This window comes from Dipodomys merriami, unplaced genomic scaffold (genome assembly GCF_024711535.1).
Source record: "Dipodomys merriami isolate MVZ:Mamm:240054 unplaced genomic scaffold, mDipMer1.0.p SCAF_9, whole genome shotgun sequence".
In the NCBI taxonomy this organism is placed as follows: domain Eukaryota; kingdom Metazoa; phylum Chordata; class Mammalia; order Rodentia; family Heteromyidae; genus Dipodomys; species Dipodomys merriami.
This window is the reverse complement of record NW_027206512.1, coordinates 25108008-25180096: the sequence shown is the minus strand read 5'-3', so window position 1 is coordinate 25180096 and position 72089 is coordinate 25108008. Positions and strand designations below refer to the sequence as shown.

General features: G+C 36.3%; 1 protein-coding gene and 1 pseudogene across 4 annotated transcripts; one reads left to right on the top strand and one right to left on the bottom strand.

Moving 5' to 3' along the window:
• LOC138820636 (UDP-glucuronosyltransferase 2B15-like) overlaps positions 1-670 on the top strand; it is a 28400-nt pseudogene extending 27730 nt beyond the window's left edge.
• A 24783-nt stretch (positions 671-25453) lies between these two features.
• LOC138820967 (UDP-glucuronosyltransferase 2A1) lies at positions 25454-53460 on the bottom strand. 4 transcript variants are annotated; one of them, XM_070012971.1, is made up of 7 exons: positions 52748-53460; positions 44225-44856; positions 31638-31786; positions 29256-29387; positions 28398-28485; positions 27769-27988; positions 25454-25733 (listed from the first exon to the last, which is right to left on the bottom strand). In XM_070012971.1, exons 1-7 carry the CDS (start codon positions 53458-53460, stop codon positions 25454-25456), a joined length of 2214 nt encoding a protein of 737 aa, XP_069869072.1. The 4 variants fall into 4 exon arrangements, with proteins under 4 accessions (XP_069869072.1, XP_069869074.1, XP_069869073.1 ...); XM_070012973.1 differs by lacking the exon at positions 44225-44856 and having other exon boundaries at positions 52746-53460; XM_070012972.1 differs by lacking the exon at positions 29256-29387.
• Between the last annotated feature and the right edge of the window lie 18629 nt (positions 53461-72089).

Sequence of the window (72089 nt, the reverse complement as noted above, 5' to 3'; positions counted from 1 at the left end):
TAAACTTCTGCTAACACAAAGCTAACCAAGAGTTTCTAAACATAAAGAGTGAGTGAGAGGAAGTGAAGCAGGGAGAATTAAAGGGAACTACAATCTATGTGAAGATAGCCAACTACAAAGGAAGTGAAAATTTACTTAAAAGGCCTGGTGTTGGTAGAAAAGTTAGGTGTGCATTATACATTGTCAGTGAGACATGATTATTGCTTTTGACATATGGGTACATTTTATGAATGTAATGACTATAAGAAAATTAAATATCATTGAGACCCTGGTCTCAATGTCATGGTCTCATACCTGTAATCCCCGCAGCCCAAGAGACTGAGATCCGAGGATCACAGTTCAAAGCCAGCCTAGGAAGGAAAGTCTAGGAGAGTATTAACTCTATTAACCACCAAAAACCAAATATCGAACTCTGTTTAATATGAGTACTAAACTTGAGCAAAACAAATCCAAACCATGAGTCTCTGAGTTCAAGGCCCATTATTGACTTAAATAAATAAATAAATAAATAAATAAATAAATAAATAAATAAAATAAGGGATCTGATGGGCATTGTGTTGAACATGTGTAATCTCTGTTTTTTGGGAAATGGAGACAGTATGGTAATGGCTTGATTTGAGTAAAGGAAAAACTGTATATGCTCAATGTTCCTGCACTGACGTAGCAAACATGAGACTGTCATTTTTATTCCTACTGCTCTGCAATAGGAGAAGTTATCAATAAAACTAATTATGAAACTAGGTAATGACAGCTACCATTTATTAACACTTAAATGTATAATCAGTCTATATTTTAAACATAGGATACAAACACATGTATAAAATACAAAAATAATACATCTGTGTTCCATATTATATTAAGTTTTTAACAGAAGAAAACTTTGCAGGTACTTTTTTCTGCACTAATAATGAAGCTCTATATACACTATTCAAAGCAAGTTCTAGTCTACTTTTAATTTCTTCCTCAAATTATTATATATAATAAGATTGCCTATTAATATTAGATATACAAAGGAATATTACTCTACCATGAGGAAAAATTAAACTATATCATTTTCAGGAAAATAAATAAAACTGGAGGGTCTGGGAAGCTGGCTCAGTGGTAGAATGCTTACCTTGCATGCATGAACACCACATAAACAGAAAAAAAAAGCCGGAAGTGGCATGTGGCTCAAGTGGTAGAGCACTAAGCTTGAGCTGAAGAGCTGAGAGACAGCACCCAGACCTAGAGTTCAGGCCCCAAGACTGACAAAATAAATGAATGAATGAATGAATAAATAAATAAATAAATAAATAAATAAAACTGGAAATCATCAGGTTGACTGCTGTGAATCAAAATCAAAATGCTAAATACAATATGGTCTTACTCATGTGTGGAGTGGACACATAAATGAGGATGATAATGATAGTATTTAGCAGACAAGATGAAGGTGAATACAGGACCTTTTAAGAGTGGATCAGCAAAAGAAAGGAGAGAAAGGACAGGCTACTGTGGAGCACAGAGGATAAAAGAACATTGAACACACACATCGATGACAGTGTCATGATTAAATGAACAAAATGCTACTTGAGAAAGGAGAGACAGTGGAGGGGAGTGAGAATAGAGTGGAAAAGGAAAATATGTTCCAAGTGCACAATGTGTAGATGGAAATATCACAATCAAAGCCCTCATATAACAAAGAATTGGTAACTCAAAAATAAAATTCTACAAAAGAGCACAACAGATGCTAACCAGGTTATAGGGGAAAAGAAAACATGATGTGGGAGCAATTCAAACCAGTGCAGCTCCTATGGAAAGCAACATGGAAGATTCTCAAAAACTAGATATGGAGCTAGTGAAGAACTTAATATCACTGTTGGTCACATCTCTGAAATAATGCAATTGCACACTCAGATGTTTAATGCAGCATTATTTATTAAAAGCCAAGTTATGAAGTCAGTTTAGATGACCTTTGACTTTTCAATGAGTGAGAAAAATAGAGAGATGTATCCATATATAAATATATATACATATATACCTATAAAAGAAAGTGAATAGAGATCAATACATGTATATATTAGAATATTTTACAGAAATAAGAATGTCATATCATTTGCCAAAAAAACTGGGAAGAAATTGGAGATTAGTGCGTTAAACACAGTCAATCGGGTCCTGAAGGACAAAGGTCACAAGTTTCCTCTCACATGCAGAGCACACAGAGAGTATATCTATATCTATATCTATATCTATCTATCCAGTGTTATTATATATATAGTATTATATCTGTATACATAATACCATATATATTGTGAATATATCTATAACTACATATGCTACTCTCTGCCTTTGCATATATATATCACTGTTTTATCACTATATATATGTGTAGGTTTATATAATCAATATGCATAAGTATATATATATGTATATATATATAAAATGATGTAATTGTTGGACTGTCTCAGGGAAAGGAGATTAAAGTGACAGAATGATTTAGTATAAACAATACCAAAATACATTTCCGATGTTTGAAGATGGAACATTGAGCCTACTGAAAGCTTTCCACATGCAGGTGTAAGGAGCGAATAGAATAAAAGAAAAATGTAATTAGTAGAAATTAATACAGGTTAATTTAATGAAAGTGCAGTACAGTACATGTGGATATGAAATTACATAGTAAAATAGTTTATATGCACTAATGGAAATTCTTGAAATTATAGGTGCTTTCCCTCACTATACGAGGTGAAAGGGAGAGAATGGATGAATGAAAAAGTAAAAGAAAATCATGACCAGCTGTGGAGAGATTTAGTGAATTTTCTGGATTTCTGAGTAAACCTGAATAGAAGAGCACACAATGAAAATCTGCTAAGGGCTCCAGAATAGCAGGTAACAGGCTAGAAGCCAAATTTTCTTAATGTCTCATATTAGTTGTACCTTTTCTTAAAACATTCATTTAGTCACCAGCAATTACTTAGCTTTTGCCTTATGGACAGATACAGATTACTTGCTTTAATTTTGCATTGATTTTTCTTAACACTCGTGAATTGCCTCTAACAATTCTGATTGACAGATGTTTCCCATTCTAACCTTATTTGACCTAGAATTACTAGTTAATTATTGCTTTTTATAACCTTAATCCCATTTAGGCCAGGAACTCTGAGCCATTGGCATTATGACTAAGAAATCTAACCCTTTTCACAAAAAACAATTTTTTTAATTGTCTGTAAGAAAATAGAGAAAGTAGAGATTTTGCAAAAGTGATATTTAGAGCACATGCCTTGATCCTAGCTACTCAGAAGACAGATCTAAGGATCATGGTTCAAAGCCAAGCCAGGGAGGAAAATCACTGAAATTCTAATCTCCAATTAAACACTCAAAAGCTGGAGGTGGAGCTTTGGCTTGAGTGGTAGAGTGCTAACCATGAGCAAACAAAGAAGACAGAAAAGATTAGGGACAAATATTCAGGCCCAAGTTCAAGCCCTTGATTGAAAGGTGGATTCTAAACTTCAAAAGATAGTCAATGAGTATAATGTGCTTTTCCACATCAATTAATGATATATTTTCTGGTTCTGTGAAGCAGGTAAAACAAATATCCACCAAAAATGGGGCCCAAACAAAGTCACCACTGCAGTGCAGGTTTGATGGAATAAACACTGAATAGAGCAGGATCTTTTCCATTGGAAGTGAAAAGTAAGCAAATCAAAGGAACGGGTTTCCATTTCCCTTGCTCCTAGGGTCCATTCACAAAATCACTCTTTAGTAAAGTTAGTTTAAAAACCATTTCCACATCACACTGGCCCCAAGTGTGGAACCTGGCTGCCTTCCCACCTCCTCACTGTAGCATCTCTTCCTAAATGGAGAACTGACACTTTGAGAAAAGCCATGGCATTGACAGACTTATCACATGAACCCTGTGTGTTTGGATACTGGAGTCAACACTGAAAGGTCTCTGAATTGATAATCTATGAATTTATGCATAAAGTACTGCACACAACAAAATGGACAATATTTGCCAGATTAAACACCACTAAAGTAACCAAAGTCATATTAAATGCCATAGATACCTCAACTGATACTTCAGAAATGCAGCTAGAGAGATTATCAGAAACAACTTCTCAGCAATCAACAGGAAAATGTAAAACAACTAGATCTATTTCTGGACAGATAATCTACTAAATTGGTTTGTACGTATGTGGGAAACATGGACAGATCAATAACATATGGTAGAGATTCCAAGCAAAGAGAAGACTAGGACCAGCTAACTCCACTGCTGAATTGTGCCAAAGTTCCAAAGAATTAACCCTGTGTCTTCTCAAGCCATGACCATGCAGCATGTGTTGGAATATTTCCCCTTTCATCTTGATTTCTTCATTTGGGTCTCCCCTCTTGTTTCCTCATCAGTCCAGATAATGGTTTCTGAAGAATATTTTTTTAAATCAGCTAACTTCTTTATAAACCCTTTCTCTTTCAGTCTGTAACTTATTTTGTTTCTGGTCATTGTTCTTTCTTGCTTCTATTCATTTGGGTTTGCTTGGTGCATTCTTTTCTAGTTTCCTGATTGGTGTTTGTAGTGTATTTTTTAAACTCCCTCTTCTTGTTCCTCCTTCAAGATAAGTTCCCTCTTCTGTCTCTGTTTGCTCCATTCCACTTCATCTGAATCAAGAAAATGTTAATTTCACTTTGGGTTCCTTAATTGTGAAATCCTTTGCTCAAGAAATTTTCTTTCATTTCTCTGTTATGGGTACTTTAAAATTTTTCTGTTTTTAAATTTCTAATTTTATTCTGTGTGGTTAAGGAAATATATCTTATTGATGAATTTTTCATATTTGTTTTGTACCTGCCAGTTAGCTTATCATAGAGAATTTTCCTTATGCTAATGAAAGAAATCTTCATGCTGGCACCCTTAAATGAATGTTATCTTTTGCTAGTTCAGCTTCCTCTACTGTATAATTTAATTCTCATGTTTCTTTGTTATTTCTTGGCTGCATTATCTGTCCTTTAGTAAATTTGGATGTTTAGTCTCCTAAGCTTTATTTACTATCAGTATAGTAGCATTAGGTTAATAATGTTTTATTCATAGGGTGGTTGGTTGGGGCTATATATTGAGAACTATTATTTCTTTTTTCGTTTGTACTGATCCATTTATCATTATGGAATGACCTTCTTTGTAGTGTTTCATGGGTTTTTACCTACTGTCCGTTTTGTCTTCATTAGTGTAAATACTCTTATTTTCTTCTGTTATGCATTTATGTGTACAACTTTCATTATTTCTTCACTTACAGGGTTCTTACAGCTGACATTGTGAATTGTATTACATTTGTTTTTAATCTAAGCAGTCTGTATGTTTTTCAGTAAGGAGGTTTACCTATTCCATTCAAGGTGTTTCTGCTTCTTTTACTTTTCTTTCTTGGGATTGCATAGTTTTTGTAATGATCATGTTATGATTCTCCTTTTTTTCGTTTGTATATTTACTTTATTCTTCTCTGTCTATGTCAATATGATGGCAGCTATCATACTTTTCTTTCAAGATAAGACTCTTTAAGCATTATTTTCAGGATTTGTCTATTAGTAGTTAGTTCATATCATTTTTGCTAGTTTGAACAATACTTAATTCTCCTTAATGTATAAGGGAATATATATATATATATATATATACATCATGTATATATATATATATATCTATATATACGCATATATAGATATATATATATAGACAGAGACAGAGTTCTCAGGTTTAATGAGTTTTTCAGGAATTTGAATATATCAACCCCTGTCTTCTCTGATGTAAAGTTACTGCTGAGTATCATATGCAAAAGCATGTCCTTAGTATATTGAAATGTTATGTTGTTATAATACAGCTTGTTTTGTTTTTATACTCATTTGGTGATCTTTTATATGACTATATTCTCATGTGCCTTGGTTAGCATAAATTTTGTTCAAACCTATTGAAGTTCCATTAAGCCTTCTAAATATCTGAGTTTCTTTTTTTTTTTTTTTTTAAATTGTATTTTATTTTATTTGAGAACATACTGTACAAAGGGGCTACAATTACATGGGCAGGATAATGCATACATTTCTTACCAAGCATTGCAGCCTCCTCCGTTGTTTACCCTTCACTTCCCTTCCCCGCCTCCCCCCTCCCCCCACCCAATTTTACCCCCCTCCCCCCACCCAATTATACCCCCCTCCCCCCCACACCGGCATTGTAAAGCTGGTTTTGACATGACATTTTGTACTTCTCATTGTTGCAACAGGTCCACTTGAATCCTTAAACGACTTGTTTGTCCCCATCTACTCCACATGTTATACTGACATCAAATATAGTGAAAACGGGGGTTACACTGTGGGGGAGGGACATACAAAGCAACAAAGAAATAATCTTATAAATGCATTAGAAATACATGCATGAAAGAAACGAAAACATTAAAATACATATTTAAGGGTTCATTTTCCTAACATCACATTATCTGACCTTTTCCGCTTGACTCATACCTATACTAGATATTGCAAATAAGGGAAACCATGGGACCTATGCTTCTTTGGGCCTGGCTTACTTCACTTAATATAATTTTTTCCAAACCTTTCCATTTCCTAACAAATGGGGAAATGTCATTCTTTCTGATGGAGGCATAGAATTCCATTGTGTATATATACCACATTTTCTTGATCCATTCATCTACTGAGGGGCATCTGGGTTGGTTCCATATCTTAGCTATGGTAAATAATGCTGCAATAAACATAGTTGTGCTGGTAGCTTTAGTGTGGTCTTGTTTGTAAACATTTGGGTAAATGCCCAAAAGTGGGATTGCTGGATCATAGGGGAGATCTATGTGAAGTCTTTTGAGGAACCTCCATACTGCTTTCCAAAGTGGTTGAACAAGTTTACATTCCCACCAACAATGAAGTAGGGTTCCTTTCTGTCCACATCCCCTCCAGCATCTGTTGTTATTAGAGTTCTTGATTTTTGCTGTTCTAACTGGAGTGAGGTGATATCTCAATGTTGTTTTGATTTGCATTTCTTTTATGGCTAGGGATGTTGAACATTTCTTCATGTGTCTATTGGCCATCCTTCTTTCTTCTTCAGAGAAGCTTCTCTTTAAGTCTTTCGCCCACTTATTTATTGGGCAGTTGTTTCTTTGAGGATTTGTTGTTGGGTGGTTTAATTTTTTGAGTTCCAAGTATATTTTAGATATGAGACCCTTGTCCGTTGTATGGCTAGTAAAGATCTTCTCCCAATCGGTGGGTTTTCTATTGATCTTGCCAGCTATGTCATTTGCCCTGCAGAAGCTCTGCAATCTTATGCAATCCCATTTGTCCAACCTTTCTTTGATTTGTTGTGCTTCTGGGTCTCTATTCAGAAAATTTCGACCTGAGCCAAGGAGACCTAGGGTTTCTCCTATTCCATCCTGTAATGTTTTCAGAGTGTCTGCTTTGAGTTCAAGGTCTTTGATCCATTTGGAGTTGATTCTGGTGCAGGGTGATATATAAGGATCTAGCTTTAGTTTTCTACATGTAGTTAACCAATTTTGCCAGCACCATTTACTGAAGAGGCTGTCTTTCTTCCATTCTATTGTTTTAGCTTCCTTATCGAAGATTAGGTGGCTATAGGTCTGTAGGTTCATTTCTGGGTTTTCAATTCTATTCCATTGGTCCTGAGGTCTGTTCTTATGCCAATACCAAGCTGTTTTGATTACTATGGCTTTATAGTAGAGTTTGAAATTTGGTATTGATATTCCTCCAGCAGTGTTCTTTCCGTTGAGGAGCGTTTTTGCTATTCGGGGTCTTTTATTGTTCCATATGAATTTTTGGATTGCCTCCTCTATTTCCTTGAAGAATGAGGGTGGAATTTTGATAGGTATCGCGTTGAATTTGTAGATAGCCTTGGGAAGTATTGCCATTTTCACGATGTTAATCTTGCCAATCCAGGAGCATGGGAGGTTTTGCCATTTTTTAAGTTCTGTGTTGATTTCCTTTTTCAAGATTTTAAAGTTTTCATCATAGAGGTCCTTCACTTCTTTGGTTAAGTTAATTCCTAGGTATTTTATTTTTTGTGGGGCTATTACAAATGGAGTTGCTTTCCTAATTTCAGCCACACTTTTCTCATTGTTGGCATGTAGAAAAGCCATTGATTTTTGGGGGTTAATTTTATAACCTGCTACTTTGCCAAAGTTTTGAATCAGCTTGAGTAATTTGGGAGTGGAGTCTATGGGATTCTTTAAATACAAGATCATGTCATCTGCAAAGAGGGAGAGTTTTATTTCTTCTTTCCCTATTTGGATCCCCTTTATGTCTGCATCTTGTCTTATTGCTGTAGCTAGGCATTCTAATACTAGATTGAAGAGAAATGGAGAGAGTGGGCATCCTTGTCTTGTTCCTGAGTTAAGAGGAAATGGCTTTAGTTTTTCACCATTGAGTATAATGCTGGCTGTAGGTTTGTCATATACAGCCTTTATTATATTGAGGAATGTTCCATGGATTCCTAATTTTTCCAGAACCTTCATCATAAAGGGGTGTTGGATCTTGTCAAATGCTTTTTCTGCATCTATTGAGATAACCATGTGGTTCTTATTCTTGCTCCTGTTGATGTGATGAATAATATTAATTGATTTGCGTATATTGAACCAGCTTTGCATCCCTGAAATGAATCCTGTTTGATCATGGTGTATGATTTTTTGGATGAATTGTTGAAGTCGATTGGCCAAAATTTTGTTGAGAAGTTTTGCATCAATGTTCATCAAAGAAATGGGTCTATAGTTCTCTTTCTTTGATGAGTCCCTGCCTGGTTTTGGGATGAGGGTTATGATGGCTTCATAGAATGTGTTCGGTAGTGAGCTTTCTCTTTCAATTTCATTGAAGAGTTGGAGGAGTATTGGTGTGAGCTCTGCTTTGAAGGCTTTGTAAAATTCCGCTGTAAAACCATCTGGTCCTGGACTTTTCTTAGCTGGGAGGCCTCTTATTGCTGTTTCTATTTCGATGCTTGATATGGGCCTGTTAAGCTGGTTTAACTCATCTTGGTTTAGTTTTGGCATGTCAATATTTGCTAGGAAAAGGTCCATTTCTGTCAAGTTCTCAAACTTATTAGCATAAAGTTTTGAGAAGTATTCCCTTATAATGTTCTGAATCTTGGTTGTTTCCGTGGTGATGTTTCCATTCTCATCTCTGAGTTTATTAATTTGGGTGTGTTCTCTCCTTTTTCTGATAAGGTTTGCTAAGGGTCTGTCAATTTTGTTAAGTTTTTCGAAGAACCAACTCTTTGTTTTGTTGATTCTTTCTATAGTTTTTTTGGATTCTAATTCATTTAATTCTGATTTAATTTTGATTATTTCTTTCCGTCTACTGGATTGGGGTTTATCTTGCTGCTCTTTTTCAAGGAGGTTTAGATGTGTCATTAAATTATTAGTTTCCGATCTCTCCAATTTGTTGATGTAGGAGCTCAGAGCTATAAACTTGCCTCTGAGTACTGCCTTTGCTGTGTCCCAGAGGAGCTGGTAATTTGTGTGTTCATTTTTGTTGAATAGCATGAACATTTGAATTTCCTTTCTAATCTCTTCCATGACCCACTCATGATTCAGCAGTGTGTTGTTCAGCCTCCATGTGATACCGGACTTTCTTTGGTGGCTTTTGGTGTTGAGTTCTAATTTTATTCCCTTGTGGTCAGAGAGAATGCAAGGTATAACTTCAATGTTTCTGAATTTAGACAAGTTTGCTTTGTGGCCTAAAATGTGGTCTATTTTAGAAAACGTTCCATGTGCTGCTGAGAAGAACGTGTATTCTGATGCTGCTGGGTGAAATGTTCGGTAAATGTCTGTTAAGTCTAGTTGATCTATGCAGCTGTTTAGATCTGCGGTTTCTCTGTTGAGTTTTTGCCAAGTTGATCTATCTAGTGGGGAGAGTGGTGTGTTAAAATCCCCAACGATTAATGTCTTTGGATCTATATGGGATTTGAGGGAAAGTAGTGTTTCTTTGATAAATTTGGGTGCTCCATTGTTTGGCGAATAGATATTTAGAATTGTAATATCCTCCTGAAGGAGAGATCCTTTAATTAGTATGTAGCGACCTTCTTTATCTCTTCTCACGAATTTTAATTTGAAGTCTATTTTATCTGATATTAGGATTGCAACTCCTGCCTGTTTATGAGGGCCGTTTGCTTGGTAGATTTTGTTCCAGCCTTTAACCTTGAAAATATGTTTGTTTTTACGGGCAAGATGTGACTCCTGCAGGCAGCAGATAGAAGGGTCTTGTTTTTTAATCCAACTAGACAGTCTATGTCGCTTAATTGGAGAGTTCAGTCCGTTAACATTAAGAGATAGGACTGAGAGGTATTTGGGAGTTCCTACCATGTTATCCACCTTCTTGGGGGCTGTGAAAACTGGGTTCTTCCTAAGGTTCTTGGATTCTCAGTTTGGGTGCAGTTTCTTGGCCTTTGTTGCGTTCTTGTTGGTTTTCTATGTGTAGGACATCTTTAAGAATCTTTTGCAGGGCTGGTTTGGTGGAGATGTATTGTTTCAATTTTTCTTTGCTATGGAAGGTTTTTATTTGGCCTTCAGTTATGAAGGAGAGTTTAGCTGGGTACAGTATTCTTGGTTGATAGTTGTTTGTTTTTAGGGCATGGCATACATCATTCCAGGCTCTTCTTGCTTTGATTGTCTCTGGTGAGAAATCTGAGGTAATTCTAATTGGTTTCCCTTTATAGGTGATTAACCTTTTCTCCTTGACAGCTTTAAGGATCTTTTCCTTGGTCTGGGTTGATCCTGTGTGGATTATAATGTGACGGTGGGATGTCCTATTCTGGTCTGATCTATTTGGGGTTCTAAAAGCTTCTTGTATCTGAATAGGCCTATCTTTTTGTATGTTTGGGAAGTTCTCTGCTAGGATCCTGTTAAACAAATTTCCTAGACCATTAACTTCTGTTTCTAGGTGCTCCTCTACACCCATTATCCTTAGATTGGGCCTTCTGATGGTGTCTTCCAGGTGTTGGATAGACCTATCATATTTCTTGGACTTGTCTTGGATGGTTGTATGTTCTTTCTCCATAATATCTAGGCTGTCTTCAATCCCTGATATTCGATCTTCTGCATGGTCTAACCTGCTGTCAAGACTCTCTACTTTGTTTTTTATCTCTTTTCCTTCTAATTGGTCAGCTTTGATGGCTTCAAGTTCTTTGTTGAAGCTCTGTTTTAGGTCTTGTATGAATTTCTTCACTTCCTTAATTTGGTGTTCAGTGTTTGTTCTCAAATCACTTAGTTGATTGGTTATGGTTTCTTTGGACTCCCATTCCTTCTGTTGGGTTCCATTCAGCCTTCCCTTTGTGGTCTCCCTGACTTCCTTCAGCTCTTTGTTAATGGATTCCATGAATGTCTTTAGTGATCTTTGTGTATTCTCTACCTGGTCTCTTAATTCGTGAATTACTCTTTGATTAGTTTCCTCCCTTCTGTGGGATTCCTGCAGTTCTCTTTGAGTGTTCTCTGCCTGCTCACGCCATTCCTCCCTTTCTCTTTGAGTATTCTCAAGTTGTTCACGCAAATCCTGTATCAGTTTTTGAGAAGCTTCCTCACGCTTATGATGTTCCTGTATAAACTTCTGGGATGCCTCCTCTCTCTCCCTATCACGCTCATACAGAGTCCTTTGTACATTGTCAAACTTCTCATTTATCATGTTTGCTATTAGTGTTTGTAGAGCTATTTGGGAACTCTCCTCTGGATTATTCTTTATCTGTTCTAATCCCTGATTATCAAGGTTGGGAATTGAGATACCCGAATTTGCCATTTTTCTTGTGTTTTTCCGGCTTACTCGGCCCATTTGAGATACAGATTGTACCAGTTTTGTGCTAGAACACTATCTTAAGGCAACCATCAACCAAAGTTTGCATTTGTACAGTCAATAGTCTACAGATACAATCTAGTTCAACAGATACATCTATTCAACATCAAATGACTATATGTTAAAGGACTTCGAACCGCAGAAAAGAATTTGGAAAACCAGAAATTATTAGGATTAGGGAGAGATGTGGGTAAAAAATAGGAATAGATTGGTGTGGGGAGGCACAGGGAGAGTTAACTATGTCCTAATCACAGTGCAGGAAATGGGTTGGGTAGGATGCAAGTAGAGAGAGAGAGAAAAAGAAGAGACGGAAAGGGGAATAAAGAGAGACCAGAAAAAGAATAGAAACGTAAAAATTAATGTTATTATAGAGGTTAAAAGACAGTCTATTTAGAGAGGAATGTGAATATGTTCAGAGAAGGGGAGGGACATAGAGGAGATGTGGAAAGCTTTAAGGATGGGAAAGGGAGAAGAAAAGATCAGAAGTTCAGTAGAGCTAGATAAAAAACAAAAAGATAATTAAGAATGAAAGAAAAAGAGAAAGAAGACAAGAAAAGAAAGGAAAACTCTCATTCACGTATTCCTAAAATAAAAATTATAAGATGAGAAAAAAAATTACTGGAAAACAATTATTTTTTCAGAAGAGGCAAAAATTAAAGATTAATAAAAGTTTTAGAAGGGAAAAAATTTATATATATATATATATATATATATATATAAGGTAACAAAAAACAAAAAACAAGCAAAAAAAAGAAAAGAAGAAGAAGAAAAAAAAAAGAAAGAAAGAAAAAAAAAGTCTTTTGATTTTTTTTTTGGGGGGGGGAGGAGTGGGAAGAATCCTGTATCTCCCTTTTGTCTGCAACCAGTCTCTTGTTGTAGTCTCTGGACAGCTTGAGGTCCTGTGGCTTGATTGGTTTCTTAAGTCGGTTGGTTGGAAGAGGCAGAAAAATGCTCTGCTTTACCCAAGATTTTGAGATCCCCCTCCCAGGTTAGTTTTCTGGGAGGGTGGTCTGCTTTGAGAGTCACAAAAGAGGGGGATGTGGTTATGAGGCTAGGTTCTGGGTAGGGTTGAGGCCTTTCAACAAACAGTAGCTTTTCCCTGGGGCTATTTTGTGATAGAGCTCATAGCGCCCAGCCTGGAGCCATTCTCAGGGTTTCTGTTTTTCAATTGATTGTGGTGGCTGCTAGAGGGAGGGGCAGCCTCTGGCTCTGGTTACCCAGTGACGCTAGGCACTCCGATGGCTGGCGCCTGAGCTGGGTGACTTTTCCCTGGATGGAGCTGAGTCTGGCAGGTCACTTCGCCGTTAAGTTCTTGTGACCTGCTAAATGACTCGTTTTATTCCAAGGCCTGAGCTGGAGCTAGCAGCAACTCCGAGCTTTGTCGGTATCCAAGATGGAGATCACCGGTGCTGGGGGGGGAGGGGTGGCCTTCCCTCCTCTGCTCCCTGAGGAGTGAGGATGTCGGGCTTGTACTCACGCCGAGTCTTGGATCCTGGGTCGTCTCTGGTCTGCAAACAGCAGGATGAAGATGTCCGCTCCTTGTCGGTTCTTGTTGGTGTTGAGTAGAATCCTCTCGTCCGCTGCGTCTGGCTCCTTCTTCCCCGACTCTCTGTGTCTCAGGTATGACTCCCGCGGCGGTGGTCGCCGCCGCGACCCCGCCGCCGGAGCGGCAGCTGGTGCGTTTCCTTGGCTTCCCCTCTCTTGTCTAACTCTCTGTCCTGTGATGGCACACTTGGTGTGGTTCTCTGGCTTAGGACTGTTCACTGGAACTCTAAACCTACTTTCTATGCGAGAGCTTGTTCAGATTCCAGCTTCTCCTCCGCCATCTTCCCGGAACCTCCAATATCTGAGTTTCTTTACATTTATTATTCTGAGTAGTTTTTAGCCAGTCATTCATTTCATTAAGATTTCTTTAAATTTTGTTCCAAGAACATAATGTGTTCCCTTTGAATGATCATAGAATCTTCTCTTTTTTTACATGTGTCTTGTGTCCCTACATTGGCATTTCTGCATGTGGAAGATCAGTTGTGCAGCCATTTTATAGGATCGTTTCTACAGTAAAATACTTCATTGTTATATCTTAGGGAACTGGCCACATCAGATGTATCAGCTTTGATGACAGTGTTGGTGTTGGTATTGGGTTTTGGATGTTGGTGTAGTGTCAACACATATCATCAGCTGTAGGCAATGACCGTGAGCTTTGGGTGTCTCAGTGGCTTCTTCTGTAGGTATAGGACATAACATTGCAGCTGAGATATATTTCTCTTAGGCAGAGCTAATCAGCAGCTGTAGGCTGTAAAGTCCACTGAGGCTGTTGAGCACTTGTCTGTTTATGGGAGTGCCCTGGGAGTGGTAGCTCCTAAAAACCCAGAAGACCACCTATCTGTGCCCAAGATATAAAATAGCTGCTTCAAGCATCTAAACTGCACTTATAGAGCTACCCAGCTCCTTCATGGGACTGAAAATGAGTGAGAAGAGCCAATATTTGCTTCCTAGGCCTTATCAAGTAAGCTGGACATTGTGAGAATGTCTCTTTTTGGGTCACATCAGGATATGCGAAGCCACTTGGCTGCTTCATGAGAACTTCAACAGGATCCCTCACTCACGCTCAGAGGTTTGCTGTTGTGGGTACCCTGAATAGAGGGGCAGAGTCACCTGCCTGCTTCAAAGAGCCAGTATTTGATAACCAGTTCAGCATTAGCTTCTTGGCAAGTTTCCAGTGGCAAGTGGAAGTTGTCTGGGCTTTGAAGTCTGCTTGCCTGGCTGTGGGTAAAGTGGGCAGAGAAGCTGAGCAGATATCTGGTTAGCAGTATTAGGGTTAGCAGGATTTCTGTTGTTTTCTAGAGGCCTCTGCAGTTGGCTACCCAGGAAATGTGCAGGACCACTTGAGCTCCTGGGGCAGCTGTCTAGCAGCTTCGCTGGTTCCTTCAGGGGATTCTAAACGTGGCACTCTGCAACAAGAGCTTTGGGAGGTGCTGAGGGGCAAGGGCACAAGGAGGGATGGACTTTTTCTCCATGGCAATGCATTTGTCTGCTAACTTAGTGTCCCAAATTAGGCTCATGGCTTATGAGGACAACAGGCTTCCTCAGCAGCAAATAGCAGAAGCAGGGTTCTGAGTGGCAATTGTTGGGGAGTCTTATTTACCCTCCTCCACTAGAGGAAGGGTCTTTTGGCTCATGTTCAATGTTGCAAGATGGGAAAGTGAAGAGTCTGTGTTCTTACTCCCTTAATTTATAAAGTCATAGTTCAATCCTGAGTTCTCCGTTGTAGTGGCCTCTTCATGTCCTCCCTGTACACTGTCACTGTGCTTCAATCTCCAAGAAAATCACTGTGGTTTGTCTGGGCTTTATTCCTTTGCTGTGGAGTAAAGCACCTTTATTCCGCCATCTTGTTTTTGTCTTGATGATAGGGAATTTCTTACCAGGAAGCTATCTCCCTTGGGAGGCTGAAATCTGGTAGGGGGGAGGGTAGCCGAGGGGGAGGGGTGGGAGAAGAGAAGGGATGGGAAGGGGAAACAAAGGAGGAGGCAACAATGCTTGATAAGAAATGTATTCATTCATTATCGTGCCCATGTAATTGTATCCCCTCTGTACAGTGTTTTCAAAATAAAAAAAGAATTTTTACATCGTCCTTTGTTTTTTCCCTACCATCCCTTCCCTCCCACCTCCACAACTACACTTCCCCAACCCCCATCACCCACGGCCCGGCCTAAATTGTAAAGTTCGTTTTTCAACATAATGTCTTGTACATCTCGTTGTTACAATGGGACATGACCATTTTCTTGCTTCAGAATTTGTTCTCTATTAGCCATTATGTGTATCCTATCTGTTCAACAGGAAATGGTATATTGATTTTCATATCTCAAATCACACAAAACTTAAGGAACCTATCATAAGATTTTTTCACTTACCTCTCAAGTGGATTAGGTGATCCTTATGGATGAGACATAAAGGCAATGTAAATGTAATTTCATTGGTTCAATAATTGTTATTTGGGAAACACTGTACTATGTGCTCACATTAGACATTTCTCATTTTATGTCTAAGACTTTTAATGAACAATTGTATTGAAATGCCCCTAATCCTAGGCCATCCTAAAACTAAAGCTTTCATCACTCATGGGATTCCCATGGTGGGCATTCCTTTGTTTGGGGAACAACGTGACAACATTGCTCACATGGTGGCCAAAGGAGCAGCTGTTCAACTGGATATAAAAGCAATATCAAGCAAAGACTTGCTCAGAGCACTGGAAGCAGTCATTAACAATCCTTTGTGAGTATGATCCTCTGTGTGTGTGTGTGTGTGTGTGTGTGTGTGTGTGTGTGTGTTTCTAGATATTAAACCTAGGGAATTGTTCCTCATTGGTAACTATCCTACACTTTTGTTACTATGCTTATGTTTTATTAGTCTTTAAGGGTAATTTCTTATCAGAGTCCAAACATTTAAATTATCATCAGTTTAGAGTTGGTTAATACTGGAAGAATTCATCAATAACCTAGCATGTGTGTCATAAGTCACAATAGTTTGTGTGTGTGTGTGTGTTACAACATTGTCATGCTGTACAGCTTGAACTCACAGCCATCATCTTTCAGCACTTGGAATGCTGAGATTTCAGGGATTCAGTTTCATTTCCAGCCATAATAAGTAGCTATTTTCACCAGCAATTTCAATGGAAAATGATTATCAGACCCAAGAGCATTCTTAAACAGGGCAAATGACTGAAAGGGCTGAAAGGAGTCACTAATGATGACAACAGTTGATTTCAAGGAAGATGAGGACAGCAATGAATTAGGGACATATGAATGCTCCCTCCATAAATGACTCTAACTTATCCTGTACAGTTAGAACTTTCTTTCAGCCTAAGCTCTCACTAGCTACTGTTTATAAAATAAATGTTTATGAAGTAAATATTTGGCAAATACTATATGAAGTAAAGATAGTTGAAATCTTGATATGGTGTAAAGGATGAATACAGCCATCATTTAATTGTCCGGGTTTTTTTTGGGGGGGGGGTAGAGTGGTGTGGTTTCTTTAAAAGAAAAAAAAACACTTCTACAATTGTTTATATTGTTCTTAAACAGTAAGACATAATCTAAGCTCTAATTTATATTCTATTTAGTGCTTCCTAAACTATCTATATTAATGCTTTAATTCTATCACTAGGACTTTTAAAATTACCTGATTAATCCTGTTAGAAAAATACGTGAATATTCTTAGATCCTTAGTACTATGGGTTTTTTATTCAGAACAGCTATAATTTTAAAAAATAACTTGTAAAGTGCAAGTTAAGTATGGCTGTTTAATAGTCAGAATATCTGAAGCAAGAAATATTTGTGATTCAGAGTATCAGTACACGTAATTATATTGTCAATTCTAGTATCAATTATTATCAGCCATATTCCATATGTATTTCTCCCTTTCACCATAACTGCAAAACAAAGCATTGTATTTTGACAAATACTGGCAACACTAGTATAGCAGACACATTTTATTTTTTTATTTTATTGTAAAGATACTATACAGAGGGGTTACCGTTAGATGAGTCAGGCAATGATTACATGACTTGTTGATCATTGTTACTCCTTCCCTTCCTTGTTGTCTCACTATCCCTTATCCTCCCTCCTCCCACACTCCTTCCCACCCAACCCCATCCCCACAACACCCACCCGACCCGAAGTTGTAAAGTTCGTTTCCAATATACTATTCTATGGGTATCCATGGTGCAATAGGTCATCTTTTTGTGTGTGTGAACATACGGTACAGAGGGGTTACAATTACATGGGCAAGGTAATGAGTACATTTCTTATCAAGCATTGTTGCCTCCGCCTTTGTCTACCCTTCCTATCCCTTCCATTCCCCCCTACACCCTTCTCCCCCTCCCGCCAAAGTTATAAAGTTCATTTTTCTACATAAGGTCTTCTACATCACATTGTTTCAATGGGTCCACCTGTATCCTTCCCTTACCCTCCACAAATTATACCAACATCAAACACAGTGAAAACAGGGGTTATACCATGGGGGAGGGGCATACAAAGCAAGAAAGAAATATCATATAAATATGTTAGAAACAATAGCAAGAAAGAAAAACCATTTGAGTCCTTATCTTGGGGTTCATTTCACCTAACATCAACTTATCTGACCTTTTCTGCTTGTCTCAGACATATACTAGTTATTGTAAGCAAGGGAAACCATGGGACCTATGTTTCTTTGCACCTGGCTTACTTCACTTAATATAATTTTTTTTCCATTTCCTAACAAATGGAGCAATATCATTCTTTCTGATGGAGGCATAGAATTCCATTGTGTATATATACCACATTTTCTTCATCCATTCATCTACTGAGGGGCATCTACTCTCCTTGGCACAGGCCGAAATTTTCTTAATAAAGACCCAGATGGGGCTGGGAAGGTGGCTCAGTGGTAGAGCGCTTGCCTTGCATGCTCGAGGCCCTGGATTCGATTCCTCAGCACCACATAAGCAAAAAGAAAAAAGCCGGAAGTGGTGCTGTGGCTCAAGTGGTAGAGCGCTAGCCTTGAGTTGAACAGCTGAGGGACAGCGCCCAGGCCCAGAGTTCAGGCCCCACAACCGGACCCCCCCCCCAAAAAAAAGACCCAGAAACACAACAAATCAAAGAAAGGTTGGACAAATGGGATTGCATGAAATTGCAGAGCTTCTGCATAGCAAAGGACATAGCTAGCAAGATCAATAGAAAGCACACGGATTGGGAGAAGATCTTCACTAGCTTACAACTGGACAAGGATCTCATATCCAAAATATAACTGGAACTAAAAAATTAAATCTCCCAACAACAAATCCTCAAAGAAACAACTGCCCAATAAATAAGTGGGCTAAAGACTTAAAGGGAAACTTCTCTGAAGAGGACAGAAGAATGGCCAATAGACACATGAAGAAATGCTCAACCTCCCTAGCCATAAAAGAAATGCAAATCAAAACAACATTGAGAAACCGCATCACCCCAGTTAGAATAGCTATAATCAAGAACTCTAATAACAACAGATGCTGGAGGGGATGTGGACAGAAGGGAACCCTATTGCATTGCTGATGGGAGTGTAAACTTGTTCAACCACATTGGAAAGTAGTATGGAGGTTCCTCAAAAGACTCCACATAGAGCTCCCCTATGACCCAGCAATCCCACTTTTGGGCATTTACCCGAATGATACAAACAAGACCATACTAAAGCTACCAGCACAACTATGTTTATTGCAGCATTATTTACCATAGCTAAGATACAGAACCAACCCAGATGCAATGGGTCATCTTGTGTCCCTGTGTCAGAATTTTGTTATTCCCCTTCCCCTCCCCAGATTAGACATATGTATATACAAGATGCAATGTACCAATATCAAGTACAGTAACAACAGGGGATATGCAATAGGGAAAAGAATATACAAAGGAAACAACAAAAAGAAAAATCATATGGCACATTGAAAACAATAATGATAATAAAGACAGACATCTTATGTCCATATCTTGGGGTTTATTTCACTTAGCATCATCTTATATGGTCATTGTATATGGCTTTTGAGCTTTTCAGCTCATCTGACAAGATTATCCTATATGTATACTAATTATTGCAAATAAGGGTAACCATGGGACCTAAATTTCTTTGGGACTGGGTTACTTCACTCAATATTTTTTCCAATTCTTTCCATTTCTTAACAAATGGGGCAGTGTTGTTCTTTCTGATCGATGCATAGAATTCCTCTATCTATCTATCTATCTATCTATCTATCTATCTATCTATCTATCTATCTACCACATTTTTTTGATCCACTCATCTACTGAAGGGCATCTGGGTTGGTTCCATATCTTAGCTATAGTGAATAATGTTGTGATACACATAGTTGTGCTGGTGATTTTAGTAAGGCTTTGTTTGTGATCATTTGGGTAAATGCTCAGAAGTGGGATTGCTGGGTTATAGGGGGAGCTCTATATGTAGTTCTTTGTAGAACCTCCACACTGCTTTCCAAAGTGGTTGAACAAGTTCATACTCCCATCAACAATGCCGTAGGGTTCACTTTTGGACACATCCTCTCCATCTTGTTCTTAGAGTTCTTGATTGATTATAGACATTCTAATTGGGGTGAGGTGGAATCTCAATATTACTTGATTTGCATTTCTTTTATGGCCAGAGAATTTGAGAATTTCTTCATGGGTCTATTGGCCATTCTTATTTCCTCTTCAGACAAGTCTCTCTTTACGCCTTTAGCTCACTTGTTGATGGGGTGGTTGCTTCTTTGAGGATTTGTTTTTTGAGGTTTTAATTTTTTTGAGTTCTTAGTATATTTTATATATCAGACACTTGTCTGTTGTATAGCTAGTGAAGATCTTCTCCCAGTCTGTGGTCTTTCTTCTATTGATCTTACTAGCTATGTCCTTTGCCATGCAGAAGCTCTGCACTTTCATGCAATCCCATTTGTCCAACCATTCTTTGATTTGTTGTGTTTCTGGGTCTTTATTAAGGAAATTTTGGCCTGGCCAAAGAGCCCTAGAGTTTCTCCTATTCCTTCCTGTAATGTTTTCTGGGTGTCTGCTTTTACTTCAAAGTCTTTGATCCATTTGGAGTTGATTCTGGTGCAGGGTGATATAGATGGGTCTAATTTTAGTTTTCTACAGGTGTTTAACCAATTTTTCCAGCACTATTTATTGAAGAGACTGTCTCTCTTCCATTCTATTCTTTTGCTCCCTTATCAAAGTTTGGTGGCTATAGGTCTGTGGGTTTATTTCTGGGCCTTCAGTTCTATTCCATTGGTATTCAGATCTCTTCTTGTGCCAGTACCAAGCTGTTTTGATTACTATAGCTTTGTAGTAGAGTTTGAAGTCTGGTATTGTTATTCCTCTAGCACCATTCTTTCTGCTAAGGATTATTTTTGCTCTTCGGGGTCTCTTATTGTTCCATATGAATTTTTAGATTACTTCTTTTATTTCTTTGAAGAGTGAGGTTGGGATATTTATGAGTATTGCATCAAGTTTGTAGATAGCCTTTGGCAGTATTGCCATTTTCATGATGTTAATCTTCCCACACCAGGAGCATGGGAGGTCTTTACACTTCCTTTGTTCTGTTTTAATTTCCTTTTCAGGTCTTTAAAGTTTTCATCATAGAGGTCCTTCACCTCTTTAGTTAACTCCTGGGTATTTTAATTTTTGTGGTGCTATTACAAAAGTGGCTGCTTTCCTGATTTCAGCTGTGCTCTTCTCGTTGTTGGCATACAGAAAAGCCATTGGTTTCTGAGGGTTAATTTTATACCCTGCTACTTTGCCAAAGTTTTGAATCAGCTCAAGTAACTTCAAAGTGGATTTCATGGGTGCTTTAATTACAAGATCATGTAATCTAGCAGACACATTTTAAAAGTAATGTTTATTGGATTTTTTTGAGGTACTAGGGTTTGAATTCAGAACTTGATGTTTAGCTCATTTACTTCCTCAGCTGGCATTCTACCACTGGACCTATGACTCCCATCCTGCTTTTTGCTGGTTTTTTTGAAGACAAAACCTAAGGACTTTTCTGTAACAAATACAGAGAATGAAAGCCAAGCATGACAGGCATGGTGACACACATCTAAAATACCAGCAGTAAGGAGGACAAAGCAGAAATGTGTAATTCATAGCCCCATATATACTTTATTCTTCAATAAATGCCTCTTCCTTTACTATGTTCCTCTCTAGTCCTGGGTTTTCTTGCCACCAGTACCATGTTTTAATCTTAACTCTATATCCAAGAACCAAGGGCACTCCAAGCAAACCATCATTCCCAAGTCTGCTGCTCACTGATAACATATTGGGTGCCATGTCTCAGATCACTAAAACAGTTGTCAGCCTAAATCTCATGTGTCAAAAGTGGTATGCCACTCATCTTTCCTCACTTTCTGCCTTGCCTCAACCAAAATGTTGGCTGGAGATATTTCTCCTACATCTTCAACCACGAGTGAAAGAGGGAAGCTACCTCCCAATATTTACTTTTTCTGTTGGCTGTTTAGCCTATTGCACATATGTGGAAATGAATCTCTCTTCTATTCAAATTTTTCCAGGCCACTTCTCTCCTTATGCAAGCCTCTCTCCTTCCTTTTGTTGCTTACCTTCTGTGAGGAGGAAGCCATCTTGATGTACAGAGAAAGAACACAGTGTGATTGGACTCTGAGATAGAGTAAGTTGAGTTTCCTTGGGGATTCCTTCCTCAGTGGGAAGGACCTTTCCTTCTTACGGTGAGCCCCATATAGGCAAAGGTTTTTAGGAGCTGTAATTACAGTGATACTAAGTAGTCATGGGAATTATTATGGAGCATGGATTTTGTCCCTTGAAGGCCATGATTAAAAGCCAAGACATATAAAAGAATAAAAGGTGATTTCTTCCATGCATAAGTAAACAGCAGATCACAGAGGGGAACTCCTCAGTCTCCTCCACTTGTGAAAATTTTTCCTCTGCTAAAAATTTTAATTCCATTCTGAGGAAAAAATGGTTCACTTTTTGGTGTAGCACTAACTGACTTCAATTCTCTCCAATGGATAAGGTAGCTTTGAGGCTAATGTGGTCTAAAGACAAGATTATCTTATAGCTTGACATATTTTGACAAAAATTAGAGAAATGACCTAAAGTATTGCATGTCCAGACTTGCATGATGCTATGCATAATACTAAGTTTATCAATGATAGATAGAAGAGCTACACTGTGGGCCTTCACTCCCATCTCCACCCATCATCTTCTTGGTTCTTCAGAACCAACACAAAAGATACCTACAGCTTGGGAAAGAGGAGTCCCAAACCCAACTTCCTACTCCAGAAGTCCCTCTGAAGCTTACCCATGCTACATATCACCTCCAGGCTTCATGTACTAGGCTTAAAATTGTAGGTGCCTTAATGGAACCAATACAAATTTAAACCCTCTTTTTCTATCAAATAATTAGAACTTATTTCTAATAACTTGGACAAACACATAGAGATTCTGATAAGTATATTTCAGGGTTTTAAATCCTCTCGGTAACATATACCTTCACTTGAAGGTATCTCTATGTACTATTCAACCAGACCCTGACCAGTCAGGTTATGATAAGGTTACATTGGCGGCTACTAAAGTCAGAGACAAATTTGGACATGGGTAAAAAGTCTGTGTCCACCAGCAAGCCACCACTGTGGATATAATATCTCACATGAAATATCAAATATATAATAGAAAATATCATGTGACATATCTAATAGAGGGCATATAAAGGATCCAAAAACAATTTGTAAAGTTTAACAAATTAACTCTAATGAACCATCTCCAAAAACAAAGACAAAAACATGAAATCACAACATTTCTAGAGAAGATGAAGCAAGGCCTACTCACACTGATCTTGATAGTAGCTTGAGAGGCCACCTTCTTCTTTCCTGAGTATATGATTAACATAATATCCCTAGACATAGAAAGAAATCTTACAAAATCCAAGGGTCCTAAAACCCCCCATAAATGGCATTCTTAAGATTGTACCTTTAATTTTTTATATAACTAACAACAACAAAAACAAAGTTAAAAGACAGACAAAGATCCTGGTAACCATACATGGGTCACCCTTCCCAAGTCAACCTAAGAACAAACACAGACCACTGAATTAGATTAAAAAACAAGACATAAACATTTGTAGACTACAAGAAACGTATATCATTGGAAAAGATAAGCCAAGATAAAACTGTAGAAATAATTTTGAAGCAAGTAGATACTGAACGCAGGAAAGATCAGCTACATCCATGGGTTAAGAAAGCAAACTTCAAACCAGAATTAATCAGCAGAGATAAAGAAGTTCACTTCATATTGATAAAGGCAAAGATCCAACAAGAGATCAAATGTCAGTGTTCATAATTTCATCAAGGAAATGCCACTAGACAAAACAGAGAAACCCAAAGCAATAATAGTGGATAATGTTAAAATTCCATTTTTACTTAGAAACAAGTCATTCAGATTAAACATTAACAAATATACTTCAGAATTAATGACACATAGATCAAATGGGTTTAACTGACATTAACAGATTTCATCCACTAGAATTCACACTCAGTAGCTCTTGGAACTTTCCTCAACTGAATCACATATTAAGAATTAAAGTAACTTCACATACAAGAAAATTGAAATAATTTTCTGTCATTAGACCATTAGAGAATAAAACTAGCTATCAATGAGAAACTTTGAAACTATGACCTTTGTTAGGTGTATCTAATTGATCAGTTCTACTGTATTTATTGTTGGAAATTTAATTCTTTATTGGAAACATCATCTTTGTAGATGTCTAAAATTATGCATAACATGGTAAAAGTGAAGGCTTATACTAATGCTCAATATGAACTACAACATACAGCAAGAATGCAAATAAGACAAAGTCTGTATAATGAAACTACAGTTATTGACACAATCTGACAAGTTGATAACCAGGAAAAAATTACTATAATGAAAATCTAGTGTACAATTTGGGTTAAATATTATTGGTTTAAGGATTTTGTTTAAGTAATGAGAACGTTCAAATTTATTGGGAATTCTCACTAAGGGCATGCATTCTACAGAAATATTTCAAATATGAAGCAGAATGAGATGAGCTTACTATCCTTTATCTATCAATCTTGTTCTTCTGACTCTCTATAATTTGTTATGAAGCTACACACTATAGCCTTTGCCATATTCTTTGTTGAAATGGTAGGCTAATTTATTATAAGCATAAAAATTAACTGATATATTTAAGTTTATAGAATAGAGACAGAAAAACAACACAAAGGACTCAAATTTTAAGTAACTTTTTCTTTATTTTGACATACAAGTATACTTTTTATTAGAATTATAGATTTTCAATATTATTCATTTTCAATATTAAATATGTAATTTAAATATATTAAGTATAATGAATCAAACAAAAGTTCTGTAAATTAAACTTTTCATAAAATTACTAATTTATTTTTCTACATATTTGATGGTTATTCTTTCTAAAAATAATCTGTGCTTCTTAACATACTGTTTCTCTGGAATTATGATTGATTTCTCTCTTGGAGTTAGTGCCTCAATATTCCATGAGAGGGCACTCAAGTTCTGTTGCAGACAGGATACAAATTAGGTCATGATTCAATGTGCACAATGAAACAATGTCTACTGTAACAAAAATCACTGACACTTTCATCTTCTAATACTTGTAACATCGCAGAAATGTTTATTTTTATTAACAAAGGAAATCATTAATCTTCTCAAAACTCTTTGGTCTCCTATAGTATTTCTTGATTTGTATGATCTATTCGAGCTTGTAAATTCCCTACATCCATCAAGTTCTGTTTATACTTTGTGTACTCCTAGGAATCAGCATAGCATTAGTCAAAATGTAATCTAGGTTAATTTAAAAAATGTTTTTTAACAGACTTATTTAGAATTAATAGTGTACCTGTAGTGTATAATAAGGGAAATTGGTTAGGCCCCTTAAAAATGGCAAAAGAAGAAATGGGACACGCTGACTAGTTAATGGTCACATTAAAGTTTAGAGTTTATATCTCAGCTAAGAGAAAGTAATGCAATAGTTAGAAACAAGATAAAAACTGCATATTGGTAAGTTCCTTGTGGTTGCAATGAGTAAGATTTCCCTACTCAGAACTTCCCAAACCTCAGATCTTCTCTTTCATTTTCTTGTTCTATTCTCTTTTTTTCTTCTTGCCTGTCTTACAAAATTTTCGAAAAGAGAAGAAGCAACATTTTACAACCAACAATATAGCAGCTGAGGCACAGGCCAGCAGAAACCCAATCACATCCAGGGAGTGGTACTGGAACCAGGTGAGATCGTGGGCTGCAACCCGAAGGTGTTTGGCTCCTTTGTGGCGCATGACAAACTCGATCCAGAAGACAGCTCGATCCAGAGGCTTCACTGGCTGATCATGGTGAATTCTTGATAACCTCATTGCATTCTCTTTATAACTAGAAGGCAAGTGGTCCTAAGTTAATTTTTATTTTTATTGGAGGTAAATACATGAGAGATTGTATGTATGACACAAGCCAATGGCTATGGATATGTTCAGAAAAGAGTTTTAATGTCTTCATAAACTTTGCCATTGATTTTAAGTGGTAAAGAGGGAAGAGGTGTGGTTCAAAAAACAGAATGTTCAAGTGTGAATGTTAGACCAGTTTCCTATGAAGGAATTAGAATATTTGATAAACTATGTTACCCAAGAATGCTCCAAAACACAAAGCGTGAATAACTCAGTACTATGGGATAATGTCATATGAAACACCAATATTCACAGTTACAAATATATGACTAGCTCATATGACAGATATAGTGATCTGTTTTTCACCATCAGTAAGGCATTGAACAGTTCTCAGAACTTTGCATAGGGATACTCATTTGAACACAGTGATACATCTGCCACTGTAGGCAATTTCAGAATTGAATGGAAAGACTAGAATGATTTAAGATTTAGCATATCGAACTATTTATATGGCTTTGGTTTGTTAAGATAAATACAAAATATTGACCTAGAATTAGATCCTTGTAACCAAGTTGGCACCAAAATAGAATGTGGAGTTAAGTTCAGTTTTAATAATTTTCTATGCCACAGTGTATAGATTTCTTATGTTAGTTTATATTACTAAATCTGTGTGTGTTTTGTATCCCGAGTAAAGGCTCTAGGACATGAGTGAATGTAAATGGTTTGTGACAACATGTCTTGGTACAAACAGGATCTCCATGCACATGAGGATTGGGAAAAGGGAATGAGGTCAACATTGCCTTTGGATCATTTGGTTCAGCTGCAAGGAATGATTTCCATCTATTCTTTGAGCATAGTGAAATGAAGCCATTCTATTTTTCACTTGTATTGAGCTATAGGGAAGGTCAGTACAGGGATTTCACACAAACTCTATTAGGCAAATCTATTAATCCTAAATGCCTTTTGTTGCTAATCAATTTTTTTCTTAAAGATTTCCTACAGCTATAGAGACTTTAAATTTGAAATCTAGATATAACTGATAAATCTGCTAATTTAAGTAAAACTAAAAATAGAGTATGTGTGTTTTTCATGAAGTATGATAAATAAGAGCCATATTTATATATGTATTATTTCATGTTGGTGTACTACTTGTTTGTAAATGTGCTAAAATACTGACTAATTATAATTACTATGATTTACATATTAAAATTAACATTTTTGTGTTTCTTAGATTTTTTAGTAAATAACAGTGGAACACAACTATATCTATATCTATATTTATATCTATCTATGTACATATATATGTATTTAAAAACACACAGGTAGTCAAATAATCTGAGTTAGTATTTAGGGTTAGAATTAATGTGAAGTTACAGTAAATTAAATAATTTTACATAAAGATTTTAAATAGATTTTATGTTTCTGTCTTGTGTCAAATGTGTTTGCAATCAGTAATAAAATTCATGAAATTCACCCATAAAATAATACAAGCCAATATAACATTTAATAAGCATACTGTGTTAAGTATATATTTTATACTGTATGTATTATATATTATCTAAGCCAATAAAAATAGAAGAAAAAATTCAAAAGAATTATTGAAGCTCCAAAACCTTCTACCCAGATATACAAATGTGATTTCTATAATATTTTGAAATTATTATCTAGTAAATTCACCAATAACTGTTACATAAAAGCATTTACAAGCCTCAGCATTAATATTTCTCTTCTAATGGTTAATATTGGGTATGGTATCACTTCCATTTTGTATTTGCTCAATGTATGATAACATTTAAGAATGTATTACATATGAAATAGGAATTTATCCAGGAAAACTATAAACAATTTTATATTATTTTTGATTTCAAGGAATCAGTTGAGAAGTTGGAAAATGAAATCGTTTATATATATTTTTTTAATTGTAGATAAACCAGTTACACAAGTATTGAAACATTGGGAATTTTCTAGTATGATGGACAAGTTAGGGAGTGACAGGTGAGCCCTGGAAAAGCAGCAGGACTTACGAAGGATCATTGATGACTGTCCTCAGGGCCCTGAGCAAGTCTGCACTGGTCATGGTGTTCATGTTCACCTCCACAGCTGCTCCTTTGGCCTTCATGTGAGCGATGTTGTCAGGTTGGTCAGCAAACATGGGGACTCCTACCATTGGGATCCCGTGATAAATGGCTTCATAGATCCCATTAGTTCCACCATGAGTGATGAAGGCTTTGGTCTTGGGGTGCCCTGGTTTGAGGAGATAGAGTGAGAAATGAGAAGTGGGTTCAGATTTCAAGTTCAGAGTTTCAAAGACAGATGGAATGAAAGCTACAATGTCAGTCATTGCACAACACTGTTTTCTTCAACAGTTGAATACCTGAGACATTGCTAAACCAGAAAAATGAAATCCAAGAAATAGTAGGGATCCATATCTTTCATTTTCTGAGAAGGTAACATGTATGATGAGACTCTTAACAGAAGATGCTCTTTTGTGACTCAGGGGAACCATAAAACTAATGGCCTAATATATGATTGTGCTTACTTTAAAACTGGAATTCAAATGTGAACTACTTAAATATTTTTCAATTTGTTTTGAAATGGTCACTTAACATGTCTTCTGACCAACTGGAAAACTATTCTTTTCCCCCAGTCTTACCCAAAAGATCATTCTGGGGTATCCAATCAAAGAGCCGAGTATTGGATCCTAAAGATGTTGGTATCTTTCCCTTGTATCTCCATAGAACCTGTGGAAGACAATGTCAAAATTTGGAGAATCAATTCACATTGAAGGAATATTAAGTCCTAGAACATTTAATGATTACACCTTTATTCTATACCAAATACACTTTGATAATAAATCTCAGAAATATGGCTATATTTTTGAACATGTCTTCTCTTACACTGTATCATTCCTCAGATTTGGACTATGGACCTGAAATACTTATTTAATATAATAAGTATTAAAATATAATAAGTATTAATAAAATAATACTTATTTTCTTATTTAAGCTAGGAAATAGAAATCACTACAAAAGCACACATTCCTACAGTTTTGCTGTGGTTTAGCAAGCAAATGATCAAATGTGCATACTACACAATTTATGTTACATTTTTCCTTCTTAAATTCAATGTCACACAAGCCAGGCGCCAGTAACTCATGCCTGTAATCCTAGCTAACTCAGGAGGCTGAGATCTGAGGATCACAGTTCAAAGCCAGGCCAGGCAGGAAACTCCATGAAATTCTTATCTCCAATAAACCATTCAGAAAACTGGAAGTGGCACTGTGGCTCAAGTGGTAGAGCTCCAGCCTTGAGCTGAAGAGCTGAGGGACAGCGCCCAGGCCCAGAGTTCAAGCCCCACGCCCAACAAAAATAAATAAATAAATAAATTCCATGTCATATATATCTAGTGTATAACGAATGTTGACATAATACTTGCAAAGACTACCATTAGCTGTAGTTTTATTCCAATCAGTAAAAATTTGCTCTGATTCCAGGTTCAGAAGATCACTGACCTTCTGTGGAATCTGGGCGAGAGCTGAAGCAATAAGATCGGCCTTTTCATCTGTGAGGTTTTTCACCATTGACCCCAGTGAAAACACCACCACACCATCTTCTCCTGAGCTCTGGACGAATTCTTCCATTTCCTGCAGACATAACAATGCTTTAAATAAAAAGAAGAGGAAAATGTTGGAAGTGTGGAAGTGGTACTGTGGCTCAGTGGTAGAGCACTCGCCTTGAGCTGAAGAGCTGAGAGATTGTGCCCCAGCCCAGAGTTCAAGTCCTACGACTGATGAGAGAGACAGACAGAGAGAGAGAGAGAGAGAGAGAGAGAGAGAGAGAGAGAGAGAGAGAGAGAGAGAGAGAGAGAGAGAGAGAGAGAGAGAGAGAGAGAGAGGGAAAAGTTCACCTACACTTCCAAGTAGGGAAAGTGTATAGAAATGCCAGTTAAATGATTACACTGGTCCTGTGATGACACATGAATACATCTGGTGTTTTTTAGAAAAGAAGCAAGATTTTGAAAATTGTGGCTAAAATATATAGGAGTACTCAGAGCACTCTAAGTCACTATCAAAATGAATACACACCTCAGACACAAATTTGGAATCTTTGACCATCTCATAGCTGCTGCTGCTGCTGCTGCTGCTGCTGCTGCAGCTGGTGGTGTGTGTGTGTGTGTGTGTGTGTGTGTGTGTGTGTTAGAATTACAAACAGGCCTTGTGCATCTTAAGCCATTGTCACACTACCAATTGAGCTATATCCTTTATTTCCTCTCTTCTCTCTGTATTCATGCATCATCATACACTTCTACCATGACTGATATTTACTTTAATCAAAGTTTATGTTGATGGAAGAGCTAAATTTGGAATGGAATTTCATTTTTATAAAATGATATTTTGAGAACTTATGTTTTTGTAAAGGGGTTCAGGAGGATAAATACAAAAGTGTAGGTAAGGAGCATTATCTAGTGAAGCTGTGCATATTCTATCTCTTTCTCTGTATTACTTAGACTTTGTTCTGGGAATCAAAAGCACTCCTGATGACATTATTTGCCTGTAGGCTTCTAGAGCATATATTCTTCAGCCTTAAAAGCAAACCAAGTGCTGGGCTTCAGTGACTCACACCTGTAATCATAGCTACTCAGGAAGTTGAGATCTGAGGATCACATTTCAAAGCCAGCCAGGGCTGGAAAGTCTGTGAGACTCTTATCACCAATTAACTACCAGAAAACCAGAAGTGACTCAAAGTGGTAGAGCACTAGCCTTGAGCTGAAGAGATCAGGGACAGCACCCAGACCCAGAATTCAACGCTTGTAACTGACCAAAATGAATAATTAAATACATACATACATACATAAAGCAACTCAAGTGTGCATTTCCTGTTAGTAATGAAATACAAGGTTGTTACCATGTTTACATTTTCCAATCTTTATGCTTTGACAATGCTTTCCAACATACCTGGCATTCTAAATTATTCCATAGTCTGTGGCATGTGGTGTGTGATTCCTTTTTTCACTCCAATAATCATGAAATGACAATCATAAAGAACTAATACAGTATGAGAAACATTTTCCTTTTTTGCTTATGGCTTTCAATCTATGTCTAATACTCTGTTGATACTGAAATTATTTTTACTACCCAATTTATGGAAAACCTCTAAAATACATTGTGCACATTGAAGCAAATAGATTTAAAGTTGAACTCAGCATGATCATCCAAAAGAGTTTTCCCATCAGTTGTTTCCATGGCAATAAAGGTCAGCATTTTCTAAGATTGAAATGTGGGAACACTGCCTAAAGCTAGTCTCCCTTCAACATCTACTTCCTCATATTCATCAAATCCTATGCACTGCTTAAATTCTCATGAAGGCATCTTTCTCTGTCCAGCATTCTAGAGAAGGAGTCAGTTCATAACTCCATCTGGCTTTTAGGAAGACTAGAGCACTGTCGTTGGTGATTTTCATGACTCTGTTTTTGCCAATCCTCCAATTTACTATCCACAGCATAGAAACAGATATTTTTTAAAAAACACCTCTTGGATCATTTCTTTCTATATCATATATTTTCAGATGAACTTCAAAGGACTGCTATGACTCAAGAAAGCCTCCTCTATTATGAGGATTAAAAATTTATAAGGACAAGTGGTGCTGTGGCTCAAGCAGTAGAGCACTCACCTTGAGCTGAAGAGCTGAGGGACAGCACCCAAGCCCAGAGTTTAAGCCCCACGACTGACAAAAATAAATAAATAAAATGTAGAAACTAAAAATTTATAAGGACAAACCTAAGATATTTATAAATATGTCTTTGTGGATAAAACTATAAACTTTAAAAGAAAATCTGTGTGTGTGCATATGTTTGTTATTTAAAGTGCATAAAATCATTACTATCAGAAACCTACCTTAGGTAAAGGTTTGGCAGGTTTACAGTGCAATCCGCCAACAAACTCAAAATTAGGTAAGTATGGACGAGGAAATTCAAAATCCCAGTACGTCCGAATTAGCCAAATCTCAGCTTTGCCCATAGTCTCACACAATGTAGTGGGTCTTCCTGGAGGAAATGAGGAAAGTTTTGGAAGATTGAGATTAGCACACACTTTTGCTAAATAAAAGACATACCACCAATTTCTTTATAAGCTAGTAGGAGAAAAATTAGTTTATATATAATACTTATCATTCATTATTACATGTTACCAGGAAAGAAAAAAAAAGAAAAGGAGGGAGGTTAACACATAGATTAAATGCTATTGAAGAAATACTGAGCAAAAACAGATACTAAAGTCATTATTTAAGAGATTAAAAGGCCATGGACAAATATATGACTAGTATGATTTTTACAGGCTCAAAATTTCTCCAACAAGATATGTATGAATTACTAAATTATAATATGTAACATTGACAGGGTCTACTTGAATTAAGCGATCAAATTTAATGTCAAAATTAATACTTACCAACATTTTCCTAAGAAATGCAAATCAAAAAACATTAAGATTCTACTTCATCTCAGTTAGAATGGCCGTTATCAAGAAAATAAATGATAATAAATGTTAGTGAGGGTGCAGCCAAGAGAGAACCTTAATGCACTGTTGGTGGGAATGTAAATTTGTTCAACCATTCTGGAAAACAGTGTGAAACAGTGTGGAAATTCCTCAAAAAAATAAACATAGAATCCCCCTGAGCATTTACCCAAGATTCTACTCCTAGGCCTTTACCCAAAAGATTACAAATTAGGATACAGTAAAGCCACTAGCCCAACGACATTTTGTGTAGCACTATTCACCATAGCTAAGGTATGGAATAAGCCCAGATGTCCTTCAATGGATGAATGGATCAAGAAAATATAGTATATATTCCAACAGAATGTTAATTATCCATTAGAATGAGATTGTACCATTTGTAAAGATAAAGAAAGACCTGGAAAAATTATGTTAAGTGAAGTAAGTCAGGCTTAGAGAGACAAAAGTTGCATGTTTTCTCTTAGATGTGGAAACGAGATTTATGTTATAAACTTATAAGTAAATATGCTGGGTGATATGCAAGTATATACAAATGTATTAACTGAAATATGGTCAATTCAAGGGTCAATTCTTGAATAGTGTAATTCCTTAGAAAAGTAAAATCAAAGTTCAGCAAAATTAAACACCAGGAAGTACGTATTTGAAAAAGATGGGGTGGGGTGGGGACAAGAGGAAGAGTAGACAACTGAAGAGAAGAAGAGGGGAAGAATGCAGTCACGAATCTGATGTATATCTCCCAAAATTAAGAAGAGCAAGGGGAGGGGTGGATTGGGAGCAATGGGTGAGAATGTTGAAAGGGTTGACCCTGATCAAGATATATTGTACTTATAAATTGCTTTGCTAAATTAAAATTCCTTTGTACAACTACTTAAAGATAATACATGTTTTTCTAAGAATAGGCCACCCTGAACAGGTCAAAAGATTACATCTGTAGCATTTGACAATAATGTATAACTTCATTATATCCATAAAAAATACCAGAACACAGCAATTAAGTGATGTTCAAAAATAATTCACTAATACTATTCACAAATGAGTTTAAAGAGACTGTGAGAAGTGTCAGAGAAAACAGTGAAAAACAGTAGAGATTGGACAAAAGAATGCAATTGGGCCGGGCGCTGGTGGCTCACGCCTGTAATCCTAGCTACTCAGGAGGCTGAGATCTGAGGATCGCTGTTCAAAGCCAGCCCGGGCAGGAAAGACCATGAGACTCCTATCTCCAATAAACCACCAGAAAACCGGAAGTGGCGCTGTAGCTCAAGTGGTAGAGCGCTCGCCTTGAGCTGAAGAGCTGAGGGACAGCGCCCAGGCCCAGAGTTCAAGCCCCACGACCGACAAAAAAAAAAAAAGAATGCAATTGGCAGAAAGTACTGAATAGAAAAAGATAGTATTGTAACAGGCAAGAAAGAAAGATTTCATAATTTCATGGTTTTATTTTAATGGCTATATACATTTTAACAGTAAAGAATAGTAAATCAACCTGGGCACTGGTCACTCACACCTGTAATTCTAGCTATTCAAGAGGCTGAGATCTGAGGATTGAGGTTTGAAGCTAGCCCAGGCAGGAAAACCTGTAAGACACTTATCTCCAATTAAACCATAGCAAAAGGTGGATGTAGAGCTGTGGTTCAAGTGGTAGAGTGCTAACTTTGAAGCAAAAGGAACTCAGAGACAACTGAGGATCAGTGCCCAGGCCCAGAGTTCAAGCCTCAGGACCAGCAAAAAAAAAAAAAAAAGAATCAACTTAAAATTTAACACTATTCCTATTTGTTTTACTAATTCAAATTTATGGTACACTGGTCTATTTAATGCTTTATTTATGTATGTATTTAAGTATTTATACAGCATGGGATAATAATTTTATTTGATGTATTCTATTGCTGTTTGTTTTTGTTTTGTTCTTTTACTCAACTTTTTTTAGAGGTTTTAAATTTATCATATTGGAACTTCTATCCATTCAATACAGTCTTGATGTTTTGGGGTACTTTTTATTTACTGGAACCACAATCTATTTTATTTATTTTTATTTTATTGTCAAGGTGATGGACAATGGGGTTACAGTTACATAAGTAAGGTAGTGATGACAGTTCTTGTTTAACTCCCTCATTTTCTCCCTCTTTCCCTTCCCCCCTCCAACCACCCTTTAAGTTGTACAGATCACTTCCAACATATTGTCTTGTAAGTACTGCTGTTGCATAGGTTCCCCTTTGTCCTTTGTCTGACCATTTTGTTGTTCCCCTTCTGTTCCTAGTTCAGATAATGCATATACAATACGCAAGGTACCAAAACTGAATGCAGTAACAACAGGGGATAAACCATAGGGGAAAAAAGCACAAGCGATAAAAGAAATAACATAGTACACTGAGAACAACAACAAAGAAAAACCTCTTGTGTCCAGGTCTTGGAGTTCATTTCACTTAGCATCATTTTATATGGTCATATATACACAGCTATTGAGCTCTTCTGCTTATTTGCTACGATTATCCTAGAAGTATACGAATTATTACAAATAAGAGAGACCTATGTTTCTTTGGGTCTGGCTTACTTCACTTATGATTTTTTCCAAGTTCTTGCATTTCCTTACAAATGTGGCAGTGTCATTCTTTCTGATAGCAGCACAGAATTCCATTGTATATATAAAGCACATTTTCTTGATCCACTCATCTACTGAGGGGCATCTCTGTTGGTTCCGTATCTTACCTATGCTAAATTGTGCTGTAATAAACATAGTTGTGTGGGTAACTTTAGTGAGGGCTTGTTTGTGGTCAGTTGGATAATGCCCCAAAGTGGAATTGCTGGGTCATAGGGGAGCTCTATGTCTTTTGAGGAACCTCCATACTACTTTCCAAAGTGGTTGAACAAGTTTACACTCCCACCAACATTGCAGTAGGCTTCCTTTTGGCCACATCCCCTCCAGCATCTGTTGTTATGAGATTTCTTGCTTATAACCATTCTAACTGGGGAGAGGTGGAATCTTAATATTATTTTGATTTGCATTTCTTTTACGGCTAGAGAAGTTGAGCATTTCTTCACATGTCCATTGTCCATTCTTATTTCCTCTTCAGAAAAGTCTCTCTTTAAGTTTTTAGCCTACTTATTAATGGGGTAGTTGTTTCATTGAGGATTTGTTTTTGGAGAATTTTTTGAGTTCTAAGTATAGTTTAGATATGAGGCCCTTGTCTGTTGTACGACTAGTGAAGATCTCCCAGTCTGTGGGCTTTTTACTAATTTTGCTAATGCTCAGGCCCAGAGTTCAATAAACAAGCAAAAAACAAACAAAAAACTGGCTGGGAGAGTTATAGATCCATAGCTACTTGCATGTGATCATATAAGATGATGCTAAGTACATGTACTCCAAGACCTGGACACAAGTTTTTCTTTGTTGTTGTTGTTCTCAAAGTACTACATGATTTCTTTCTTCTTTTTTGTTCTCCACCCCCCCCCCATGGTTTATCCTCTGTTGTCACTGTATTTGATTTTGCTACCATGGGTATTATATATATATATGTATATCTATACATATAGATATACATATATATATATGTATATCTAACTAGGGAAGGGAACGGGAACAAAGACAGTGAGACAAAGGGCAAAGTGGGAACCTATGCAACAGCAATACAAGCAAGAAATGATCTGCACAACTTTGTGGATGGGACTTGGGGGAGGGAGGGAGAAAAATAGGGGAGGGGTAATAAGTTAGACAAGAAATGTAATCACTACCTTACTTAACTGTAACCCCTCTGTACATCACCTTGACAATAAAATTAAAATTAAAGAAGATACCTAAAAAAGAATATTCAGAGAACCTTTTCCTAAAACATTTAGAAAATGTATTCAGCAAGTTATTATTTGCCAAGTTATTATTATCACTATCACTTTAAGTAGATAATATTTGGTGTTCAATCTCCATCTCCCATAGGTACATATATTTCTATTTTCAGCTTAAAGAAAGTGCAGAGAAGATCTTCTGTGTTTCCTTCCCCTATCATTCTAGAGTTTTATCTCTTGAGGGAGTTTAATAATATGGGATCAGGGTGTAAAATAACACAAAGAAGCCAGAAAATTGATACAGAGTCATATAAAGGTACATTTTGCCAAATATAACTCTTCACCATTGTTGTGAAGTAATGTTTTGCTACATTTGAGGCAAATTTTTGGTATAATAACAAATGGTGCAAACCAGTGGATCCCAACAGGGACTTCCCAATTCTAAATGTTAGCTGGGCGTCTCATGTAATCTCATTATAGTTGCAGCTACAGACATATAGCTTATGTCAAATTTCCTTCTTCACTCTGAGGACGATCACCTTATCAGACAATCAATTTCCTGGTTTCACATTTCTCAGAACATCCCTCCTGTGGAGCACATGGGCAGCAAAGATGGCTCTGGGAGAGAGTAGAGTGGGCAGACCCCAATTGATCTTTTGATCAGTACCTAACCAGCCGGTGAAGGCTCTGGTGAATGATAGGGTGTGACCTTGACAGTGATTGGTTCCTCTTCCTCCCTTACCATACCACCCACCCTCTTTGTCTTTAAAAGGGGGCTGTTCTCTGTTAATAAACGAGTTTTTCTACCTGCTGGATTTGGCTCCCCGCTGTGTCTGATTGTCTCCTGGGCTGAGGGAGGCTGGGGAACAGTCGAGCCCCCGCACTTACCTTTCCTTGGACCCCGTCCGTCTTTTGTGAGACCCAACACCCTCCCGTGTCTAATATCTAGTAATTAGACTCATAAAATGAATGTATTCCAAAATTGGAGAGCTCTGTATACTTGTTGGGTGGGTGAAGCTGCCCATGCTAAATCTCTTATTAGGCTTGATCATTTGCTCTTGAATTTGCTTTGGTTTTGCTTCAAATAAATTTTGTACTACCCAAACTCTTCTTATGTTTATTGTTGAACTCTGTCTTTGACAAGGCCAGGAGCCTGATATTTATGTCTACTAAATAAAATAAATAATAAAGAAAATAAATTCCAATAAATTATGATGCAGCTTACATAAAGCAAGCAAGCAAGCAAGCAAGCAAGCAAGAAACAAAGAAACAAAGAAAGAAAGAGAAAGCAGGAAAGCAGGAAAGAGAGAAAAAAGAAAGAAAGGAGGAAAGAAAGAAAAAACACAAGGAAAGAAACAACCTATTTAAAACTCAGGAAGCATAGAAGCAGGATGATGCACCAATGGAAGGACTTGAAGGATCAAGGCAAAAGCAAGCAATCACCAATCAACTGGCTTGACATTACGACTGGGTTGTATTAGTTTCAAAACTGTATCATTTAAAATAAAAGGTGTTTTGTTTAAATGTTCAGACTATCTAAAAAAGTGAAGACATTTTATAGACATACAGTTTAGATTTCCCTTATTACAGAAATCTGACTTACTTCTAGTGAAATTAGTACTTAGTTTATACTTGAGTCCTTTTTTCTTTACACAAAATATTTGTCTTCATTTTCCATTTCATTTCTAGTACATAATTTACATAATTTACATTCATGAAGTCCCCAATGAAAATCATGTTGAATGATTAAATTTTCTTTACTTTGTAATATGGATACTGAATACTGGTTCCTGGTCTCTTCCAACTTGGTTTGTGCTCAAGGCCTCTCTCTCTTGTTCGGTTTATAAACTTGATACTCACACCTGTAGTTCCACAGGGAACCACACCTCCAGTTTGGCATTTTGCTGGTTAATTGGAGATAGATTCTCTCATACTTTTATGCCTATTCTGGCTTCAAATTGTAATCCTTCAGGCCTCACTTTCCTAAAGAGACAAGATTACAGATATCAGCCACCAAATCCACCTACTAACTGCTTTCTGTATTAGTAATACAATTGGACGTGTTTTCAAAGAAATATACTGAGTTGGTTTGGCAAATGGTTATTAATATTACAATTCTCTGTGATAGAATATAATGTTCTTAACTGATAATGGCATAAGAATTTTCTTCTGGTGAAGGACTTGGGCATTAAATTTTCTACAAAGAATAGAATATTGCTTTATCCTAAAGCTAAATTGCAAAGGAGTATTATCACTGATCTGGAATTGTTTAGGGAACGTTGTACATTAATTACTCTTTTTTTGGGGGGGGAGTCTGGTCATGGGGCCTGAACTCTGGGCCTGGGTGCTGTCCCTCAGCTCTTCAGCTCAAGGCTAGTGTTCTACCACTTGAGCCACAGCACCACTTCTGGCTTTTTTCTTTTTACTTATGTGGTGCTGAGGAATTGAACCAGGGCCTCATGCATGCAAGGCAAGCGCTCTACCACTGAGCCACCTTCCCAGCCTCATTAATTACTCTTAATACTAAATTATACTTAACAATTAAATAGTAAACTGTTAATAGAAACCTCTTAAATAGTAGTTAATAATCATTCAATTACTATTCGCTGTGTTACAGGGGAAGCCAAACAATTGAAGCTTGTATATAGGCCAATATTTTAAATTTACTAGCATACTTTTGTTTTACTTTAACAGAACTATTATGTATCTTTTTATATGTTCATTCTACATTAATATATATAGCTCAGAAAACTTGTCTTCATTTAAACATATGTTACTTTCAACATATGTCAAAAAGTAAAATGTATACTAATTGGTCTTTCTGTTTGGCCCTTTATGTAGTAGATTTGTGTTTCCAAAGCATTTCTGCAGCAATGTGGACAGATGTAAAAAATATATTCAGCAAAAGAATCAAAACACATAAAGTAATACAAAGCATAAATTCAGGCAATATTGACTTATGGAATTGAATGACAATAAAATGGTTACTCTTAAATGCAGTTACAGAGATGTGTATGAAGGAGAATTTATTAGTGCTCATTGTGATTAGCTGGTTCAAAGATGATTGATACTTTAAAGCTAGTCTTACTTTGAGGGGTTTCATTGAAGTGTAAACTTTTGTTTTTGTTTTTTTGTTTTACAACTTTTGTTTTTGTTTTTGTTCTTTTATTTTTGCTTCAGAAAAGGGTTAGAAAAGAATTTTAAAATGCTCACTGTGCTGATCATAAGGTAGCTGCCTCGGAGAAGAAATTAGAAGTCCTATGGGAAAGAAAATAAACAAAAACACTTAAGTTTTCTAAGGAAAGGGTAAGGAGATGAGAATGAGAATTAAAGTGGGGGTGGGGTGCAGAGGACAACAGTAAATTATAAATTGGGTCCAGAAGGAGAAGCATAGATTAAACATATGTATATATAGTTAGTTAGATAGTCATATACATATGTACATATATAAAATGTTAGTAATCTAGTTACTAACTAGTAATCTTGGCAATTTGAGTGGAATAGGAAAGTTGAGGCTTGTATTTGTAGGCTGAGAAAAGTATTATTACTCTAAGAATCCATCTAAAATGTTATCAATGGATAGATAGGACACAACATGGTGCTGACAGTTTAAAGCAAGGATGAATGAGCTTGGAAAGAATGAAAAAAGACAGAAAACCTCTAAGCCAAGGCAAAATAGGACCATCGATCTCCCTTGCGTGCTTAATCATTTCCATGATATTATTCATAGCTTTTGTAAAGGCTACTCACAAATCTCACCGCAGTGAGGACTATCTATGTCTTTTCTGTGTAGTAGGTCTCTCAGAAGCTGAGGTAATTTAGAGCGTGTGTGGAAGATGCCTTGCAGAACACTTGGCCTGGGCCTAAATTTGCTATTCTTATCTACCATCAAATAGGAGTAGCAATTTGATATTCCCCAATTTTCATTCCATTAGATATTAGAAATGTATTTGTTAATTTGTAATTTTTACTTTATTCATAAGACTTAAGCTCTCTACTTCAAAAGTGGAAATTGAAATATCACACTTTGAAGCCATGTCAGGAAAGTCTATCTAATAAATTTATATATAAGAAAAAAACAGAAATCAAAAACAACAGGGAATCAACCAGAGGAAAAGGGGAAAGAAAAGGAAAAGGCAGTAACTGTAAACAGTAGAATAAAAACAAGCAAACTCTTAATTCCAAATTCCATTGTTGGAGTTTGTTTCCATAAGCAGGTGAGGAGACAGAAGTGGGAAAAGTGGGACAAAAAGAAGAGGAATGACACTGTTCAAAAAGAAATGTAGAGCTGGGAAGGTGGCTCAGTGGTAGAGCGCTTGCCTTGCATGCATGAGGCCCTGGGTTCAATTCCTCAGCACTACATAAGCAGAAAATGCCGGAAGAGGTGCTGTGGCTCAAGTGGTGGAGCGCTAGTCTTGAGCTAAAGAGCTGAGGGACAGTGCCCAGGCCCAGAGTTCAGGCCCATGACCAACCACAAAAACAAAAAGAAATGTACTTATTATCTGCCTTATGTAGCTGTAACACCTCTGTACAACACCGTCACAATAATTTCTTTTTAAGTCTGTGAGACTCTTTTTATTCAATGGCGCGGGTGCACATCTGTCATCCCAACTATTTTGGAAGCAAAATGGCTGGGTGGAATGGTATACACCTGTCATCTCTAGCAACATGAGGGAGCTATCTATGTAGGATAATGACAGCCCAAGATGGCCTGGGCATAAAGTGAGATCATATATAAAATATGACCAATGCAAAAATGGGGCTGAGGGAACCCTCACATTTTAGAGTACCTGCCCAGCAAGTTGCGAGGCCCTGAGTTCAATTCCTGCTATCACACAAATACACACAAAAGTTCACTGATACAGAACACAGGACTCAGTGAAGTTAGATATATCCTTGCTATGTACTGATATTCCATTCAGGACATTTGGGATTTTCTGCACTGTAGTTTTAAGTGTCATTTTTCCACCCTATTTTCTTACACAGAATGAACAAACAACTTTGTAATGAAAACTTCACAGAAATTTGATATGTTATTAAATCTTCGGTGTTCAAAAACAGTTGTATAACAATTGCATGCTGATCTTCTTTCACTATCAGTTTTCCATTACCAGATGGTATTAATACTTTAAGAAGATTATTTCACAGAAAAGGAATTTTTTTAACCAGATCTTCTTGGCAATGGATTTCAACATAAACTATTTGTTGTTTAAATATGCTTAGTAACATGATATACACAAAGGATTTAAATAAATACAATATTTAAGTTCTCAAAAAGTAGTATTCCTGAATCTAGATTATCATCCTGTAAAGATGAGAAGCTGGGAATTTTTGTTTGCCAAACACTTTTTCTAATGTTATATAATTTGTCACCAAGAATGACGATTTCATTTATACAGAAGCCACTTAGTTTTGCATATATTTATGACACATTTGTTTGCATAATTCAATGCCCATATAATTAAGACATTGTCATTGAAGAGCTCTTGAATAATATTATTTTTCACATAAGATTTTTTTCAGATGACTTGGCATATCACACAAGTGATCAACAGTGAAATAACCTTACTGAAAGGGACAGAGGCACTGCTACTCAGATTGTTTTATTATGTAACTTGCCTCAGACCAAAGAATAAGTAATTGGAACTGAACCAAAAATTGCATGTGATTTCCTGAAACTTCTCCATCTGGATTAATGAATGTTCACTGTTACCTCATTCAGCACCTGCAGTAGTATGGTCTGTGTGTGATTCAATGTGAGCAGTGATGAATTTTATAAAATACATCTCAAATGTCTTGATCAATGATGTAAATAACATCTAAGTTGAAATCAAATCATGTTTTTGAGGCATTGAGCTTTATCTCCTCTACAATATAACCAAATCACATAATGAAATATAAAGGCACACAATTTCACTTATCAAGGTAGAATTCTAATATCTTCTGAAATCATATGTGAATTTTTGGTTATCTTGTATATATTTTATCCTGTATATGTGCTACAGACATTATCCACTTTGTGAGCAAATTGTAGAAGTTTGAAAGTGTAAGCGATGAGAATGTAGGCGAAGAATATTAAAACATCAAAAGAAGAAAATAAATGCTATAGCTTACCAGATTTCCTTTAGCTGGGCACCAGTGGCTCACACCTGTAATCTTAGCTATTCAGGAGGCTGAGATCTGGATCACGGTTCAAAGCCAGCCTGGGCAGGAAAGTCTGTGAGACTTTTTTTTTTGGGGGGGGGGTTGTTTTTGTTTTTGGGTCCAGTCGTGGGGCCTGAACTCTGGGCCTGGGCGCTGTCCCTTAACGCTTCAGCTCAAGGCTAGCGCTCTACCACTTGAGCCACAGTGCCACTTCCAGCTTTTTTCTTTTTGCTTATGTGGTGCTGAGGAATCGAACCCAGGGCCTCATGCATGCAAGGCAAGCGCTCTACCACTGAGCCACCTTCCCAGCCCCAGTCTGTGAGACTTTTGTCCCCAGTTAGCCACCAGAAAATCAGAAAGTGGTGCTGTGGCTCAAGTGGTAGAGCACTCACCCTCAGCTGAAGAGCTCAAGGACAGTGCCCAAGCCCAGAATTCAAGCCACACGACCAACCAAAAAAAAAAAAATCTCCTTTACATTCAAGCTGTCTCTAGTCCCTCTATGGAAAGAATAACCTCCTTCCCCACAGTACTCGTTTCTCTTATTTTACTATATATCATGTATCACTGTCTAAAATCTTATATATTTTATGTGACTATTTTATTTACTGTCTTCTTAAGTTAAATGTAGTCCAGGTAAGATGTTCCTTTTTTTTCTATTTTGTGCACTATTGCACTACCTACAAAAGTGGCTAGTACTATATTGGTATTCACTAACTAATATTTTTTAATATCAAGAAAAAAAGAGAAGGAAAAGAAGATAGAATGGAGAGAAATAGACCCAAACGTGCATAACGATGTTTTGCACGTAACTTCTGAAAAAAGTATGATTGAGCAGGCATCAGTGGCTGCCACCTGTAATCTTAGCTGATTCAGAAGGCACAGACCAGAAAGAGTAAAGTTCGAAACTAGCCTAGGTTAAAGTTCATGAGATCTTTGCCTGAACAGCAAAAGCAGGACCTATGGAAGAAAGCACAAATAGAAAGAATGCCACCTAGAACCACCTGGGAAAAAAGTATCACTCTATCTAAAAAATAATCAGAACCAAAAGGACTACAAGTTTGGTAGAATCACCTGCACCACAAGTGAAAAGCTGCAGTTTAAAACTCCAGAATTACCAAAGAAAAAAAGGCACAATTAATAATATCACATTTTAAGCCTTGATACTAAATAGTATGTTCCTCAGTACTGCTTTTAGAAGTGATTTTTTAAAAGTTATGCAAGAAGAAAATGTAAAACAAATAAATAAATAATAAGGAAAGAAACTACATGGTGTCAGAAAAAAAGGAAATATAAAAATCCAATCAGAATTCTCCTTGATAGTCACATTATTTTACTTGCATCTCATAAAGAATCTTTGAAATCAGAAAACTTTAAGTCCTCAAAGGATCCAGAAAAGTTTACACTGAATACTAACACAAGCATCCCCAAAGTTTAAGCACAGATAGTATTAGGTCAGATCAGGTATAAATTTAGGGTTTCTAATTCTCAACTTTATGCATTGTAGAGATTTGTACAGAAAGATAAAAATTAAACAGGGCTATCAATATATTTATAATTTCAAACTATTAAACAATAAATTTCTTAGCAACCTCACAATTTAGTCTAGTAAAGTTACTCTAGATTTGAAGATTTACTTATACAGCAATAAAGCATGAGATTGTTTTCATTAAGAGATAGTAATATAGAAATTAATACTGTCACATCCTTTTTTTGGGGGTCCGGTCGTGGGGCCTGAACTCTGGGCCTGGGCGCTGTTCCTCAGCTCTTCAGCTCAAGGCTTGTGCTCTACCACTTGAGCCATAGCGCCACTTCCGGCTTTTTTCTTTTTGCTTATGTGGTGCTGAGGAATCGAATTCAGGGCCTCATGCATGCAAGGCAAGTGCTCTACCACTGAGCCACCTTCCCAGACCTGTCACATCCTTTTATAGGAATTTACTAAAAATATAATACCCGAGGAATTGTACAAACATATAATTAATTTTTTGGCACATACAATGAAACAATAAGAATAAAAATATCTGAATTCATTAATACAAGAGAAACTTCAGGAGACTCACCTAGAACTTTGCTGTAGTATGAATTCCATTCTCCCCAGTAGGACTGGAATATGTAATCTTGTAGAGGATAAGATAGGGTATTTTTAACCCTTTCAGCAAAGTTCATCTGGTCAGTGAGCTCTGACAAGGCTGCTGGTACATAGGAAACTGGAGCTGGGATTTTCCCACAATGCCTCTCCACTGTTGAAGCTGGAGAGAATCTCAATGTGTACAAGAACGGGATTCCTAATTTCAGAGCCACCAGGTCTCCACAGATTGTTACTGGGTCTGCTACCAACACATCAAAACCACCTTTCTGAAGTCTTGCCATTAGTGTGGGGTTGTTTAACACACCCTCACAGATTTGTGTATTAATTTGAAAAAAAGTGTCTAGGAGCTTTCCTAGTTCTTTGTAGAAAGTCCACAATGTCAGAGGGGTTGGTCTGTGGTCTAGCCACAGCATGATCATATGTTCAATTAAGGAATCTATATTACTTTTCTTGTAGGAAACCGGTATCTCTTCAAAATTCACAGAAGGATCAAAATTGGAGTTGATGAATAGAGTTGCTGAAGAAGCCAGTACAGTGACATTATGATGTCTTTGAATCAACTCTTCTAGAATGATTTTAATATTTAACCAATGGCTACCATCCGTAGGCCAAATTAGCACATTCCCACTCTGAACTATTTTTGCCAGAGTCAAATAAAAAATAAGCAGTTGAACAATCTTCTTAGGCCTGTTCATTTCCACAGTGGAAAGCATTCTATTGTAGATTTTCTAAGATGAAAAGAAATCTTCAATGTATGTAAGTTGATTGTTTTCAAATAAAACAACATCCAATATGATAGTTATGCCCATTTGTAGACCAACCGCTCTAATGTATAAAAGGAAAGCAATGTAATTCAAATTCTGTTATGTATTAAAGTGATTATGACACAGACAGAAATGAAATAGAGTCCCATTTTAAAGAAAAAAAGAGGAAGTTCTAAGCCTAGTATCCTTGAACTCTGTGATAATAATCAAAATGTTTTGTGTGTGTGCTACTGTCACTGGAATTGACATTACTGAGTGAAATGTACTCTCTACCTTATTCATGTAACTATAACCCCTTTGTACATCACCTTGACAATAAAATTAAATTTAAAAAATAACTGTGTGTGTGTGTGTGTGTGTGAGTGTGTGTGTGTGTGTGTGTGTGTGTGTGTGTGTGTGTGTGTGTGTGATTAATGGAGATGTGAGACTTATAACCTTTTTTGCCTAGGCTTCCTTTAAACTAGATCCTCAAATCTCAGCCTCCTAAGAAGCTGAGAATTATAAGCATGAGCCACTGAGACTTGGCTAAGGCATACATTTTAATATAATTTGTAAACTCTGCAAGTTGGTTTGTATGCCAGTTATTTAAGTATGTATAGTAGTTTTATAATTACCTTTATAATTAATCTCAGGTGTCTGGCACCTTGAAGAAACACAGGTTATTTTACACAACGCTGCACAGAAGATTCATAGAAGATTAAGTCACAGGAACTATGGAGTTCAATAGCCCCAGATTAAGAAACTACTATAAGTTTTGTAACCCTAGAGAATTACCTAGACACTCTCTGCTTTACTTTTCAAATATAAAGGGAGATGATGATAATTTGTTATATTTCTCTGTAAAATAGCAATGATACCTCAAAGCTACTTTGAAAATTGCTTGGTTAAGAGGAATATATAATATTATATCACATATAATATTATAATAAATAACACAATATTAACAGTTTAGCAAACTTGCCCTGAAGATTAGCATTTAATAAATTTAACCAGTTAATCAATGAAGTACCTATTAATATGTCTAGACATGGATATAGAGCTATCATTTGTAATTCTTAATGAATCCTAAGCTGAATATGCATAAGCATAGAAGAATACCATTTTCAAACCATTCAAGGTTATTACCAAGAAAACTACAAATAAGTTGATTTAAAAGACATAAGCCAAAATTTAAGAATGAGCATTAAATCATGGGATATCTCTTTAGCTATGGGTGCTCAGTAACTATTTAATTTGGGGTGTTAGAATAATTAAACACCAGAATGAGCAAAATGGGATAGAAAAGTGATGCTAAGTTAAAATACCGCATTTAGGAATTCACATAATTATTTTAGTTAAGTTCCTTCAAATGGAAAAAATAACTCATTCAAAATATGTCTGATTTAACAATAAAAATAAAGTTCAGCAAGGTACTGGAGCTCACATCTGCAATAATATCTATTTAGGCTGAGAGAGGAAGGATTTCCGTTTGAAACCCACCCAAGCAAATGTTGTGAGGCCCTCCCGCTATCATCTCAATCCACAGCTGAGCAAGGTGCCATGCAACTTTTGTTCTCTCAGCTATTCAGAATGCTGAAACTGGGGAAGAATACAGTTCCAGACCAGCCTGGGCAGAAATGTTTGCAAGATGTGTGGTGGCAATGTGCCTGTCATGTCAATTGTAGCAGGAAAATCAATAGTAGGATCATAGTTCAGACCATCCCAGGCAAAACTGAGACCTGTCTCAAACATAACTAGAGTAAAAAGGACCTGAAGTATGGTTCAAGTGGTACAGTATCTGCCTATAAGCACAAAGAAAGTCCTAAAACCAACCGGGCGCCAGTGGCTCACGCCTGTAATCCTAGTTACTCAGGGGGCTAAGATCTGAGGATCGCAGTTCAAAGCCAGCCTGGGGAGTGGTGCTGTGGCTCAAGTGGTAGAGTGCTCGCCTTGAGCTGAAGAGCTGAGGGATAGTGCCCAGGCCCAGAGTTCAAGCCCCGTGACTGACAAGAAAAAAAATCACCCTAAGACCAAAAATTAGTATAGCCAGAAAAAAAGAAAAAATAAGTTCAACTTTAAAAAATAAGTTCAACTTTAAGCCCAGCTTTGTGTTTCATATTAATTTATGTCCCTGAATGTTATCTATACCATACAAACATCTGGATATGTTGTTGTTTTGAAAATATGGTTTATTGGGGCTGGGAAGGTGACTCAGTGGTAGAGCGATTGCCTTGCATGCATGAGGCCCTGGGTTTGATTCCTCACACCATATAAGCAAAAAGAAAAAAGCCAGAAGTGGCGCTGTGGCTCAAGTGGTAGAGTGCTAGCTTTGAGCTAAAGAGCTGAGGGACAGTGCCCAGGACCAGAGTTCAGGCCCCATGACCAGACCCCCCCCCCAAAAAAAAGAAAATATGCTTTATTGTTATTGTGTGTAACAGTAATTCAGAGACATTTATCTAATTGTTAGATCACAGAATCATATATATATAATATAATATAAATCCAACACTCTCTTGTTTTATATAGTCAGAAACTAAAAGGCAGTTTGTAACACCTAATGCTTACGGATTTTACATACTTTTTCTCTCATACAATTGTTATACAATTGTCTTTTAAATGTGTATATAACTTGGGGGACCTTTTTTTACTGATATTATGAAAAAAGTAAAAATTTACCTGGTCTGTTTTTAAATAACATATTTGACATTTGCAGAGCCTTTCCTTGCTTTTAGGTGGAGATTGCCAACCTCTCTCTGACAGCCATAAAGAATATTCTCAGACAACACATCTCAGACAACAGATTCATAATAGAGCCCTATTCCTTAAGGAATATGTTACCTAGTAACAAAGGAATATGTTACCTAGTAACAATGTGCCAATTAACTTCATGCAGTGAATAAAGAGTAGGGAAAATAGACTAGCAGCTTTCAAGAACTATATCAAGAAGAAGATAAGCACCAAGGATGTTTAAACCAAAACTATTTTTAGTAATACATAGTTTTCCACCTGAAATTTAAATTAGGAGACAATAATTCTAAAACTTGAAATTCACTGAGATTTTGAAAAAGACAAATTATATGCACTGTAATTTTGTATGTAAATGATAACTTATTCATTGTAATGATTAAGAAAGAAAATGTATGTAAATCTTCTATCACAGTCTCTAGTGAATAGGAAAAACTCCAACAAATACTAAGGCCTATTACTGTTAATATATCCATGAGTTTGAGTAAAATATCTATAATTTGAAATGAAATAAGTAATCTGACATTATAATACCCAATGCTTACTAATTAACAAAGATTAAGGACCCATTCTGAGCTTCTTATTACATTCTACCAAAGAGAAATAATCTTAGAGAAAGTTGGTTTCATTATTTACTTTGGTGTGACTGTTTGAGACCTGATTGGATATGGCCTCATTATTAAGAAAAATCATTAAAGCATTTAAGAGAAAGAGATAAATTGAGACTATTTGGAAGTTTTACAAGCCATGTCATTCCATTCATCATTGTCATCTAACACATTCTACATCTACAACGTCTTACACAAAATTCACAAATAAAATAAAATAAAAAAAGAATTAAAAAAAATAAGCTACTCCATTAAGACACTATTTTGGCTCCTTACCTTGTCTTTTAAAATTGAGCAACAATGACCTTGGCCTCAGTAATACTGTGTTTTAGGAAATACAAACTTATATAGTCATGCTAAATCGGAAGAATGTAATTCAATTAGAAATATGTAAAACTCAGGTGTAAAAGCATCTGAATAACTCTTCTTTGTGTTTCCATAAAGAAAGATTAGTCTCATGTTTTGAGACTGGGAAAGTAATGTGCTTTCATTACCAGCAACACAATAGAAGGTAAGATTCTGGGACCTCAGCCTGGAGAAGATTACCCAAGGGACAAAGTGACTCATGGGAATAATCACCATCACAATCACAATCATGAGATTTATATTTCTAAAATAAAGAGTAATTAGTAAAAAAAAAAAAAAGATGTGGTTTGATAAAATGTAATTATCCTAAGAATACTTCAGTATTAATCTGGGCTTCAACTGACCTACTGCACATATTCAGATGCCTACATTAGTTTACCTAATACAAGAGTTTTTGTCAATTTTTCTTTTATTGCTTTATAAAATTTCCACTTATTATTCATCATTCTTTATTTTATTGGTCATGCGGCTTGAACCCAGGGCCTAGGTGCTGTCCTTGAGCTCTTTTGCTTAAAGCTAGTACTCTACTATGTAGAACCACAGCAACACTTCTGGTTTTCTGGTGGTTAATTGGAAATAAGAGTCTCAGGGTCTTTCCTACCCAGACTGGCTTTGAACCATAATTCTCAGATATCAGTGTCCTGAGTAGCTAGGATCACAGGTGTAAACCACATATGCTTACCTGGCTACCTTTTCTTTATTTTTAATGAGAGACAATTTTGTCTTAATATGGTGACCCATTTACTTTTATCTTTGTAAGTTAACATATAATCGTTTTAGCTATTTCTGTTTTTCTCTGAGGTCAGAACTACTTACAAATTGCTTTATATCTGAGACATAACATTTGTTTCTAGATTTTAACACAGTTAATTGCCATACCCAATAAGATGAAGACCATTGCTGACAATAAGTGGTATTTATTTGTAATTGGCTCAGCAAATTTTGCTCTTATTCATTGAAGGTTAGTAGTCTACATATATCCACATTCTAATATGTGTATATTCGTTTTGATTCCAATAAATCAATTTTATAAATGTTTTAGAGCAAGTTTGTGGAAAAGATGTTGTGTGTTAACAAATGTCATTACATAAGAATCTCTAATTTCTCATAATAATATTCATGTTAACCACTACACACTGCATTTTGTCATCTTCAAATAAATTTAAATTTTATTCTTTATTTTTACATATTAGCTACTAACCATACTTAGTAAATAGACCATAGACGCTCTACTTAGTAGAAACCTGACAGTTTGTCTAGTGGATATACAACAACATTGAGGTCATTGAAATTTTCTTCATCTTAGCTTTATTACATTATTAAAATGGGTAAAAGCCTAAAATAAAATGTCGATGTTAGTAGAAGTTCAAGTCTCAAAGCTCAACAACTATCAGGGAAAGTAGCTTATCAATTGCAGGAGACATTCCCTCATTAACTGGTTATCTTTAGGATTAGGTTTGTATTTCTGAGGTTTACCATGGAATCAAATTCAAACAGTAAATATATAGCATTTAGACTGTATGAAGTGTGTTACAATTATGTACTGTGAAATATTTCTAGGTCCCTTTAAGATAATTACATTTATAAATATTTGATTCAGGAATATATTATATATGAAAGCAGAAAAATGATCAAGCAATCTGCCTGTAACAGAAAAACAATAAACAAGGTGACAAAGATGCCTTCAGATGAGTGAAAGAACATACTCACTATTCTTTTATAGATGACACTAAATAATTACTCTGGGCTCTCATTCCTTGTAACTAACTACTCTGTGTTCTTCACAAAGTTTGATATAAAAGGTAACTGTAATCATCAAACATCCCTTTACGTAGTTTTCAATGTATTATTAGGTTAAAATGGAAGAAAATAGCGTAACATACAATAGAAATTTTAAACTGAATGGTTAAACTAATTTTACAATAATGACATCACCATAATTATTTTTTTCCTCAGGGGATTCCATACCTCATACTTGAACTTTCACAAATAGTAACTCATCAGCAATCCCCAGTAAATCTCTGGTTACTTGAAATCTCCCATGTCAGACATCCTTTCCTTCTCTACACTTTACAAGAACACCAGTATTTACTGCTTACACATTTCTTTATGCTTCACCTCAACTTTGAAGAGTTTTGGAATAGTCACTATGGTCTTCCTGTAATGTAACCTCATCTCTTCAATACTGTCTTTGTATTTTGTATGCATATTACCTACACAATTTACTTTATTTGTTTTCATGTCTCACTGCTCTGCTGGACTCTGAAATACATGAAGACAGACAAGAAATTCATCTATTCAGTTAATCTCCCTAACTTAGAGAGGACATAGAAAATGAGTAGGAAGGGCTGGGAAGGTGGCTCAGTGGTAGAGCGCTTGCCTTGCATGCCTGAGGCCCTGGGTTCAATTCCTCAGCACCACATAAGCAAAAAGAAAAAAAAGCTGGAAGTGGCGTTGTGGCTCAAGTGGTAGAGCGCTAGCCTTGAGCTGAGGGACAGCGCCCAGGCCCCACGACCAGGCCCCCCCCCAAAAAAATAGAAAATGAGTAGGAAATGTACAATCAATAAAGAGTAAACAATAAAATTCAGATGCATGTGAAATGGGAAAAGCCTATATATTAAGATGACTTTTAGACAATATAACCACATCAATATGCCCAGTACAGTTTTGTGTGTCTTTTCAACTGTGGCTTGAACTTTATGCTTGCTATGCAAGTGTTCTATTATTTGAACCATATCCTAGCTCTTCAACATAGTTTTTTTTATTCTTTTGTATATTTTTATTGTAAAAATGCTGTACAAAGATGTTACAGTTAGTTACATGAGTAAGGCAATGAGTACATTTCCTATCCAGCATTGTTACCTCCTTTGTTTTTCCCCTGCCATCTCTTCCCTCCCACCTCCCCAACTCCTCCCTCCTCACCCTCCTCAAATTAGAAAAATGTATATACAAGATGCCCTCCCACTGAACTAGCCTGGGAGGAGGGACATAAAGTCCCTGGGAAAGCAGAGCTTCTTTCTGCCTGCTCAAACTAACTGATTTAAGAAAACAATCAAGCCACAGGAAAACCAAACACTACAAGCAAACCAGAGACTCCACCAAGAGACTGGTTATGGACATAGGGGAGACACAAGATCACCCCCCACCAAAAAAAATAAAATTGAAGAACTCTTTTTTCTACCTAACTAAAAAATTAAATTGTGGGGCTGGGAAGTTGGCTCAGTGGTAGAGCGCTTGCCTTGCAATGCATGAGACCCTGGGTTCAATTCCTCAGCACCACATAAGCAGGAAAAAAAAAGCCGGAAGTGGCGCTGTGGCTCAAGTGGTGGAGCGCTAGCCTTGAGCTGAAGAGCTGAGGGACAGTGCCCAGGCCCAGAGTTCAGGCCCCACGACCGGACCCCCCCCCAAAAAAAATTAAATTGTTTTCTATTTTTTTCAACATTTTTATTTTAGAGGTGTGTGTGTGTGTGTGTGTGTGTTTGTGTGTGTGTGTGTGTATGTTTAAATTATTTAAGTTCATACCTTAGAAATAAAATTGATAGGAGCTCCAGTGGCGCAGTACTTATAAGAAATAAAATTGATAAATCTTCAAATGTTTTAATTTTTGCCATTTATCTTTACTAAGCAGTGATCAGAAACTACACACACACACACACACACACACACACACACACACACACACACACACACCTTTAAACATGCCCTGCAAGGTCTATAGTAACTCATAAAAAGTTTAAAATCTTCTTGCTTCTTCTATATAAAACTCCAGTTTCTATGCAATTCCTATTTTATAGTGATAGCTAAATGAGGTCTAGTTCATTCATTCACTATAAGGTAGTCACTGTATTTATTGAGTTGATACCATCCAGCACATAAAATCGTAAAATAGCACTGCAGTTCTGCTGTATGTTTTTATTTTAAATTTGCCTTCATTCTATCATATAATAGTGACACAATTGTGGATAATAATAGAGCAACTTAAAGTTATGCTTGTTCATATTCAAATAAGAAGACCAAAATTGCTACATACCTAAAGCTGTACTGTAGTAAGAGTCCCACTGTTTCCAGAGAGTTTCAAAGATGTAGTCTTGTAGATGGTAGGAGATGAAATTCCTTACTCTATCGGCAAAAGACATCTGGTCTGTGAGTTCTGAGAGAATGGCAGGGACATAGGAAGGGGGGTATGGCACCTTTCCACAGTGCTTTTCGACTGTTGAAGCAGGGGAAAACCTCAAGGAATAGATAAAGGGAATTCCCAGTTTTATCGCTATTATATCGCCACAGGGAAATACTGGGTCAGACAACAGGACTTCAAAGTTTCCTTTCTTCAGCTTTTCCATCAGTTTTCCATTTTTAAGAACACCATCGCAGAGCTCTTTAGACACTATGTGGAAGTCTTTGATGACTTTGGCCATCTCGTGATAGAAGGTCCACATGGTTGAAGGAGATGGTCGATTCTCCAACCATGTCAAAACAAAATTTCTGATCACTCCTGCTATTCTTTCTTTCCCAAAGGGCACTTCATATATTTCAAATGTCAGAGACGGGTTCGACGTTGGTGTGATAAAAAGAGCACCAGAAGCAACCAGGACAGTCACATTATGCTCTTTTTCAATGAGTGCATCTATAATTATTTTAACATTTAACCAATGACTACCTTCCATTGGCCAAATCAGAATGTTCCCACCAAGGCTGGTTCCCAGGAGACTGATTTGAAGAGACAATAGGAGAATGTTTGTTAACATAATGTGTCTCCAAGTAGAAAGTTTCAGGAGATGTGAAACAAATGAGGTTTGTGTCTGTTGGTGTACAGAGAAAAGACAAAAAAATTGCTCAGGTTTGAGGCAAATCATTAACACCTTAGGAATCTGCTTTCTACCAAATACCAGTCAATATATACCAGTTCAAGTATACAATTTGGTAGTGCAATATTTTGTGACAACTATGAGTTTTTTATTGAATTATTTTGTAGTTCAATAATAGTTCAATATTTGTGGTCATTTATAGGGTTAAGAAGAATGTGCCTTTCGTAACCATTATTCCAGCTTAGATTATGATTATCTCTGATTTTTCTCCTGAGTTCATTCCGTTAACCTTCTTTTTGTATTTCAAAATTGTTAAATTTTTCCCACTAAGTTTTTAGAAGACACTGTAAATCTCAACTCTACATTTAGTTTTTTTTTTTTAAAGTATACATTTAGGCTTAGATATTGTTACCTTAGAAAGGACTAAATACTACTTGCACTCAGATGTGAGTGAACAACAAAATATAGTAATATAATCATCACCATAATATGTGTTAATTTTATGAAACAGTAGCTGTACAATAGGTATTATAAAATATTACGTGATTACACAAATAGAAGAAAACTATGCATTTAAAGAAATATTTACATTGATAAAGCAACAAATATATCACATGTGTAAAATTTGTTAGCTTTCATCTGTGATCCTCTTGGTTGTTGCTTGAGAAAGTGACATGTGTCATTAAATGAAATGACACATGTAAAATATTATATTAGGTAGAGATTGCTTCCAGTGTTAGGGGATAAAAAAAAGTGGCAGAGAATAAGAATGTATCCATGAGCAATGTGATTTTGACACTGATTTTGAAGTATAGAGCCACCTTGATATGTACAATTAGCAGAGTTCACAAAGGCAACATATATTAAACTTTTTGTTGTTTTCACACCTCAGAAATGTGACCAGCATTAAGAACTACATAGATAAAATTTCATATTGATTTGTGTTCTTCAATTAAATAGAAATCTAAATAAATGAATCACACCAGTAAAAAAATATTTTAAGAGACTAAAAATTTTTGCCACAGTAAGATTCTAAACTTGTTTTAGTTATTCTGACATGAAATATGAAATATTAATGTTTTTGAAGGGAATCTAGAATATTTAAATTTTTATCTAGGCAATAGTAACAAAGATATATTCTATATAATTGGTCACATGACAGACTTCTTTAATGAAATGTTATTTATTTCCTCTCAAAATAAAATCAACTGTATAATTTGTGTAAGACTTAACACATACCTTTAAGGCCTATATTAATATTATTAAATATGAATAAAAATTATTATATTAAGTATTACACAATAAAATTCCATGGAATGGTGAGATCTTGTATCTTCTTCTATATAGTGATCAACCGTAAAATTCAGCTTTGTCTTTACCATGTATCAACTCAGTTCTCCTCTATTGATGTGTCAGTAAAGAAACAAATTAACTCTCAACTTGAAAGAATTAGAATTACAAGATAAATTCTTAAATAGGCCAATAAATTCACACTTAGACAAAACTCACATAATGACCTTATGATTCTCCTCCTAGGTACCTTTTAAATTATTTGAAACACAAAATCTGAAGATATACCTCTCTGATTATGTCAGAATGGTACTGAAAACTTTCAAGAGAAAGTAATAAACAAACCCAAAGTTAAACACAGTATTGTAACAACTGACATTTCTTTGAAAAGCAAGTACATAAGAAGTCCAAATTATATATATATACATATATATATGTATATATATATTATTGACTGTCATGAGATTCCCAAATTTCTTACCTGAAGTTTCTGCCAACAATTTAATAATGCTCATTTGCCACTGTGAAGAAGTTGAGCTTAAATAAATCCTAGCTGGGTAAAAGTGATATGATGTGGAATATGATCTTAATGGCAAAAAAGATTAAAAAGATTTGTTTACACTTAGCAATTTCCCCCCACTACCTCCTAAAGCTGATTAACTTTTGATCAGAGGTATATTATGTCACTGGATCTCTGGCAACTGTAAACACTGGATATTGCCTTTGCTCTCTATAGTTCATATGTATTAAATGGTGATTGAAGATGACTAGCAAACTTGGGGTTATTGTAAAGAAGCATGTGCCATTTATACCTCTCAAATTCATGCAACATAAACTTCTTATTTTTATTAAGGATTCTAAAAATATTTTAATTAAAATGTTCCTATTCAACTTCTTTTTGTTTCTGTGGTGGTACTGAGGTTTGAACTCAGGGTTTTGTCCTTGTTAAGAAGATGCTCTACCCCAAGATAAGGACACAAGTGGTTTTTTTCTTTCTTGCTATTGTTTCTAACATATTTATAATGTACCACGTGATATTTTTTTTGCTTTGTATGCCCCCCCCACAATATAACCCCTGTTTTCACTGTATTTGATGTTGGTATAATTTGGGAAGCGGAAGGGAAAAATCAAATTGTTTAAATAGGGATACAGGTGGACCCATTGCAACAATGAGATGTAGAAGACGCTATGTTGAAAAATGAACTTTACAATTTAGGCCGGCCTGGGGTGGGGGGTGGGGGGCACAGTGTAGTCGTGGAGGTGGGAGGGAAGGGATGGTAGGGGAAAAACAGAGGAGGAGGCAACAATGCTTGATAGGAAATATACTCATTATCTTGCTCATGTAATTGTAACCCCTCTGTACAGTATTTTCACAATAAAAAAACTTATTTTTAAAAAAGATGATGCTCTACCGCTTGAGCAATGCCTCCAGACCTTTCTGCTCTGTTAATTTCTAGGAAGGGTCTTGTCTTTTGCCTTGGCTGTTCTGACCATGGTCCTCCTATTTTTACCCCTAAGCTGGATAAGGAATGCCTTACCACAACTAGCTTTGTCTGATTGGATGGGATCTTGTTTGTTTTAAAGTTGGTATTAAACCATGATCCTACAATATTGGCTTACCAAACAGCAAGAATTACAGGCTTGAGCAAACATGTCAGGCTCAGTTTGTTTGTTTTTTTAGTTTTAAAATGAATTCGGATTTTTTATGTTTTTTATTGTAAAAATAGTATACAGAGGGGTTAGTTACACGAGAAAGATAATGAGTAAATTTCCTATCCAGCATTGTTGCCTCCTCCTTTGTTTTTCCCCTACCATCCCTTCCCTCCCCACCTCCCCAACTACCCTCCCCTAAGTTGTAAAGTTCCTTTTCAACATATTGTCTTGTACATGTCATTGTTACAATGAGTCAACCTGTATTCTTGTTTCAGCATTTTTTTTCTATTTTATTTTATTTGTGAACATACTGTACAGAGGGGTTACAATTACATGGGCAGGATAATGCGTACATTTCTTACCAAGCTTTGCAGCCTCCTCCTTTTGTTTACCCTTCATGTCACTTCCCAGCCTCCCCCCTCCCCCCCAATCCCAATCCTTATCCTCCCCCCCCCCCCCCCCCCCCCCGCACCGACGTTGTAAAGCTCGTTTTGGACATGACAACTTGTACTTCTCATTGTTGCAACAGGTCCACCTGTATCCTTAAACAACTGGTTTTTCCCCATCTCCTCCTCAAGTTATACTGACATCAAATATAGTGAAAGCAGGGGTTATACTGTGGGGGAGGGACATACAAAGCAACAAAGAGATAATCTTATAAATGCGTTAGAAACACATGCATGAAGGAAAAAAAAAAAACATTATTTCCCTTCCCCTCCCCAAATTAGAAAATTGTAGATACAAGATGCAGGGCACTGGAATCAAATACAATGAAAATGGGGATTATACCATGGGGGAAGAACATACAAGAGTAACAAAAAAAAAATCTCATAGTACATTTTAGATATGTTAAAAACAATAGCAAGAAAGAAAAAACAACTTGTGTCCCCATCTTGGGGTTCATTTCACTAAACATCACAAAGCCATTTCCTCTGGCTCAATTTTTTTTTTAATTTTCTGTACCTTATAATGATGATATTAGGTGACTTCTTAGGCCTTTTCCATTTTTAAAGAGAGAGAGTTGTTTGAATCAGTAAAGAAATATTGGAAGTTGTGGATTTCATCATATAACATACTGGAGAATAAACATTGTTATTATGCTTCTTTGTGTAAATATTTTGGTGTAGAAAAAAATAAGTGATTAGTGATGGTACACTTTTGGCATAGTGTCTCACATATGTCATATTTAGTAATAGCTGAGCACTGAATTGACTATCACCATTCACTGTTTTAATTGTTAAACAAGTGTGATAGTAAATTTCATACTGATTGTAAGTAGGGCTCTTTCACAAAGATACACATTTTATATTAAGACTTTGGAGAGAAAAGAAAGGAAAGGATATAACACACCACAAAGTTCTTCAAGTTTCAGACTACTTGGATTTCTCATGCTTGCCTGTAAACATCTTTGCTTAAAAAAAAATTGAGATAAGGGCTGGAAAGGTGGCTCAGTGGTAGAGTGCTTGCCTTGCACGCATGAGGCGCTGGGTTTGACTCCTCGGCAACACATAAGCAGAAAAAACTAGAAGTGGCGCTGTGGCTCAAGTGGTAGAGCACTAGCCTTGAGCTGAAGAGCTGAGGGACAGAGTCCAGGCCCAGAGTTCAGGCCACAGGACAGACAAAAAAGAAAGAAAGAAAGAAAAAGAAAGAAAGAAAGGAAAAAAAAGAGAGAGAGATAAATGTTACACAATCGTGAGAGTATGAATGTGTTTCTTGGAGGATAATTTCTTCATTTTTGAATTGTTAGCAAAATTTACTTCTCAGTCGAACAGAACAGATCTTCAAGCAAATATTTCAACACGTGATTTCAGATTAAAAATTTTGTTGAGTTTTTGACATCTGCCAATAAATCTTTTGCCTTCACATCTGGAAGACAATAGTGTGAGAATTTCTTCTATTCCTATATTTTACTATTTTACAAAAGACAGTACTGAAGTCAATGTCTTTTTTTCCCGTCAAAATACCAGTATCTGTGAATATAAGACTGTATATTTGAAGTACATTATTTCTACATATCATGTTAGCCTTATACGTAGATAATGTTTATTGAGTACAGAGATAGCATTCTCACCTTAAGAAAATTTCTTTAATGACTCCTGTTTTGAGATTGTTTGTACCTTAAAATTTGTAACTTTATTTTGAATTGCAGTAACTCTAACTTAGAGATTTTTTTTTCTCAACCAGGATTTTACATGTCTTAAGGAGTTATTTGCCCATTTCAAGTTATAGCAAGATGATATAAACCAGTTTGGAATTGTCAGCAATTTGGCAAGTTGCAGCTAGACATTACAAAATAAAACACTCAAAATGAGAAAAAAAAATCAATGTATCTTTGGCACAGTAGGCTAAAGACTCAATAAGCTTTCAACAATCTTCTATATGGAAAAAGCTGCAACTTAGCATTCTCTTTCACAGATTTTGGCAAAGACACCCAATTAATTCTGGGGGCAAAAATTGTATAAATTTGGGCCATCTTCCAATGCAGAGATTCAGCAATGCTTTTTGCTTTGCATAAATTGACACTGGGTAATGCAGATTACAGTTTCTCTCTAATATCAAGGTATATAACTAAATAAGCTGTTTTGCAAGACAGCAGTGTTTTGTACCATATGTTGCAATATTATCAGTGTTTAATAAACACTTGAAAATTTTGTACCATGTCTTTTCTTATTATTTTCAACTCTGATGTTATTTTTTCTTGTTATAACAGACATAAGTATTTTTTTAAAAATCCAAAAATTAGGTAGCTTCAAACCACAATCATGTTACTTTTTACCCATTTGATGGGTAAGTGTATATGCTAGGCTGAATTGGGCAGATCTACCCACCTTCTGAAGTTAACACACATGACTTAATCATCTTGAGGCTCTATGTGGTGCTGACATTTATGTCTCAACTTCACTGAGCAAACTTTGTTCTAGATACTTTTGTCCAGGATTTTGTTTTGTTGTGTTTTGTTTCATTTTTGTTTTGCTGAGATTAACATTTTAGCATATTACTTTCTATGACCCTTTAATATGTCTTGGCTCAGTCAGTTAGTTGAGACCTTAATAGAGAAAGATGATCTAATTACATTAAAAGGATTGAAGTCAACAGAGTACTTTTGAATGTAGAAAACTGGCAAGATAATTTGTGTGTGTGTGTGTGTGTGTCTGTGTGTGTGTGTGTGTGTGTGTGTGTGTGTGTCTGTGTGTCTGTGTGTCTGTGTGTGTCTGTGTGTGTCTGTGCAGTCCTGGGGCTTGAACTCAGGGCCTGGGCACTGTCCCTGAGCTTTAATGCTGAGTGCTAGTACTTTAGGCACAGCTCTACTTCTAGCATTTTGGTGTTTAATTGGAGATAAGAATTTCTTAGACTTTCTTGCTCAGGCTGGTTTTGAACCTTGATCCTCAGATCTCAGATTGTTGAGTAGCTAGGATTATAGACATGTGCCACCAGGGACCGGCTGCAAGATAATTTTTTAATTTTCCTGTCACTGTAAAGATACATAGTAGACTGTCCATAAAGAAAAGACAGAGAATTTCAGATTTTAATACTTTTAAAGCAAAACACAAATGATTTCTTTTTAATGATTACATTTTGGAAACTCAGTTATATAGAAATAAATCTCTTAACATTATGTTATTTTAAAATTTTGTCTACTCTCCATAAGAACATTTGATAAAAAAATTAAACTTCAATGATCTGCAAATATAGTTTAGGCTAGAAGCTACAAACGTAGCAAGGTGATTCAACTTGATAGGCAATATAATCTAATCGTACACTATAATCTTACAAAGTAGATTAGAGGTTAATTACTGTTAAAATAACCTTAATGGATACATTAATGATCCTCTATGTTGCTAATAAAATCTAGTTAAGCTTTTGATGTGTTCATATAATTATTTTAACTTATAAATTGTTTTTGATCATTTGCATTTAGTCTTTTCAAATCAAGATTGATTGAAGTACTGATAATTTTTATAATGTTAATTTTATTGTCAAGGTGATATACAGAGGGGTTACCATTATATAAGTACATTTCTTGTCTCTCTTGTTACCCCTCCCTCCCACGTTTCTCCCTCTCTCCTTCCCCATCCAGCCTCCCCACCAAGCTGTACAGATCATTTCCAATGTATTGTCTTGTGAGTATTGTTGTAGCTGTTGCATAGGTTCCCACCTTGTCCTTTGTTGTTTCCCTTCCCTTCCCTAGTTCAGACAAACATATATACAATACCCAGGGTATCACTTTCATTATTTTTAAGTAGTTGTCAAGGCATTACCATTCAACAAACCAGTTTATGAGCACAGGGTATTTTGATTGATGTCATCCTTTCGTCATTCTTCTCATCCCTCCCAACCCAACTGCTTTTCTCAGTTTGGTTAATTTCATAGGATATGCATTGAATACTACGACTTCCATCTCCTCTTTCGCCCTCTTCATTTCTGTACACCCTTCCTCTTGATCTACCCTGTCACGGTTCAGGTACCAGTTTCCCGGTATTCATTTTGTCATACTGTGAGTCAGTTTTTCTAAGGAATTGTCTCCCTTGCAAATACCACACTTTGGTTAATAAATTTGTTTACACTTGCCCACAACCCTGTATGTTTAGACCTAGCTTCCACATATGAAAGAAAACATATGTCTTTTGTCTCTCTAAGCCTGACTTAAATATTAATAATTTCACTTAAAAATAGCACTATCCTAAGTCTAAAGGGGTTTTCATGATAAATATCAAGAAATGATATTTGTGAATATCTTATTAAATATGTTGTTTTGCTATATATACTCGTACAGTTTGTTTTGTAACATACATATGTATATGTTATATGTTGAAGTAAATAACAAGATGCCAACTATATATAAGTACATCCAGATTAATTTCTATTCCATAAGCAAAACAATGAAAATACTAATAATCTGGATTTCTCATATATACCAAGCATTATCAGGCATAATCCACACGGGGGCAGCACATGCTAAAGCCAGATGAGCTTCTACAGGAAAAAGTCCTCAGTGAGATGTGACCTTGTATGAAGCTACCATTCAGAGCTGTTTTGTTTTTGTTTTTTAATTTAATTTTATTGTCAAGGTGATGTACAGATGGATTATAGTTGTAAACGTAAGGTAAAAAGTACATTTCTTGTCAAACATTGTTAACCCCTCCCTCGTTTTTCTCCCACTTTCCCCGCCCCAATCTCCCACTCTCAAATTGTAAAGTTCACTTCCAATGTATTCTTTTGTGAGTGTTGCTGTTGTATTGGCTCATCCCTTGTCTTTTGTTTGTCCCACCCTTTTGTTATTTTCCTTCCCTTTCCCAAATCAGATAAACGTATATACAAGACACAGGATACCAAAATCGAATGCAGTGACAACATGGAATAAACCAAAGGGTGGAAAAAAGAAAAGAAAAGAAAAAGAAATAAGACATTTTATTAAAGCACAGTGCGTTAAAAACAACGACACAGCCAGGCACCAGTGGCTCACCCCTGTAATCATAGCTACTCTGGAGGCTGAGATCTGACCATCACAGATCAAAGCCAGCCTGGGCAGGAAAGTCTGTGAGACTTATTTATTTTCTTAATAAGTTTTTTTATTGTAAAAATACCGTACAGAGGTGTTACAATTACATGAGCAAGGTAATGAGTATTTTTTTATCAAGCATTGTTGCCTCCTCCTTTGTTTTTCCCTTAACATCCCTGCCCTTCCATCTCCACAACTACACTCCCCTTCCCCCCTCCCCCCTCCCGCCACGCCAAAGTTCTAGAGTTCGGTTTTCAGCATAGAATCTTGTACATCTTCATTGTTGCAATGGGTCAACCTGTGTCCCTATTTAAACCGTTTGTTTTTTCCCTTCCCATCCACAAATTATGCCAACATCCAATACAGTGAAAGCAGTGGTTATACCATGGGGGAGGGACATACAAAGCAACAAAGAAATCATCTTATAAATATGTTAGGAACAATAGCAAGAAAGAAAAACCATTTGCATCCTTATCTTGGAGTTCATTTCGCCTAACACCAACTTATCCAGCGTTTTCTACTTGTCTCAGACATATACTAGTTATTGCAAATAAGGGAAACCATGGGATCCATGTTTCTTTGGGCCTGGCTTACTTCACTTAATATAATTTTTTCCAAGTCTTTCCATTTCCTAACAAATGGGGCAATGTCATTCTTTCTAATGGAGGCATAGAATTCCATTGTGTATATATACCATATTTTCTTGACCATTCATCTACTGAGGGGCATCTGGGTTGGTTCCATATCTTGCCATATTTGCTATGGCAAATAATGCTGCAATAAACATAGTTGTCCTGGTAGCTTTAGTATAGTCTTGTTTGTGATCATTTGGGTAAATGCCTAAAAGTGGGATTGCTGGGTCATAGGGGAGCTCTATGTGGAGTCTTTTGAGGAACCTCCATACTACTTTCCAAAGTGGTTGAACAAGTTGACACTCCCACTAACAATGCATTAAGGTTCCCTTCTGTCCACATCCCCTTCAGCATCTGTTGTTATAAGATTTCTTGATTATAACCATTCTAACTGGGATGAGGTGGAATCTTAATATTATTTTGATTTGCATTTCTTTTACGGCTAGAGAGGGTGAGCATTTCTTCATGTGTCTATTGGCCATCCTTCTTTCCTCTTCAGAGAAGTTTCTTTTTAAGTCTTTAGCCCACTTATTTATTGGGAAGTTGTTTTTTTGAGAGATTTCTATGGGGGATTTAATTTTTTGTGTTCCAGTATATTTTAGATATGAGGCCGTTGTCTGTTGTATGGCTAGTGAATATCTTCTCCCAATCCGTGGGCTTTCTGTTGATCTTGCTAGCTATGTCCTTTGCCATGCAGAAGCTCTGCAACTTCATGGAATCCTATTTGTCCAACCTTTCTTTGATTTGTTGTGTTTCTGGGTCTCTATTAAGAAAATTTCAGCCTTGAGACTTTTATCTCCAATAAACCACTAGAAACCAGAAGTGGCGTTGTGGCTCAAGTGGTAGAGCGCGCTCGCCTTGAGCTGAAGAACGCAGGGACAGCGCCCAAGCCCAGAGTTCAAGGCCCACAACAGACAAAAATGAGTGAATAAATGAATAAATAAATAAAAACAACAACAAAGAAAAACCTCTTGTGTCCAGTTCTTGGAGTTCATTTCAATTAGCATCATCTTGTACGGTCATATGTTTACAGCTATTGTGATCATCTGTTAGGACTATCATAGACATATACTAATTATTAAAAATGAGGGAAACCATGGAGCCTATATTTCTTTGGATCTAGCTTACTTCACTTAATATGATTGTTCCCAAGTCTTTCTACTTCCTTACAAATTTAGGTGATGGAAGCATGGAATTCCATTGTGTATATATTCCACATTTTCTTGATCCACTCATCTACTGAGGTGCATCTGAGTTGGTTCCATATCTTACCTATGGCAAATATTTCTGCAATGAACATGCTAAAGGATGCACACTGCGTGTACTGTAATGGTATTTAAAAGTCTTAACACACAGCTTCTCCTTGAATCCCCACAAAATTTCCTTGGTGCTACTGTATTTACAAATGAATGAAGATGACAAGAGTTGAGTTTTCCTGCCAACTGAAAGCATGAATTGTGTTCCCCCCATTCCCCACTGTATCACATTTTTGGATACAGAAAGACACTGACAAAGATACTGGACAGAAACTTCAGTAGATTTTTTTTGTACTCCATTATTATTTTTTTTAAAAATCTATGTAGAAAGAAAAAAATTCAAAAGAAAAAAAATCAAATTGTGTAGAAGTAACTCCCAGAGAGAAATGAAGATTGAAAAACACGACTCAAAAGGAAAAATGTGGCCAAGAAATACCAAGATATCATTAGGTTTTAATTACTGCTGTAACAGAAGGCCATGCTCCTAGTTAAATAAAGGAATGCATAGCATGCACTTTTTCATTTCTTATCATCTCTAATTAGCTGTTCCATATCCTGGCTAGTGAACAGTCATATGTTTGGGGTCTTTATTTCTCTTCTAGACACAGTGGAATGAAAAGGCAGGGGTCTTTCCAGGAAATGTTACACTAGAAGTTCCTAACTTTTGAGCCCTTTTTGAGAGAGAGAAAGATCATGAGAAAGAGACAGACAGGGACAGAGAGTAAATAACAATTCTGATTTTATTTTTATATCTTTGTTTTTATTGCTGTGTGTCTTATTTTTCTATATCTGATTTGGGTAATTTTGTTTTTAGTTCTGTATTTCCTTCTTTTTCTCTTCTCTGCAGTCATTATATAGGAGCCACCACAGATAATGCTGAATACTTAATACTAACTGCCTTTTAACATTCAGTTGTAAACAGTATCTTTTCTTCTTTGTGTTGGTCTTCCTTAATTATACTATCCTTCCACTTACTAGTAAAATGGTTCTTTTGTACGCATTTTCTTTTATCTCCATTTCCTCATCCAAAATTCTTCTTTGACACAGGGATTCTTTGTAGGTAATTAGATTGCCTAATTGTTAATTATAATACCCTTGATTTTGAGGTTTTTGGATGGTCAGTTTGATGGCTGTTCTATGGATGATCTGTTAGTAGCCATCTATCATTCAATCTATCAAATGCATTAATAATTCTATTAATGTCAATATTATTGCTTTATTAATGTTTGTGCATTTCATGTTGTATATCAAAATTTCATGTTTATTGTTACTTTCATATGTGTTTATTTCATTATTAAAATATTTTTCTCTGCTTTTAGTGTTCTTTTCATTTTTTCTTTCTTTCTTTTTTGGTCATCTTTCCTCTTATTTGTTTCTGGCTAATTCACTTTTTCAATTTTTGGCTGCCTCAAATTTCATGTCTTTTAATTCATTTATTTAATTATTTTCCAGTCTTGTGGCTTGAACTCTGGGCCTGATCACTCTTCCTTAAGCTGCTTTTGCTCAAAGCAAGCGCTCAACCACCTGAGCCACATCTGTACTTCCGGCTTTTTCTGTGATTAATTTGAGATAAGAGTCTCACTGACTTTCCTGCCAGATTTGGCTTCCGACCATCCTCAGATCTCAGCCTCCTGAATAGCCCAGATGACAGGTGTGAGCGACTGGCTCCCAATTTCAGTTTTAAGTTGCTTTTTAATTTTATCCAGTTCCCTCAGATATATTGTAATTTGAATTGCTTTACATTTCATTTTGTACATATTTTATACATATTATATTTACATTTTTTAGAAAAGGAATTGCAATGTGCAATGAAATTATTGTCCTCCTCAAGAGAAAAACTCTTCTATAACATTTTACACTTCAATTCCAAATTTTCTCTTTCCTCTCCGATATGCAATGAGGAATTTAACACAGCTTTTATTGAAAAACTTAAGGATTCAGAGTTACTGGCTGTCAATACTTCAGTTGTTCCTTAGGCCTTTAAATTACTGTTTTGTCTTCAGACTATATCAGAATTCTCATCTCAATTTGTACCTAATTGAACTTTATTCTCACTGCAACCAATGCAGTTTTACCATTCAGAGTTATTAAAAGGTAAATGTTTAACTTTTTAATTTGAATTTTATCATCAAAGTGATGTACATAGGGATTACAATTACATAAGGTAGTGAGTACATTTCTTGTCTAACTTGTTATCCTCCTCAAGTTTTCTTATTTCTCCCAGTCCCCTGACTAAACTTAGCATATTTTTCATTTTTATTTTTTCCTATTAGTCCACCTATTCCTCTCTTTTCAGTGTGCTTATATAGATACACACATACATACACACATTTTGCTCACATTGTTGACAGGGATATCCTTTTCTTAAAAGGTATGACATGATACAAATTGCTACTGGAAAGCTGGCAACAAATCCCCACTGCCAGGGCGGTCCTGCTTCCAGTTTGACACAAGCACTGTGAAGATCATCAGTAATGGACTGGGTCACTCCGACTTGTGAACATAAAGGAACTCTGAAGTCATGCCTAACCCCGAACACAAACAGAAAAAAACTGAACATCTGCCTCTCTTTAGCAGTTTAATCTCACTCCATCCTTTCTCTCTCCTGGACATAGTGGTGAAGATATTCATCCTAGAAAATGAGTAGTGAAATAAATCATTGTAATGCATTAGAAGACAATCAGAGAAGAATAGAAGATGGGGAAAGAGGAAAGGGAATAAACTATTAGATTTCATAGTATGGTCATGAAACTTATCTAAGAAATAACTTGAATAATGAGGAAGTGAGTCATGTGGCTATGTAAAAGAATAGTGCCACAAGCAAAGCAAAGTGATCTATCCTTCGGGCATGCTTATGTACAGAATGCTTAAGAACAGTAATGCCTTAGCCAGGTCTGGTCATGAGACTCAGGTAGACACAAACAAACATAAACAGGATCACATAGTTCCTTTTAGGCCACTGTATGAACATTGTCTTTTACTCCAATAAGATGGAATGTCACAGGAATGTTTTACACAGTGAGTGGTGAACATTATTTGAGTTACAATTTTATATGCGTTTTCTGGTTAGTCACCTGAGAGTAGGCCATAGAGAGCAAAGGTCAAAGCATGCTAGAGAGTTTTTGCAATAATCAAAGGGCTTGGTACTAGGAAACTGGAAAATGTTCTTTTGGAAGATGGGAGAATTTATCAAAACTTTTTATATGCTATTTTCATCAGAGAAAGGTGAAATAGAAATAACATGTATTTTGCTTTGTTTAGTTTTATTTCCTTCAACAACTAGTGTGACAAAATAAGCACTTACTGGAATGAGGTAGATTTTTTTTAATATATATTTTTTATTGTAAAGATACTGTAGAGAGGGGTTACAGTTACATGAGTAAGGTAATGAGTCCAGTTCCTATCAAGCATTATTACCCACTCGTTTATTTTTCCCCTACCATCCCTTTCCTCCCCACCTCCAATTACTCCCTCCCAGAACCCACAAAGTTGTAAAGTTCGTTTTCCACATACTGTCTTATACATCTCATTGTTACAATGGGTCATCCTGTATCCTTGTTTCAGCATTGTGTTTATTTCCCTTCCCCTCCCCAAATTAGAAAACTGTATCTGCAAGATGCAGGACTCTGGAATCAAATACAGTGACAACAGGGGTTGTACCATGCAGGAAGAACATACAAAAAACAAAAAAAAATCACATAGTACATTATAACATTAAAAAGAACAACAAGAAAGATAATATCTCTTGGGGTTCATTTCCCTTAGCATCAGGTTATAAGATATGGAACCAACACAGATTCTTCTCAGTAGTTGAATGGATCAAGAAAATGTGGTATATCTATATCTATATTAATTCTATGTCTCCACTCCATCAGAAAGAATGACACTGCCCTATTTTTTAGGAAATGGAAAAACTTGGAAAAAATTATATTAAGTGAAGTAAGCCAGACTCAAAGAAACATTGGTCCCATGGTTTCCCTTATCTGCAATAACTAGTATATGTCAGAACAAGCAGAAGAGGTCAAAAGCTATGTACATATGACCATATAACCTGATGCTAAACGAGGCAGATTTTTGTGGTGGCTCACACAATCCACATGACAATTTTCCAGTTAGTAAAATACTAATTAATTTACCTGAGGATGATGGCAAGAAACTAAGATTTGCCATATGATTTGTGGCAAAATAAAGGGTTTGAAGTTAGAGTGATAAAGAGTTAAAGCTGGGCACTAGTGGCTCAAGCCTGTAATCCTAGCTACTCAGGAGGCTAAGATCTGAGGATCACGATTCAAAGCTCGCCTGAGCAGGAAAGTCTGCGAGACTCTTATTTCCAATAAACCACTAGAAAACCAGAAGTGCCTCTGTGGCTCAAGTTGTAGAGTGCTGGCCTTGAGCTGAAGAGCTGAGGGACAGCGCTCAAGCCCAGAGTTCAAGCCTCACCACCGACACACACACACACACACACACACACACACATGAGTTAAAGACTACTCACAGGAAGAGATTCAAACAGGAGAGAAAAATTGATGTCAGTGAATATAGCCAACATTTCCTCGCAGTTTGAAGTGAAGGGAGCGGAGAAGAGAGTGATTGGTGAAGGCTAACATGAGCTAAACAGAGTTTTGTATTTGTTTTTAATACAGAAGGAAAAATATATTTGTGATCTGAAGGAATGATCAATAAGAAATAGAGAACTATTAGAGGGATTTAAAGAAGCAAAAGAGTAAGTGGTCATGTGTTTACCACATTCTAGCGTGGTTAGCATTGACAACATGGAAATTCCATATGCAAAGCTGACAGTACTGGGCAAGAGTGTCCCACGAACATAGAATGGGTAACAAGACCTGTGGGAAATTCATGTCCTTAATCTTTATTATAAAAGGAAAAGTTGGCTTAGAGGTGTGAGGACAGCAAAATATGTTTGAATTAATCCAGAAGCAGAAAAAAAGAGATTACCAGAATGTTGTAAGGGTTGAAGAAACTAAATGAACACAAATGTTCTCACTCATCAGTATTATAAGGATATCTCCAGCCATCATTGATTTCAAAATTGGGTAACTGATTTCAAAAAATGTTTTGCTGTTTGTAAATAATTTTACTCAAACTACTACTGTATTTCCTATTTTTCTATACATTTAAAGAAATGTCCTCCAACCCAAAATGTAATATTTGCTTATTTAAATATCTTAAAAATCTTGACTTCCCTAGACTTACTGTCAATAAGTCTTTGTGACTATATTAAACTCAGTTAATAATGCGCCCCATTTAAAAGGAATGTTTTAAAGTAGAATAAAATGTCACAAAGACATCCCAATGCTTGGCACATATAAATTAATCAATGCTAGCTTTTATTTTCATAGTTATGAATTTAATGACCTATCCTAGAGATTTTGTTAGATATTTGATAATATCTAATAGATCCTCCCAATTTTATTATTTCTATCAGCCCTTAACATATTCTTCTTTTAAAACCCTAACATTGGCTAAATTCAGGCTTCCACCTACTTTGTGTATGTGTTGTGTGTGTGTGTGTTGTGTGTGTGTGTGTGTGTGTGTGTGTGTGTGTGTGTGTGTGTGTGTGCGTGTGCGCTGGGGCTTGACCTCAGGGCCTGGGCACTGTCTGTGAGCTATTTTTTTTTCTCGAGGCAAAAAAAAGGCCCATAACTACACTTCCAGCTTTTTCTGAGTAGTTTATTGGAGGTAAGTGTCTTATGGCCCAGGCTGACTTTGAATTGCAATCATCAGATCTCTGCCTCTTGAGTAGCTAAGAAAACAGGTATAAGCTACCTGTGCCCAGCTCCACCTACTTTTTAACTAAAGAAAAGTTTTGTGAAATGAGTATGCCAATGACTCTTCTTGAATATATTTACCATTCTCGACCTCTTCTAACATGTTTCTTCTCCTTTATTGTTTTCTCCATTCTTCTTTCCATCTTTTTTGCTTTTCTGTCTCTATTCTTCATATTTCTTTTTGCTAATTTTTTATTGTAAAAGTGATGTACAGAAGGGTTACATTTACATGTTGCATAATGAGAATATTTCTTATTGAACAGTTATCTCTAAACTCCCATTAACACAGTTTTTCCATCCCAATGCATTCCCCCCCACCACGCAAGCTGTATAGTGCATTTTCAATATGGTATCTAGTGAGTATCACTGCTGAATTAGTTTACCCTTTGTCCCAGCATTTCTGGGCTTCTCCTTACCCTCCCCAAATCAGATAAACTTACATACAAGACAAGAAGTACAGAAATCAAAAACAGTGACAGCAGATAAACAGCAAAAAAAAAACCCCACAAAAAGTAAACAAACAAACCTCTTGTTGCCATTTCTTGAGTTCATTTGGATAAGCATCATTTTATGTGATCACATGCACATAATTATTGAGGTCCTTGGGATTCTCTCCTAAGAATGTGAATGTTTAGAGTCCTGTTTAATTTATCATATGTAAGTGTAATTTTAATCTTTTTTAAAATTTCAATTGTCAATTTATTTCCATCATCTTTTTTTTTAATTTAATTTTATTGTTAAGGTGATGTGCATAGGGGTTATAGTTACATATGTAAGGTAATGAGGACAGTACTTGTGGACCATTGTTAACCTCTACCTCCTTTTTCTCCCACTTTCCTTTCCACCCAATCCTCCCTCAAGTTGTAAAGTCCATTTCCAACATATTATCTTGTGAGTATCTCTGTTGCTTTGGTTCACCCTCTATACTTTGTCACAACTTTTTGTTGTTGCAGTATTGTTCCCTTTTGGCCACATCTCCACCAGTATCTGTTATTAGATTTCTTGATTATAGCCATTCTAACTGGGATGAGGTGGAATCTCATTGTTGTTTTGATGTGAATTTCTTTTATGGCCAGAGATGTTGAGCATTTCTTCATGTGTCCATTGGTCATTCTAATTTCCTCTCCAGAGAAGTCTCTTCAAGTCTTTAGCCAACTTATTAATGGGGTGGTTGTTTCTTGGGGATTTGTGTTTGGGGATTTAATTTTTTGAGTTGTAAGTATATTTTAGATATGAGGCTTATGTCTGTTGTATGGCTAATGAAGATCTTCTTCCAATATGTGGGCTTTCTATTTATCTTGTTAATTATGTCCTTTGCCATGCAGAAGCTCTACTTCATTAAAGAATGATTCTGGGACATTGATGGGTATTGCATTGATTTGTAGATAGCCTTTGGAAGTGTTGCCATTTTCAGGTTGTTAATCCTCCCAATCAAGGAGCATGGGAGGTTTTTCCAATTCCTTAGAATTTTCCAATTCCTTTAATTTCCTTTAATTTGAAGTTTCCATCATAGAGATCCTTCACTCCTTTGGTTAATTCCTAGGGCTTTTTTTTTTTTTTTTTTTTTTGGAGGCTATTACAAAATAGTTGCTTTCCTGATTTCAGCCTTGCTTTTTGATATTGTTAACATAGAGAAAAGCCATTGACTTTTGTGGATTAATTTTTCTTTTTTTGAGGTCCGGTCATGGGGCCTGAACTGTGGGCCTGGGCGCTGTCCCTGAGCTAATCAGCTCGAGGCTAGCACTCTACCACTTGAGCCACAGCACCACTTCCAGCTTTTTTCTTTTTGCTTATGTGGTGCTGAGGAATCGAACCCAGGGCCTCATGCATGCAAGACAAGCACTCTACCACTGAGCCACCTTCCAGCCCCTTGTGGATTATTTTTATACCCTGCTACTTTGGGAAACTGTCAGATCAGCTCAAGTAACTTGGGAGCTGAGTCTATGGGGTTCTTTAAATACAGGATCATGTCATCTGTAAAGAGGGAGAGTTTTATTTCATCTTTCCCTATTTGGATACCCTTTATGCTTGCCTCAACATACCCAAATAAACAAAATCTGAGATAACAATGGAAACATTTGACAGAAGCAATCAAGATTCAGAACATTATACAAGAATATTTTTCAAACATTTTGGCTAACAAATTTGAGAATCTAGATGAAATGGAAGAATTTCTAGCAAATATTGATATTCTCAAACTAAACCAAGAAGATTTAAACCAACTAAATAGACTCATATCAATTAATGAAATAGAAATCCTAAGAGACCTCCCATCCAAGAAAAGCCCAGGACCAGATGAATTCACAGCTGAATTCTATAAGGCTTCCAAATCAGAACTCACACCAATATTCCTTAAACTCTTCAATGAAATTGTAAGTAAAAGTTCACTACCAAGCTCCTTCTATGAAGCCAGAATAACCCTCATCTCCAAATCAGATAAGGACTCATC

Excerpts from the sequence above, each read along its gene's own strand:
- LOC138820967 (XM_070012971.1), bottom strand. The coding sequence starts at position 53,460 with ATGTTAACAAACATTCTCCTATTGTCTCTTCAAATCAGTCTCCTGGGA. Across the intron at positions 44,857-52,747 it reads TCTTACTACAGTACAGCTTT|GGATGGTAGCCATTGGTTAA; the intron begins AGGTATGTAGCA and ends AATTTGGCCTAC. Across the intron at positions 27,989-28,397 it reads ACCCCAGAATGATCTTTTGG|GGCACCCCAAGACCAAAGCC; the intron begins GTAAGACTGGGG and ends TCCTCAAACCAG.